General features: G+C 38.6%; 2 protein-coding genes and 1 long non-coding RNA gene across 5 annotated transcripts in view; 1 reads left to right on the forward strand and 2 right to left on the reverse strand.

The window, feature by feature from the left end:
• Positions 1–23,239, forward strand: part of LOC308700578 — a 248,656-nt gene extending 225,417 nt beyond the window's left edge. Inside the window, exon 3 of the long non-coding RNA XR_014031324.1 lies at positions 21,713–23,239. This is a non-coding gene — a long non-coding RNA (uncharacterized lncRNA). The remainder of the gene's footprint in view (positions 1–21,712) is intronic.
• Positions 1–26,913, reverse strand: part of ebf1a (EBF transcription factor 1a) — a 153,160-nt gene extending 126,247 nt beyond the window's left edge. Inside the window, exons 1-6 of one of the 3 annotated variants that reach the window (XM_081382237.1) lie at positions 26,222–26,685; positions 25,288–25,444; positions 24,465–24,528; positions 23,545–23,600; positions 13,700–13,773; positions 9,782–9,850 (exon numbers count right to left, since the gene is read on the reverse strand). In XM_081382237.1, the coding sequence (XP_081238363.1) occupies positions 9,782–9,850; positions 13,700–13,773; positions 23,545–23,600; positions 24,465–24,528; positions 25,288–25,444; positions 26,222–26,355 (554 nt within the window). In that variant the 5' untranslated portion in view covers positions 26,356–26,685. Of the gene's footprint in view, positions 1–9,781; positions 9,851–13,699; positions 13,774–23,544; positions 23,601–24,464; positions 24,529–25,287; positions 25,445–26,221 lie in introns of all 3 variants that reach the window. The other 2 variants (XM_081382239.1, XM_081382238.1) reach the window with 2 other exon arrangements.
• A 5,419-nt stretch (positions 26,914–32,332) lies between these two features.
• Positions 32,333–60,737, reverse strand: rnf145a (ring finger protein 145a). The gene is made up of 11 exons (XM_081383605.1): positions 60,535–60,737; positions 58,823–59,061; positions 52,870–52,978; positions 48,547–48,638; positions 39,117–39,352; positions 38,837–39,012; positions 38,508–38,648; positions 37,636–37,818; positions 37,397–37,544; positions 35,777–36,133; positions 32,333–33,719 (listed from the first exon to the last, which is right to left on the reverse strand). The coding sequence occupies exons 2-11, from the start codon at positions 59,004–59,006 to the stop codon at positions 33,405–33,407; spliced, it is 1,941 nt and encodes a 646-aa protein (XP_081239731.1). The 5' UTR covers positions 59,007–59,061; positions 60,535–60,737; the 3' UTR covers positions 32,333–33,404.
• Positions 60,738–63,286: the final 2,549 nt, after the last annotated feature.

Consider the following 63,286-nt stretch of genomic DNA (forward strand, 5'->3'; position numbering starts at 1 on the left):
AAAAAAAATGTAGGATGGGACTTGATTTTGTCTATCGGGATTTGATTGGATCGTTGTGGTTTGCCATTACTGGAATCTCATGTGGGTGACAGGTTGTCCCGCCATGCCACGCCACGCCTCATGCCAAAAAGCACATCACTGAATGGGAGAGGAGAGGAGAGGAGAGGAGAGGAGAGGAGAGGAGAGGAGAGGAGAGGAGAGGAGAGGAGAGGAGAGGAGAGGAGAGGAGAGGAGAGGAGAGGAGAGGAGAGGAGAGGAGCCACTGCTGCAAGTGAAGGGAAGTTATTTTGATTCGGGATTACAAGGGCACATAATGTGCACAGATAAATTATTTATAACAAACACTGCAAAATTCAGTTTAAAAAATTAGAATCGTCAGTATTAATTTTATGTGGACTTCAACTAGCTTAACCAGCATGTCTCCAGTGGACCGGCTTTAGTAACAAATTTTGTACCATGGAAGTTTATGTTGGTCTAGATTGTTTTACTTTCAGCAAGGCAGAAGAAATCTCTCAAATCACGAATTTATCTTGTGCACTCGTAGCTAAGTGGCTAAATCAGCGCAGATTGTATTACAATAGCATTGGCACCATATTTTGCGTTGATGGTGTACGTGTGTTTCAGCACATAAAGAGAGTGAAAGAGCGAGAGTGTGTGTATAAAGAGAGCTGGTGTCCGCTACAAGATGAAAGCCCATTGACGTTTTAAAGCAGCTTCGACCTCTGCCTGCATCTGGCTGTCAATCACAGTTACCCACAGTCCCCTGAGGCAGTTTTGCCCAGCCCCAGGAAGAAAAAAAAAATGAGACGGTGAAAGAGAGAGAGAAAGAAAGAAACATCAGGAACACAACAGGGAGGGAGCTCCAGGCCAGCCCAGTGAAGCCATCAACACCTTAAGGCTGCATAATCATCCACTACTCAGCAACTCTGCTGGCCTCCAACACACATTCACTGTGCACTACAGTTCCCACAATCCTCTGCCCTAAGGCCCAAATATACAAGTTGTCAATCAAATAGTTGAGAACTGATGGTGTGCTTTGAGATACGACAATCCAGTAGCTGCATTTGTCATCCTTGCATTCATGTTTGTACAGGCTGGTGATCGAAACCCTGATGTACAGCATATTGACGGAGAAAGATAATGATTAGTGTTAGTGATAGACCTCTCAGACACCTCACTGACCTATACAGCTATTGCACCTCCTGTATTTATTGCCTAAACCTTAAGTCTTTGTTAATGAATTTAAGACCTATATTTCCAAATAGTGAACAAATGGAAGCAACAGATGTTTAAAAGGATAGTCCACCCAAAAAATACAATTCTGTCATCATTTACTCACCTTTGTGTTATTTTAAATGTTTGTTTCTTTCTTCAATGGGATATAAAAAGAGATGTTTAGCAGAATGTACTTGTTGCTCTTTTCCATATAACGCAGTTTATAACATCACCAGTCTCCAAAAAAAAAAAAGACATAAAAGTACTCTATTTTATAATAGTGTGTGAAAATAGTGTGCTATTTTCCAATTATGCATTATTCAGAAGACCAGACTGAAATCTTACTTAATCCAATACATTTACGTACGTATATTTTAATATGGCGACTTAAGATGAGTCAAACTAGCTTATACAGACAACAACAGCTTTAGTTTCATGACCGATCAGTAGTGACGTCACTTGTTCAGTTGTCAATTTTAGGTTTTAAGTATGCTTGGAATGGAATGCATGAGTCATGTGGATCGTCATAATACTTTTATGATGTTTGAAATCATCACTTCCCAGAACACAGGATGCCAAACCTCTTCCACGGAAGCAAGAAATCAGCTATCATGACGGTGAGTAAATGAAGACAGAACTCTCTTTCTTGGGTGAACTGTTCCTCATGGTAACCAATGTAGATTAAATTGTCAAGGCATGGCATGGAGCTCAGACAGATATTTTTATTAGGCAGACCTGATGAGTTTAGCAATTAGAGGAGTAGACATAAGGCATAATGTAGTCAGTCTCAGACAGTACAAACAAGATTAATTTCCAGATGGGCGCAATGTGTGGCACACACAACACACATACAGCCAACACGCTCGGGTCCAACAGCGAAAAGCACGTTCAGTGGTAAAAACATATTTGAGCAGTGTCAGCCACTGAAAAGGCTCTGTATTCTGTGTGATACTAATGAAACATACAGAGTCGTCCATTGAATACATTTGCTGTGAGAGGTCTAAACATCTCACCCTCATGGTAGCAACGTGGGAGGTGTGTTTCCTTGAACACGTGATGAGGTCTTAAAAATTCATCCTATTCAAGTTCTTAATGTACTTATCTAGTCTTATTGTGACTGATTCATTTGTGCGTTATTACAAACTTGCCATCTCTGTAATCTTTAATCAAAATATCACTTGTTCGTCCTCTGAAATTACTTTCTTTTTAAGATGTTTTTATTATTTAGGCTGTGCAGGCTATTAAATTCAGCATGAAATGAAAGTCCACCCTATACACACATGTAATGTTCAATCAACAACCAATGAATTAAAAAAAAGTTCCCATCCTACATTTTTCAGATGTTATTCAGATGTATGTCACAACACATTACAAAAGATCTGTCGATATTTCCGCTTAAACACGACTTTAAATAATGTGAGAGTAATCATTTCTTTTTAGTAGCCAAATAGCTACTGTACTAAAGCATTACTATGCCAAACTCACATTCATGTAATTCTGATTTACCATCCAATTAATTCCTGATATATAAAATCAAATCTCGTCCTATTAGCATCACTTTGTGGAAGTAAAATGCATTGTGAATGTCAATTCACATTCACTTAACAGAATAAATTCTGTTCTCTTTACCTGAATTGAATGAGAATGTATAGCAAAGCATATAAATAGATAAAAATAGCGATAAAAATAGAACAAAGAGAGAAAGAGAGAGACAGATGGATGACAGGGAAAATGACAGTGTGTGTGTGTGTGTGTGTGTGTTTAAAAGAAAGGTGATCTTCATGTGGAGTGAGGGAATAGGGCGGGAGCTAAGAGAAGGGGTATAAAGAGGCACATCTGTGCTTAACTTGCTCCAGGGCAAGTCTGTTCCCTCTGACACCTTCTAAACACACACACGTTCACACTCTTCCAAAGTTTCAGTAATTGGGCCACTTTTCTTTTTTTACAATAAATTATTATTAGTAAACAATGAGTGCTTAACAGTTACAAAATCTCTTTCTTTCTGTCTTTCATGCTGACTTTTAAGACTGACAATGCACATACTCATAGTTCATGTAAAAATCGATGTATTGTGTTAAGTACAATATTTGTTTCTAAGAAAAAATAATGAAAATAGGGGAGCCCAGGCCTGCCGGTAAACTAAATTAGCATCTAATGCAAATGAGCGGGGTGCTTAATGGTGGAACAGGTGCAGGCAGGGCCCCTAAATGAGATAAATGAATAAAACATCCCTGGGCACGCCTGTGAAAGCTGACACAAAGTCAATGGCATGAATTATTCAGCAGCCAGCCGAGGCTGCGCGCTGCTGACCTCTCACCACAGGAAGTGCATCCCAAACACAACAAACCACAACAATGGACTTCAGACACGGGGGTTCCCTCTGTGCAGTACGCACGCAAATACACACACCCACTGAGCGGTACACAATGCTAAATATAGATCTATGAAATCTTGATTGGCCTGACCATATGGATGAGAGAAGCCAATAGACAATGTGTTCACTGCAAAAAAATCATATTCTTCATCTGACTTTTGTTGTCTTTTTGTAGAAAAAGATACATTTTCTTGAGAACAAAATATGTGAATATACATCTTTTTAGAGCTTTTTCTTGCTTAACGCAATACTTTTTTTGCCAAATGATAAGATAAATAAAATCAAAAATAAAATCAATAAATATTCTAAAAAACGAATTATGCAAGTCTTGCTTCAGGTTTTTTATTTTGTAATAATTTCTTAAAGGTATTTAGATATAGCTTAGATATATTTGATCACTTGTTCAAAATATATGTGTGTGTGTGTGTGTGTGTGTGTGTGTGTGTGTGTGTGTGTGTGTGTGTGTGCGTGCGTGCGTGCGTGCGTGCGTGCGTGCGTGCGTGCGTGCGTGCGTGCGTGCGTGCGTGTGTGTGTGTGTGTGTGTGTGCGTGCGTGTTGACAGAAATAACAGGATTACCCTGATGTCCCTGTGTGAGAGCATCCAGTGGAGAGAGGCAGAGAGGGGATGTTTTCCCAGCATGCCCTTTAGAGGGGAATCTGAGGTTGCTTAGAGTAGACTAAGAAAAACATCAGGTTTAACGTTAATAAAATGTATGTGTGGGCTTACGACAGAAAAAAGTTTGCAATTGGGAGAGTGCATCTGTTGCTGCAGAAGTAGACAGGAAGCCGCCCTGAAGCTGCGGTGACATCACCTTCCCCGGGAGGAGCACTTCCTGTCTGACATTCCTCAATCAACACACACACACTCGTGAGGAAATGGCATACATCAACAATACCCTCCATATGAACACACACAAACACACGGTCTCATCCGCACACATGCTTCTTAAAACAACACCAGTCTAATCTGTGTCACCACTAGTGTGTGAAAATGAGACGGTTTGGTTGTTTTTCTTGGAGTAAAATGAAGTTTTCCTCTCTGTCTTGCTCATAAACACTCTTTCTCATCAGTAAGTGTTGTCAGTAGCCTTGAGTGGGTCAGATCTGTGTCTAAAGCGTATGAAGTGGATCAGTGATCTGGCTGATCCGTGGCTCTTATCTGTGAGAGCAGAGGAGGAGACGCTGACTGCCAGGGTTTCCAGCACTAGCCTGAAGGGCCGATCAGTCTTCCCAGAGATCGCAACCTCATGCCCTGTTCGTGAACAACAGGCTGGACAAGCAGAGAGATAGAGCAGAGAGAACAGCTGTGTGTTTGTATGTGTGTGTTTATGACTTGTGTATTTGGGACAAAATTAACCAATGTATTAACCAATGTTGCCAATGTAATTTACGCAAAAATCCAGAAAATCACAAAAAAAGTTTGTGAATAAAGCAGAGTTTTTTGTCCCAAAAAAAAATACATATATATATATATATATATATATATATATATATATATATATATATATATATATATATATATATATATAAATCAGCATATTATAATGATTTCTGAAGGATCATGTGAGACTGAAGACTGGAGTTATGATGCTGAAAATTCTGATTTGCCTTCACAGGAATAAAAAACATTTCAAAACATTCAAATAGAAAAGTTATTTTAAAATGTGATCATATTTCACAATATGTCTGCTTTCACTGTGTTGATCAAATGAATGCAGCTTTGGTGGGCATAAGATACTTATTTCAAAAACATTAGAAAATTTTACCAACCTTTAACATTTTTATTAACATTTGGAAACTGGAAATTTGATTTGCACCTTTGTGTTTCATCAAGCATTTTTAATGCAGTGTTAAACAATTCGCTTAAAAGTTTGTTTATGGAGACCTGGGTATAGTTGAAAATGTACCTGTAGCTTAATACTGGGAAAAAGCTTTGCCTTAGGCTTCTTTGTGTATGTAATCTATTTTAAACATGAAATATATTCATACAGTATAAGAAATTTTTTTAGAATGGTCTTTTTTCTTATTATTTTGTTGACAGTGGTAGCTACAGTCTTACAATAGTAAATAGGCTGGAGTTATAATTAATTAGTTTAAATAATATATTATTAATCAGGTTAATTAATTAGCTTAATTAAAAAAAAGTCAATGTGACATTTATAATTGTGCGAGTGAGAAAGCAACAGAGAAGGAAAGTGGGCGCTCGGTATATAGAGAGAGTAAAGAAGACAGAATGGTAAAGTTGTCAGGGGAGAACAGCACACACAGGGCCACACACACAGGCACGGGCGAGTGGAGAGGAGTGCATGCTCTTCTTTGGGAACCATCCAGGCGGATGATGGGATTGTTGACAGTGAGTTGCATATCTTTAACCCTGTATTAACTCTGAACAGCAGAGCTTGGCCTTTTATTATTCCTGCACCGTTTGGACTTAAGTAGGCCACACATATACACCTATGCGCACAGACTCACAAATACAAGCAAGCGCACACACACACACACACATGCGCGCGCGCACACTCTCTCTCTCTCTCTCTCTCTCCAGGAAGAGACATTGTCACTGCATAAGAGCACCTCACCTTTCAGCAGCTGTGACAGCCCAGCCTGGAGTCACGCACACTTTTTAAAGCTGATGCCCACATTTTCCTTCACTAGCACTTCTTATTCTCACTCTTTTAGAGGGAAAGACTGACCAGTTCATTTTTGTAGAGAAGACAGAAACGTGTAAACTGCAAATACTATCCTTCACTGTATTACTGTCGTTTTCATGGCTCGCACACACAGACATTCACGCTGAGCTCTCCACAGTCTCTCAGTCTTAATTGCCACACAATAGGGCTACAGACCGGACAGGATTACGTTAACAATGGGAGCCCCAGCCTGTGAGGATCACTCTCTGGCCACCGATTCAGAGAACAGCTCTGTGAAATAGAGCCCGCTAATCCACTAATGCAAACATGCTGCAGGAATATAGCGCTGCTCGCTGTCACTGTCTCTTTCCCAAACATCCAATATTGAGGTGCAATTTTACTGCTCAGATGTTGCTCCTTCATAGCTCAGCAGAAGATAGATAGATAGATAGATAGATAGATAGATAGATAGATAGATAGATAGATAGATAGATAGATAGATGAAAAAAATTCAGCATCTAAGTTCATAAGCATTCTCTTAATATTACGCTATCACTTTAGAAGAACTCATGCGTTCTCATGCTGTTTTGAATAAAATAGCACATCCTGTGTGAGTGGCCCGTAGCAGAGCAGGAGCGAAAATGGTTCTGTGAAACATTACTTCCTGTTCTGCTTTAATGAGACCTGAAGGTCTTCTTCTAGAAGGTCAAATCTGGCCAGCAGTATAGTTGCGAGCCAAAGACCTCCATTAAACATTCAAAGAAAGGGCACATCAAGCCCGTTCCGTGGCGTTTTCCATCCTTCACTGTGTTATTTCTTCATGAAGTGGATATCCAGATGTTGAAGTTTACATCACGAATAAAGCCTTCCAGAGGGGTCAGGGCTCACGACCGAGCGCAAAGCCACAGAACTCCCACGGTTCGCGCGGGAACTATGAACTTTCTGCACTCCGAAATCACTATCAGTGTTTAAGAGTATCCATGGTGATGAAGGCATCAACTGCAATGTTCCCAGGGAGATAGAACGACACCTTTCCCCATTACTGTACGGCTTATTGAGCTTCAATTACTCCTAACACACACAATGATAAGAGAGAAAGAAATCGAGAAAGAGAATAAGAGAGAGAGCTTCTAAGGGATGTGAAAGAGATGAAACAGGAGGCAGTGAAAAGGGCTGCTATTAGATGTCACTGTCCTTTTGTGTCCGTGTCAATGAGAGCAGATTAAAGTATTTGAAATAATCTTACTGGGGCATTAACAGAGCTCAGAAGGTAAAAGAAGAAGAAAAGGAGAAGACGAGGAGTCAATCAAGACACACATACATTTACACATGAAATGAGATTAGATACAGCCATCCAACGTAAACTAAACACACCCCTCTGAGAAGAAAGATAGCTGGCGAACCAGTTTTAATTTCACGTGAGTAATTCAATTTACCCCAATCACATTTTCAAAAGCTTCCCGATGAGTCTGGGAACTCGAACCGTGAGCGCAGATCTGCTGCGAGTAAGATTTGTTCTTTTAACAATCTAATAAGGCATTGTTAGTTGGCTTTATTTCTCTGACATTCCTCTGGTTTCGCTGAAATGGCCTGTTGTGCCGTCTTATGAGAGGAACCTAATTAGGAAATCACTTTCATTACTCTTCCAGAGGAATTAGCGCTAGCCTTGCTAATTACTGCTGTAAAACCTAATCAGCTCTTTGAAACAAGACCACACTAATGAGCTCTTATTTATTCAGCTAAATAACTTCAAGGGAAAGAAGAAGCTCAAAATCATATTTTTGATGAATTTGGGAGCGCGTGAGCGCTCGTCTACGCTTGCCGTAATTGATTCTGTTCTATCTTTCGCCTTGTTTGTTGGGAACCCCAGTATGTGAATGTGGCCAAGAAAATATTGAAAGTTCCAGTAAACTCTTCCATATTTCCCGGTCTCATTTCAAATGACCTATTTTCCCATCTTGGTGAGACACGTGACTAAAAATAAACTGTTACTAATTCCTTTTTTATTCACGGGCAACTAGCGATGTCCTCGCACCTGAGCCTAAAGGGGTCTGTGGTGACCTCGAGCACAGCTGCCGACTTCAGCCAGACCCGAAACACAACCGTTCAGACCGCAAACAGCCACAGCGGAGCTGCAACAGGAGGATGTGAGGAAGCATTTCAGACTTCATATAGAAAAACAATCAAGAAGAGTAAGTGATGGGCAGTGTGTTTGTGTGAGCATGTGTTGGGTGGAGGTGATGCCACGTGGCGTCGAGGGGCTGCAGCTGTCTTTGAGAGCCGTGAAGCGTTCTAGCCCAGTGGAGCAGAAATGGGCCAGCCTCACAGACACAGCAGCCAGGTAGAAGCCTCTCTTACTCTCTGACAAACACACACACACACACACCCCAATGCTGGCAAAGTCGCGGTGATCCTACAGCTGTGTTCATCTGATAGCACAGGCCACTGACTTATTAACACACAGATCAAAACACACTTTTGACACTTAAACACACTTTAATCTGCAGAAATCCATGCTGAGTTTCATCGAACCACGGCACGATCGAGTCAGAAATGATATAGTAACTCAATAATAACGTGACACGGTTGTATGATCTTTTTAAACAAAAAGGGTAGGAGACGTGCTTCGCTGCACATGCTGCTCTCTCCAGAAGTCTTGCACATCTTCACTGCTGATTATTCATACATGCACACTTCAGAGCACACTACATACTCAACAACCCCGACAGGGCCTCAAAACAGCCCAGCTCGATCACTTAACAATTACTCTTTTGCAAACAAATGGCTTCTGGTTCCAGGAAGGCTTTTGTATGCTTGTTGTCAGGTTGTTTTTCCCACTGATGGTGAATTCTTTGAACTGCAGCCTTTGATTTGCAATGTTTTATTCTGAGCAGTAGAGCGTATATAGTTATATAGACTAGAGCACCCACAGACATGTGATCACAAAGCTGTTATAGAGCAACACTTGTAATTTTGACTTGTTTGAATGCGATTTGAATTAATTTACAGCATTATCTCTGTGGTGATTCAGATACTAAATTAAAATTTAAAACAGGCTGTTATTTCCTTGTACACTACCAATCAAAAGTTTGGGGTCAGTAACTGTTTTCGATTTTTAAATATATTTGAATTCAAATGACATTTATTCCTATATTTGGTGAAACATTTCTTATTGAAAATAACAGCGCAGCTTAATATTTTTCTGGACACCATGGTTCATTTTTTTTCTAGATATTTTTGATCAATTTAACACATCCTTGCTAAATTAAAGTATACTTTTTTAATGGAAAAAAAATCTAACTGACCTCAAACTTTTGAATGTTTTTTTAAGGATGCGGAGTGTAGAAAAGAAACATAAATTGAAAAAAAAAAAAATATTACTAAGGCCAAGTTTCTTTATAGCCTCATTTTCTTTCGTGTCAAATTAAATATGACAAACTATCCTTTATAACTCTGTAAATTTCAATGAAGCCACTTGCAACACTTTCACTGGACTTCCTGTCTAGTGTGATGATCAGATACATTGCAACACACATACAAACATCTAATACCCAGCTCTTACCTGTCGATGATGACTGGGTCAGAGGGTGTCTCGTTACGGTTGCCACAACTTTTTTTGTCACAGCAGCGGCTAATAGAGATGGAAGGGGAGAAAGAGAGGAAGAGAGCAGTTAATATCGGTATTACTGCACATATGTAAGCACTGAACTCAAACACAGTGGAGAAGGAAGAGGTAGCAAATATAAAGAAGTCTTTCTTTCACTCCTTTAAGGCAGGCATTCACTACTGTAAACACAGCACACAATACGCTGCTTCTAGGCCAGTGTATTAGTAATTACAGCTAACAGACTGCCCGACTCAGAGACGGTTACTGAAGGATAAGAAGTGTGGCTGATAACTGGGCAGTTAAAGAGTGATGGAGAGAGGAGACGAGGGCATGGGAAGGAGAGGAAAGGAGACAGGAGGAGAGGCGAAGGTAAAGAGGACACTTAAAGTGGGAGCATTTTAGCATACATCCTGGAAGGATTTCATAAATACAGAAGAGGCAAGTGTTGCTAATGTGTTCCAAGAATAAATGTATATTTTATGTATATTACATAGTATATTTTTTATTTTATATTTTACATAATTAGAAAAAGTATAGAACTGTGTGTGTGTGTGTGTGTGTGTGTGTGTGTGTGTGTGTGTGTGTGTGTGTGTGTGTGTGTGTGTGTGTGTGTGTGTGTGTGTGTGTGTGTGTGTGTGTGTGTGTGTGTGTGTGTGTGTGTGTGTGTGTGTGTGTGTGTGTGTGTGTGTGTGTGTGTTAAACTGTATTCCAGCAGCGGAGAACAAGATGGATACTAGAGCATGAGCAAGTGAAAGAAGACAGGAGGGATGGAAAGCGGGTGTATACATGGTGTCTTCGGCGGATGGAGGCTGTGGCGGTAAACAGCAGGTGGGGCGGTGAGTTCAGGTTTCCCTGCACAGATGGCAGAGGGGCTTGAATGAGAGAAGGTATAGGGCATGAGACATCATGTGATAGGAGCAGAACAGATCTGTGTGTGAGCTGGCTCCTTTAGACCTGATGAGCTTGATAAGATTGATTGAGCTTGACCCCTCATTCACGCACCCTGGCGGTCTAAGCGTTGTTGTTAGTTTGGACAGAGTGTGGTGCTTCCGTATCAGTTTACTCTTCCTTGCTGTTGTATTTTTACCTTCCTTCCTCTCTCTGCTCTCATTTTCTCTCACTCCTCTGAGAGCAGTCAAGTCTTTAGCAATGTTCTCTCAGAAGTGGGTCACACAGAAGCAAGGCTTTCTGGGATGTGAGGGGTGGGCACATATGGATGTGACTCTCCAATAACCCAATAGCCAGCCAGAACCCATGGGAAACCACAACAAGCCCCCCCATCAACGATATGCTAATGACTCCACGCATGCTCTGGCTTCGTTCAGGGGGATTTTTCGCCCATTCCGGCTCATTTTGCTCCGTCCCAGCGGACCTGCAGGGGAACCATAATCTTTAATCTCAAGCGTTTCCTCCTGCTGCAGCATTTGAAGAAATTAAATCCAAATTGCTGCACGTAATTACCAGGATGTGGCCCTCGCTGATGCCATTAAAGCTGAACTGCTCGTAGTCCAGCTTCTTTACAGACAGCGACTCTAAAATAGCCCCCAAAACCAAACAAAGCAGCGTTTCTCCAACTGTGACCACCCAGCCTTTAATAATCTGGCCAAGTTTGTGATGTTTCATCTGCACCACACAAACCAAACAAAATCTCATCAATCCGTGCGTATGAGGATGTGGAACTCCATCATAAAGAGCCCAGAGTTGTGTTTGAGCGATAGTCTCTAGTCTTGCCTGTGAGCGAGTTGTTTGGGAAAACACGTTTGTGTCTCATGCTTGCAGGCCCATGCGGCACCATATGGCTAATGGCAAGGCATACAGCAATTAACAGCCCTGATTAATGGAGAGCAGTCTAATTGCAGACTGGTAATTGTGCCTTTCTCTCAGCACAGGCTCTGTATGGAAACACCATATAGAGATGAAGAAGGGAAAAAAGGAGGAAGATAGAGACGAGATTCAGTTGAAATAGACGCTTTTTCCTCTTCTGCTGCTTTTAGAAAGCTCTTTGGTGTGCAACCAAGTACAGACATTTGCATTGGCGGGACCTTATGGGTTCCAGTAGCGATATGTACTTCAGATGTGATCCGTGTAATCCTACAGTAGCAGATCAAAGCTGACATAGTGAGCCTTTGTAGGCACGTATGGTATAGTGTTTGTGTTAATACACATCTTTAAATCAGCAAGTATTTTGAAAGAGTAATAACAGAAGGCTGTGTGTGTGCGTGCATGTGTGTGTGTGTGTGTGTGAGAGAGAGAGAGAGAGAGAGAGAGAGAGAGAGAGAGAGAGAAAGGTAGTGAGGGGGAGTGAAAGATTGAAAGAGAAAGAGGAGAGAGCCTTGGCTCGCCTGCACATATTTCATTGTCAAAACTCAAAGCAAGCTGCATTCATTAGCTCTGGAATAACAAGAGGATTCTTATTGAGTAATGAGTTTTTCCTTGTCCTAATTAAGCAAGCATGAGTGGTATATTTTTAGTAGAAAACTGTTCAAATGCTCTCCATTTCAACCAAAAATAGATGAGGACTCATCTCCACAACCCAGTTTTAAGTGCAAGGAATTTATCTTTTGATTTTAATTAAAGGTGCATGGCTTTCTCTCGCTCTCTCTCTTTTTTCTCCTTTCAGAGCAAGAAGTGGATGACCTGGATAGAGAATCAAGAAGGCAGAGAGACGAGGGCCGCTCTGAACTTAAGGTCTGTCTTCCTCCATTTCTCTTGCCATGAAAGTCCATTTTTTATACAGTCACAACAAACAGGGGTGTGCAAAATTCAGAATTGAAAATCCGGGTCCCTTTAAATTCATGAATATATCTATGTATTAGTGCTGTCAAATCGATGAATCGCATCTAACATAAAAGTTTGTGTATATATAATGTGTGTGTGTGTGTGTATATATATATATATATATATATATACATACACACACACACACACACACACACACACACAAACACACATATATGATGAGCTTACTCGCGATTAATCGATTTGACAGCACTACTACAGTATCTATCCATGTAAACCTTCAGACTTCAAGGCTTTTTACAAAACTTTCAAATCAAGTTCAAAATTTGTATTGACAAACTTTGCTTTATAGTTAAAATGAGTTCCTAGTTATTTAAATAGGAATTCTGTATCCTGTTTGCTGATTCAATTAAAATTCAGGTATTTCAATTCTGAATGGTGACAACTATATGACTATAAAATGTGCTGTCCAAAAGTGTATTACTCTACTTGGCTTTTGAGTGTTTATTTAAACAATCACTAAAATAAGAACCACCAACCACCGATAAATGAGCCTCCAAAAATAGAAATGTTAGCTGGCATCTATTTTGAACATACTCAAGCTTTGATTTTTAAGGCTGAGCCAGAGTCAGGGAAAAGAACAGTTCTAACTCTGATAGGAAACAGGCTGGCGTAACTTTATCAGGATCCCATTTGGGCTGGTGAAAAATGATCTGGGAGTGTCTTGTGTAATAGTGCATTGTAAGTCTAAACTTGAGCCTTGATATAAACGTACTGCATCCCTCTTAAATAGAAGTAAACTGTTTATTCTAGTTTTGACGGATGTTTTTGATAAATTAAAGAATCATGATCTGACCTTTCAGCTAATTTATAATAATGTTAATCTATCCTCCCTCTTACGTCTAATTTTACAACAAGGCTTACACACAGCTGTGTGCGTGTGTGAGCAGAAAGCTCAGCCCTGTCACACTAATGCTAGATCCAGAGGTCTGCAGCCTTGCCAAGACAAGAATGAAGCCAAAGTAAAGCTCTCACAGTCAGCGGGCAGAGCTTGGTAGGGAAGATTCAAGAGCTTGATTGTGTAATAGTGAAGGAGGGAGCATGGTGTATTGCATGTGTGTGTGTGTTTCTCACCTGCACATGATCTCGTGCGTCAGCAGCACCCGGCACATCTCTGGGTTTTTGTCTTGCCCTTCATAGATAATTGCCTGATGGACAAGAGAAGGTGGAAAAAATGTGGTTAGAGAAAATTGACAAACAACATTTTCTCCTTGTGGTGTAAACGCTCGGAGCGTGCACGAATTTCCATGACTAACTCTCAGGGTGTTTTAAATTCTACCATGAAAAGAATCGGATATCTGTTTGTATCGTTTCACTGAAACAAAAACATTATGACATCACATCATTTCTCCATACACGCACTGCAGCGCTTATATGCGGTGAATGTGACCCTTCTTCCATCTGGCAGAGGCTGTCGTTGAAAGATCTCATGCAGCATGGGAATGATCAGTTCAGTTTTAGTATCTTTGTTTCCAAATGTTTTGTTCATTTGGTCCTGTGTTTCTCACTCTACACACTGGGTGCTGAATTTCATTCATGTCATTTTGTTTCAGCAAATCAATCAATAAAAATCGCCTAGTGCACCGTGGGACGGCTTGAACAGAGCCTTCGTGTGCGGGGTGGTCTGTCTCTGGCTGAGCCAGGCTTAAAGTGGGCAATTTAATGCCCACTTACCTGCTGCAATGGAAAACAATCCTCAACCACCTCTCTAAGAGCTTACACGTTCGGTTGTGAGAATCAGCGGTGTTTGGTGTCATTAACATCAAACATGGAGACAATGTTTGAATCAATGAATAATAACTTAATTTTCTGTTAATAAAAGAAAAAAAAAACTATTGCTTAAGTCAAATGGATTACTTCTATGGTACTTTTTGGAGCTTTATGGGAAAGAGCAGCATGATCACTCTGTCATCTCTATTTGTGTTCCACAGAAGAAAGTAAGTCACACAGGTTGGAAGCAGCATAATGGTGAGTAAATGATGCTTAAATGAGTTTAACTTTTCCTTTAACATCAAATCTATAACATAACTGTCAGTGCAGTGCCAACTGATTTTATCTTCTTTTGTTTCAGATTTGACACCAATGAACAACACTATACGGTATGTTCATAGAAGAATGTCCTTTAAATTTAAAATCTTAAATCTGAATCAAATTTGAATTGAATTAGAAAAAATGAGTCATAATTGTGATTCAAATTTGAACATAAGAACATTAATTTAACTTAAAAAAGCAAAGTTTGTCAACACAAACTCTGAACTTTTGTGAAAGAACGCTTCATCTCCAGAATTTCAACTTCCTGTGGGGTGTGGCCAATTAAGTTCTGATTCACTCCAATGAATTGAAAGGAGGCCAATTCTTCAATTTTGAATTTTGCACAATCCTGCATTGTTTTCTCTTGGCAACATTCAGTTCCATCATTTGTTGCTCTTTGGTTTAATTAAAAGCAGATGTGGGGAATCAAAAGAACTATGCGTGTAGTGTTTGTTGGACTTTGCAGATTACTGTCCTCTTATGTCATTGAGGACCACCCTTGCCACAGTGCCCACCCTCCACACGCATCTGGGGCTCACAGATTGGCTAATGACACAATGCAAAACATTATTGTTCAGCAAAGCACTCTTATTATTACTACATGAGAAAAGACATTTGCGACGTGAAAAGAGATAAAGGAGGCCGATCCGATAAACCGCATAATTACAGGTCCCTCTAAATAAGTGTCGTACTCCAGCTAGTGTGAAATAGCCCTCTCGAAAAGATGCGTGCGTGTGAGCTTCCATAAGCCTGCTTCTGTGAGACTCTGTGCATGTGTATGCATTCACGCATGCATTTGTGCATTAGCATGTGTGTGTTTATGTGTGCGGCAAGCAGTTGGGCTGCCAGACTGGAGCATAGCGAGCCATCTGGCCCAGCTAACACTTCATCCAAAAACCTCAGCTTTGTTTCCATCCTTCAATTCCACACAAGATGTCCCCCACAGCCGTGAATCAGTGACTCTACTCAAAACATACACACACTGCAGACTATTAACAGGCTGCTCTCTGTCTCACACACACACACTTAAACCCGTTTGCCATGAATCACTCTCTCTTTCTCTCTGAACACACATATACATGCCACTTATGGCAACTGAAGACACAGAAAAACAGCTGATGGTTCTAATGAGGAACTGTTTCCCTCACAAGTGCACAATGCTTTTTCAATTACATAAAACACTTGTTTGAAAACAAGTTTTATAAGTAAAGCATCAGATCCAGAAAAGAAAGTTCATTCATATTAGGGAACACATTGCTATTAAAGGTTCAAATTAACAACTGATTTAAATACAATTGCATTCAACAGTTTTTAAAATAATAACATAGGAATAACTTTTTAATAAGAATAAAAATATTAATTGTAGCTGATTATCGAGTTTATTGTCTCTAGAGTTAACTATTCTAGCTGATTATTGAATTTATGGTCATTGAATGGGGTAGCTAAATATAAAGTTAAGATATATTTGTTTACAAGCTGTTTTATTGAAGTCTTTCTGCAGTTGAAACATTGATTGTATCACTTGAGACATGATAGATTTCATTAAGTTGTAGATTCTTCCTACATACCTTCTGACGTTCATTCGAGTTAATTTTGTGCTATAACTAGTAGTAAACAGCAAGAGATGGTCGGTTCACGTGCTACTTGAACTGAAGTGCTACAGCAATCTCATGACACATTAAAAAGCGCCAAAACCACGTAGTAAAATTGACAGAGTTTAAACGCTGAGACTTTGTTTCATATATAAAGTAACCTGTTCTATCTTGTCTGTTGACGCGTTGTCAGTGTCCTCTTTGCTCTGCGATGTACTTTCACTGCATAAGAAAATGAATGTGTGGCGTAAGAACAGTGTTGACGTGAGTCTCTGAATGCATGAGAGTTGGCAGCCCTGCATATGAGTTTTTTTTTTTTTTTTTTTACTTATTATTATAATTTTAGTTATGTTAAACTTTCCCAAACTCTACTGGTTCAGCTTTGTTTGCACTCTGGATTTCATCCAGGAGCTGCATTACAGTATTGCGCTACAGCGCTTCCCTGGTCAAACCGTGTTATCGCAGGCCCTTAAATTAGAGCAAAATCATATGAGATCAAAAGACTTTCCAACATCAAAAATATTTATCGACAATTTGATCGACTAATCGTTTCAGCCATATTCATATATTTTTTATTATTACTTCCTGTCATTGCTTTGGTTAGAGGACATAGGTGATCCGGGGACATTTGTTTGTAAGGTTTCACATTGCGGAAATGAGGGTCAAGGTCCTCTAAAAGCGAGCAAGCATGCATCACTGTCTGAGCCTAGAGCCTCGACCCCGCAGGCTTTCTGAGAGAAAGAGGGAGGCAGAGAGAGCAGTTCAGGCCACACAAAGACGTCCTCTACACCTCCACACATTCATTTCATATATAAGACCGGCTATTTATCACACAAAGCCCCTGCAAACAGACTCAGAATAACTCCATGCAGAGAACAGTACATAAGTGCCTGGAAAAAGTCTGAAAACAGTTTGTCAATTTCTCCTCAGAGGCAAACACAACAATGGTAGTGCATACTCCTCTGGATTCAAGATAGCCCCTGACGTCACACCTATCGTGCTTAAAAAACAGATTTTGTCTATGCTGAGTTCAGACTGAAATTTCTTGCAGTTTTTAATAATAAAAAAAATAAGTTACATCTATTGGTATGTAGAATATAAATCATTCACTATCAAATATAATTGACATAATTTAATAAAATGCTTAAAGTACATATTTTGCAGATCATTCGGTACAGTCATTTTAAATTTTTTGTATTTTTTTTTTTAATGTGCCTTTATGCATATAAATATGTTTAGAAATTATACATTGAGGGTCCATGGGAACCAAAACTTGAAAACCTCTGTCTTAGACTATAATTTTTCGGTTGTATTTACTGTGTTTTGCCTTTGTGGGGCAGACTTCCTATTTTACCCAAATCCTCACTTTTCATCACCAAGTTGCAACAAAAAAGTATTTAAGATCATGGTCTAGTAGCTTTGAATGCTACAAATTGCTACAAATTTCACACAAGCACACACACATTTTCAATGTAGATGAGCAGACTTAATCACTGGGAACTTTAGGCCCTCAAAACTCACGTGTGTAAATATTTGCAAATGAGTAGCATTAAGCCTTTATGTGGCCTGGCACAGAGCGGCCATTCACATCTGACATCATCAGAATCTCCAAACAGCTACTGATTACAGGAAATATCTAATATAGGAGATTTGTGTCACTTTGTTGCATGTCGTATACTTTGGAAAAGTGTTTCTGGCATGTAAACACACCCTATTTCGCAATTAACAGGAAAAATACGCTCACAAGCAGCACCAAAGCGAAAGAACGGCCGAGACCTTCCTCTCTCCCGTGCAAATTTATTTAGGAATCTGCCCGAAGCTTAGCTCTAAAAAACACACACACACACAGCAACAGGCTACAGCTCTGAGTTGCCCACCGGTTCCAGCCCAGCACTTTTCTGAACAAAGCTCTCCTTAAGGAGGGCCGTGAAGCGCATGAAACATGCATGGCGCGGTGCGCCAAGGTGTGTGTGAAGCTTTCATTAGGCCCTGATGCTGCTTTTAATGCATATTTTATATTGCACAAACTGCTCCTCAAATCTCGTTTGAGAGCCGGCAGTGCAGCCTTGAACTGACAGCCGCATCTGAGGCATGTAAACAATTCACTGTAAATACATGAAAACACATTTCCCTCTTTGTTACCATCACGCTAGCGTGTCAGCGCAGTGTGTGTGCGCGTTAAGCCCGCGTATGTGATTCGCTTTTGTTCTGTGCTTCAGCTGTTGAGGGAAACAGTTGGATGGAAGGATAAAGAGCGAGAGAGAGAGAGTCTTTTACTGCATTGTCTTCATCAGATCTGTCACGAGCTCATGCGTTGATCACAGATACGGCCTGTCAGCTTGACACCCGCTCCATCTCTCCTCGCCCGCTCCAACCGTTCCCACAGGCAAACCGAGAGAGCGAATGTGTGTTTATTGTGAGTGTGAGCATAAAAAGGGCACTGATTGTGTCTGTTTTCATGCTTAGCGTGTACCGTTTCTTTATTTTGAAGCAAACTTGATCCTTGCAGCTCTAGCCCGGATTGTTTGATTGTCTCTAATAGCTGTGTGTGTGTACAGAAGCTCTCACTAGCTAACTGTGTGGTCAGGCGACTGGACTTCACTGCCTTGCTAAGTGCTAAAGAGAAGTGTGTGTTGAACAGCTCTATAAACCTGCTCATCAGCCCTCCCGTCCGACACTGCCAAAGCCAGCACATGCTGAGTGGAGAGGCGCTCTGTATAGCCTCTCTGTACAGAGTTATGGGGCTTTAATGGGAAATCTTAAACACATTGCGAGCACTCCTCGGCATATGTAGGCTGACTGCTCACCGCAGAGTGGTTTTGGACCAGGTTTTTCAAAAGGCATTTAAATACCAGCTAACACTCCATCATAACTTAAGCCGCGTTTCAAGCTGACATGGATGAGAGAAAAAGAAAAAAAACGCCACAGTCAAATGACAACAAGATCCGAAATCTGAAGAGGAGCCAGTCAAAAGGCCTTGCGCAAGTTTGTCTTTGACACGAATAAATATGTGGTTACACATTTTTTCAGGAAATTTTGTGTGCAACAAAAGGTCCATTTGTACTGTAAATAATGTAGCTGTGAAACACATTCAAACCAAGCAGCTTTCTATTGGTCAACACGGCAGATCTGCGTGACCAACTCGAACCTGTTGCGAAATCTGCGTTAGTACATTTTTTGCCCCCCCACACAAAAATCCAGAACACATTGAATCCTATTGAAACGACTGGACGTCACTGTCACGATTATTCTTAGTTTCACCTGCATGGACTTTTAATTTGTATCCTTCAGTCTCCTTTGTTCTCAGTTTCCCGCCATTTGTTTGTATCCTAGAATACTCTTTGTGTTCTAGTTTGTTTCTATGGTTACTCATCAGTTCCCTCGTTTTTTCACCTGTGTTAATCCAATCGTCTTTCTTTACAATTAGTATGTGTTATAGTTTTCATTTGTAGGTTCTTGTTAATGCTTCAGTCCAGTTAGGTGTAGATATCGTGCTGTCAATAAACTTTTATCTTCGTCTTTGCGTCCTGCCTCACCACGCTCAGCCAAAGTGTGACAGTCACACACAAACATTTGCCAAACAACAGTAAACGTGACCATACTTTAAAAGAGGAATTGAATGTAAATATCGGAGCGTTTGAGAAAAGGATTCTGGGAAATGTAGTGAAAGAGTCTTTTGTTGCTGAAAGACTTGCGCTGTACCCTAACAAATCGTATTTACCACATTTTTTGGACTTGATACCATGGTAATACTGTCATTAAATAAGTGCAAAAATTGCACCTTTCACCTTAAGGGGACAACATTTATAATACAAGTAATAATACGTAACCTTTTAGGGTAAATAAAGGTACAAAGTTGTCCATGTACGTGTACTGCTGCAGAGACAAGCTAATGTAACCCTAAAGGTAAAACATTTCACACATTTTTTTTTTATGTAAATACCGTGGTACACCATCTGATAACTTTTTGTAAAGTAACAGTATATTCAGCTAGCATGTTGACTAGGCTGCCAAACTCTCTTTCACACACACTATCTCTCTTTCTCGTTCACTCAGTGGCACCACATCATTAACAGGTATGGCAGGGCTGTTTGCCACAGAAATAGCCAATAAATCAGTCGGTAATATATGTGAACGTGGGAGACAACCCTGGGGAGATAAACGGCTTTTTATTGAGACACTCAGTGAAAGGCTGAGCCGGGGCCAGTCCCATTGGCCACTGTATTTACCTCAGGGGTGTCAGAGAACAGTCTCTCTCCCTCAGCACAACGCTCCTGCCTTTCACCCACACACATAAATCTGTCCCGCTACACGCCGGCCAAACCGCTCAGCAGAGAGCGGGCAAGAACTAGCATCAGTAACAGCACCTAGCTTCCCGCACATAAACATTTATGCAAAAGGAAATTAAAAACCACAAACAAATCACACAATACAGAAATGGGAGCTGCAGAACTGTTAGCGCCAAATGTAACATCCAGGGATTTTGTAGTAGGGATTTCTGAATAGAAATTCATGCTTTTGGTCATGAAAAACAGTAGGCTATATGAGTGAAAATGTAGTTTTTTAAAAATAATAATTGTAAAATAAATATTAAGCATTACTATAAAAGAACACTTAAAGAAAATTTAAAGAGCACTAAATGTTTTACACCAAATTTTAGACTAAATGTTTTATTTTCTCTCTTTCTCCACTTCATTACAGCTTCTCAATAAGCATACATACAGCAACAGGGTGGAACAACAGGGTAATCGAGCTGGCATGTTTAAATCACATGATGTAGCCTACTAAGTGTTCGGAGCGTCTGTCACAGCGCCTGCTAATTACCTAGTATCTATACACACTTCACCCTGCCTGGGGTCACACACATACGCGCATATTACTTGTCATACAAAACGACTACGGCAAAACAGCTTATGAGAAATACAATTATTTGAGTTATTAGTCAAACTAGCTTATAAGCTTTGCATATTTATTTGATTACAAACGCATTCAATATTTTTTTCTCTCTTGTTTGAAATGATGAAACTTTGAACTAAAATTTATTGTCACACTTCTTGACTTGCAGCTGTTAGCGTTGTTGGATACACTTTCCCTAAAGTGTCTTTAACACAACATTTATAGACAGAGATCATGAGAGAGGAAGCGAGGGGACGAGCGAGAGAGAGGGGGAGAGGGTGTTTCTGTTTTAGGGTGAAAAAGAAGAGCGCCACATATGAGAATGTGAGGTCACTCTCGCTGCCCTGTGTGTTTTTCTCCAAGATTAAAGCTCACAACCTGCACAGTTAATACGACAAGCTAATCTTCATGCATGCCTGTTCATAATAAACATCTGTTCCCACAACACATTTGAATACACACAGATAAGTCTATAGGCGTTGCAAAAGAGTCACAAACACACGCTCAAAAACTGGAAGTATGCTGTTTAAACATTGAAATGCTCCACTGGATAATCCCCTGTGACCAGAGCCGGATTAACGCAAAGGCAAACTAGGCACGTGCCTAGGGCCCGATTGGTTGGATGGGGCCCAGACAGAGGGACAAAAAAAAAAAAAAAAATGTACAAATGTCCTATCTACAATTTATTTCAATATTTATTTATTAACTAAAAATAGTGACGATGTTTATCTTAACCATAGACTGTTACATTACTACAGTTAAACCAATTAATGTGTCCGTTACAAAGCGGGTGCCGGCTTCTGAAAGTATGTGTAAAGAACGCATCCATCAGGTGCTGCGAGGCAAAAGCCTAATAAGCACACAAAGAAGCACATCTCATAATGCAGGTGTGTGAGTTGTCGTCATCTATTTTGGAGTGATTGCAATGTATTCTAAATATAAACTTGTACTGTAGATCAGCGTCATTTCTGGAAAAATCATTCACCGCTTTATTACGAGTTTAAAAGAGCGCGAGCGTAACGTGCCCAAGACGCGACGCTTTGAATTTGCGCGTACAATGAATAACATCGCGTCGGGAGCTGACTAGTAAAAAAGCTACACAATTAAAAGACAAGACGTCTGTATTCTAAGTTAAAAAGCCAACACACTACAACATTTTTAAATGTTTCAAATAAAGGATCTCATATCTATGGGTCTATCTTCTAAATTCTGCTGATGATTAGATTCCTGACATTACGCCAATAATATCACTTTATATATTTTTTTCTGCTCAGTAGCGATCGTGTCTTTCTCTTCCACTTGATTTGTGTATAGCATATTTAAGGTAGCAATGCAATATAAAATCACTTATGCTCATCTACTGAAGTGGGATTCTGGAACTGTGAATAAATTGAATAAAACAGCAAAATAACAACAACAACAATAACATCTTCATTAAACAAAAAAGAGATTACCTTAGATAAAGTTTGATTAATATGTACATACAGTACCGGTAAAAGTCTGGACCCATTACTATTTTTAATGTTTTTGAAAGAAGTTTATTATTATGCTCTACAAGCCTGCATTTATTTGATCAAAAATACAGAGAAAAAAAAAACAGGAATATTCAGCAAGGATGTGTTAAATATATAAAAAGTGACAGTGAAGACTTTTTTAAAACAACTTTTTAATAATCAAAGATCCTGAAAAAAAGTATCACAGGTTATAAAATAAATATTAAGCACCATTTCTAACATAATAAATCAGAATGATCACGTGGCACTAAATTCAGCTTTGCATGCAGAAATATAAAGTATAGTAAAATAGAAAACCATTATTTTAAATTTTAACTATTTTCACTATATTATTTTTCTGTATTTTTGATCAAATAAATCCAGGCTTGATGAGCATAAGAGACTTCTTTCAAAAACATTAAAAATAGTAATGTGTCCAAACTTATGTACTGTGTAAGTAAAAATATACTGCTTTTAAAATTAAATGTTGTATAAATAAAAAGGTTAGGAATCATATTTGTTTCAAGTGTTTTTTTATTGGGGGTGGGGGGCCTCCAACATGAATTTTGCCTAGGGCCTCCTAATGTCTAGAACCGGCCCTGCCTGTGACAGACAATGAATACAACTGAAAGTCTCTTTCTTTCTTTCTCTCTCTAGCTATCAATCTCGCTGTCACACGTATGCACATAAATACATGCATACGCTCAGTCATCTTAAATGATGTCCCAGAGAGAGTATGTCATATTTAGACACTAACCGATCCTCGTGCCCCTGAGGCATGCTAGAGTGTAACCCCAAACTCACCAGGGTGCACGGCGCACACACACACACACACACACATTCACTCTCACTGCAAATCTGACAATATTCACCAGCAGACCGTAGGGATTTTGAAATAATGTCTTACCTGTTTGGTCATGGAGTCAATCAGGCGTACGTAAAAGTCCTGTTCTGTTCTGATGCCTGTAGAGGAGAGAAAATAACTCCTCTTTAACTCACAGTACAATGCAGGTCACACGTACACATGGATTAGAAATGAATCTGGCAAGTATATATATGCCATTCACAATAACACGGCTTTAATACAACATAGATGTTTCAAATGTCTAGACAACCCAACCCATCATAGTCTGCAGACAGTGTTAAAAGATTATGAAATTGGTTTTGGATCAAACAAACTGACATAGACCCACATACACAAACTAAAATACAAATAGCTTTTACAGAGAAAAATAAACAAGAAATCTGAGGTAAAATAAAACTAATAAAATAATGTCAAATAGAAATAATCAGAATAAGAAAACATGATTTTCAAGTATGTTCAAAATGTCTGGAACTAGCGCAACAAATTTGCAAACGCCTTGTTGTAATTTGCCACATTAGTAGACAGAAAAGAGTGTAGGCTACTTTCATTATGGCCAGGCCATTAGCTTCCATCAAAAATGAAGTGCACATTTCTGGAAAACGCGTAACCGGAAAAGTGCACTAATGGTGATCGTTTTGTGTTTCAATAATATTCATAGCCTAGTTAAAACGCAACGACTTGGCTGCTCATTTTAATATCTTTTGTTTGAACAATTATACGAATTATTATAACAGTATAGGCCAGTTATTATATGCCTATTATTATTATTATTATTATTTTAGGACATTACATTTCTTTTCAATCAGTTGTATCTAGTTACATAGGCTAGGGAATTATTTATTTCTTGTCACCTCTTCTCGCTGTTTTTTTTTTTTGTTTTGTTTTTTTAATACTGAAGTAAATAGCTACCTGATGTGTTTATGCAAAGTTCATTGGATCTTAAATGATGCGTTCCGTCTTACCGTTGCTGTAAAGAAGCTGCAATCTGTAATGGATCCCATTGTTTGTCTTTTCTCCGCTAGATTCCTGCGAAAATAAATGTGATGGTTAGCAAGAAAAACCCATTTGATTATTCCTGACGAGCCCTGTGAGTCAGACCGGCTATTTCCCAGCAGACCAGGAGGCCAAAAAAAAAACAAAAAAAAAAAACAAAAAAAAAAACGCTAGGGTAGACAGCCGAATCAAAATCTGACCTGTACGTCATTTTCAGTGAGTAAGAACAAGTTTAAAATCAAACAACGTTATTAAAAATAAAGTTTTGTGTATTTTTACAACGTGATATGATCAATAACAATGTACCCGGTGACTGAATGTAGGCTACAGTAAGCATTAATAGCCACATATTTTAATGAAATCATCAGTCACTCACTTTATTTCCAAATGTTTTCACTGATTTAAACAATACGGTCTTTCACAATAATAAAAAAGAATCTGTTTTATGAGTGTTTTGAAAGGGAAAATATATGATATGACCTTAGGTTATCACTGTAACTTTCTGAAAAATAAATAAGTGTTCAGATGCATAAACTGAATGAAAAAAAAAAACACTAAAACCTGAGATCCTCTTAAATTATTAGGGATGAATATGTAAAAACAAAAATAATAATTAAAGGATGTTTACGAGCTGAGATTTGATAGATCAGTAATGTAATGCAAGAATAAAGATTTCAACTTTACGCCAGCATCAAGTGACATTTTCTCTGTTAGCCTAAAAAAAATGATTAGAATTTACCAGACATTTTCATTCAAATTTGCAATATTTGCACAAGAGAACGTTACACTTGCCTTTTCTTTTTCAACAAATCCAACAAAAGAAGTTCGTTCAATTTCCACGGGTTGTCCTTGTCTGTCGTATAGCGCTAAAACGAAGTGGAAGAAGTTGGATTTGCGAAGATTTGAAGGAGGCTGCTTCTCAAAGTGAGCTCGAGCAAGACCCACTCCACTGCACAGAGAGAGACAGAGTTATATATTTATATATATATATATATATATATATATATATATATATATATATATATATATAGGCCTATATATATATAAAATAAAAACACTCTTTGTAATTATTTAATAATAGGCTACTTTTCTAAAAAGGGTTCAAATGTATTTTAGTTTCAAAATGGAGCGTAAAGTCTTGAAATGTAATTTTAACAATTTAAATAACTTAAACAAACATTTAGAAGTCTTTTAATATTTTGTATCATTAAGATTGTAGGCAGGATTTTTTTCTGAAGCAGTTAGGCTTTTTTTTTTTTTTTTTTACAACAAATAGCCTACTTAACATATTGGATGGTAAATAAAAAAAAATAAATGAATATAAATCTAGTTTGATCTAACAACTGAATTTTCTTTTCAAATTCAGTATTTGAAGCCACAGAATCAATGCATAACTTGTTGGCGAAGTCGTTTAAAAGCAAACGTTTGTGGCTATTTTAACGTTAGAAATAACAATGTTAAAAATAATAATAAAAAAACGGTTTTAATGTGACTTGCAAACCGAGCATTTCATCTGTTGGTGTCGACAGCACGCCGGAGAGGATGCTATCCGAAACTTATCGCAGCAATAAATCAATCTCTTTGTCACCTGGTTATTAATACGCAGATATCGCGTATTAGGATGATTAGGATGATATAGGCTACATGACCGTTTCGTGTCGTCCCAAGATGATAAGCGCACAATATTCCGTCTGGCGTGGTTGTTCCCGTAGCGCCGCCGGCTTACCTCTGAGCGGCTGTGTTCGCATCCAGCACTCCGGCGCCCTGCATCCATGTCCGGACAGCGTTCATCCCGGCACCGATGGGCTCCTCTTTCATACTACTCCCGCTCCTTTGAATGCTGTCTTGAATCCCGAACATGAAAACAGACTCCTGTCACCGTCTCAGTCGGTGTTGGCTTCTTTTGATCGCTCCGGTAAACAAGACAAGGAGAAGTGTATGGGTGAGCAGGTGTCACCGCGTTTGTCTCTATTAGCGCTTCCTCTCTGAAACACAAAATAGAGCGACGTGCCAAAAGAAACGCGAGATGTCAACATCCAGGTTTGGGAACACCATGCAACAATAAACAAACAAACAAACAAACAAACAAACAAAAACTGTAAGATTAGACTGGAGGTCCCTTTGGTCTAGCGTGCGCAAAAAAAGTCTAATGTCACTTTAAGAAACAATAGTATCAAGAACGGGCTTCGCTGAGGGTTAGATCAAATGTCATCATCCAGAGACTTTTTTTTCTCTCTCTCTTTATTTTCTCCTTCCTGTCTTTCTCCACAAAGAGTATTCTCTGATCAAATCACATGAATGAGCAATATGAAATCAAGCAGGAGAGGTGGACCCTTGTGAAGACAGCTCCCTCGCTGTTCCCCTTGTTCAAACGGGAGTGATTTGTGTCCTTTCCCAAAGGAATCCGATTTGACTGTCTCTGGGAACTAAACACAAGCAAACTAACCCCAAAGGGAGGAGGAGGACGAGGAGGAGGAGGAGGAGGAGGGAGTGACTGAGCACACAGGGCCGCCCCCCAAACATAAGTAAAACGAACTACCATTAGCTGTCCATCCAACCACGAAGCCCGTCGCCTAATTAGATATCACAGCTCGCCCTGCCCACTTAGCGAGCAGCGCGTTTAGAGCGAAACCCAGAAAGAAGTTATGCGCGCGCCGCGAGTTAATGTCACGAGGGTAACTGCCAACCGGAGCGCGCGATTGAAGCCTATTTGATGCAGTTCACATGAACGCTGAGTTATTTTTTTATATATAGGCCTATATATTGTTGTTTTATTATTATTTCAGAAACAGCACAGTGAGTTTGTTTAAATAGTTTAGGGATGAGCTAGTGTGTGGATAACTTTCTTTCAAGGGTTGGACTTTAAAAGGAATTTCTCCAGGAAATTTCGGGGCGCAGTCTGTTGAGGTTTGTCTCGCGCGCTGTACGAGTCTTTTGGCGCCCCTATCTATCATAAAGACTTTTTAAACAAAGCACACTTATTTATTTATTTTTTTATTTATTTATTTATTGAGAAATGTGAATGTAGGTCTAATAAAGTGATAAATAATACCATTGTTTGTTTATTTATTTTGTTTATTTACCGATAATTGTCCTGACGCAAAGTGCTCAAGCCACCTACTGTTGCTATGGTTTCCTGCTAGGAAAACGCGATTATTTTCTGTTCGTCAGCATCTTTACATCCAGGTAAATTAATAAATAATAAACTCTTAAACTCCTAACTTTTGTAATCTAACTTGTGTGGTTAGCGAAACAACCGCAAATAACCACAGTCATATTAGTGTATTGTTTTATTTAAAACACGTTTGTCAAATAAAATTAATCAATAGCCTACCATGATGAAGTAAACAGAGATCACCTGTCATCGAAATAATTAGACCAGAGTTTTTATTAAATTTATGTATGAGAGACATCCCATGTGATATGCTTGACACACAAGGTGATGGATAATTAGTGTCATAATTATTAAAGATTTGTATTTTTCATAATTTCAGCAGATCAATTGTTATCAACTAAAAATAAATAATACAATTATTACTAACATGACACAATTATTTAGGCCTACTACAAAAAACAATAAGTTTGACGCATGAAACCATATGCAAAAAACGTCATTGCAGATACAGAAGTCATGTAGCCTAGTTATTATAATCCATAAAACATCTGTTCAGACAGTAGACATATAAAAGCATCAAACAAAACTGGAAAGACGCAAACAATTTAACAGCTGCTTTCTCAGATAACCTAGGCTACTATATAAAACGACAATAATATATAAAAGTAAATGCAGGGAGCGCAGAATCCTTTAAAAGCACGTTGTGTTTTTCATTGTTCACACACCAGTGTTTATAACTGTATAGGCTACTTAGAATGCAACTATAAAGCTTTAGCCTCTTATGTTCAAAAATGAGCATGTGCGTGTTGGAAATGGAGACTGAATAGAACTTCGACTATAGGCTAAATGAAATCCTCCACAGAGGACGGAGGAAATATAACAGAGTCCGTCCAATCCAGGGCTGGTCCGGCAGAAGGGAATCTCTGTATTTATATTCCCACACTGCAGTTTAAAGTGGCAGAAACTACACAAGGTGTCCCGGTAGAAACGGTGTATTTTCATGTCCAAATAAGAAACAGACCTGTTATTTAGTCATCAAAAATCAAAAAACATTCTACATTTTGTGCATCACCTAGGCTATAGGCTATAGCGTTATGTGTGTGTGTGTGTGTGTGTGTGTGTGTGTGTGTGTGTGTGTGTGTGTGTGTGTGTGTGTGTGTGTGTGTGTGTGTGTGTGTGTGTGTGTGTGAATGCGTGGAAAAAATCAATGTAGCCTACACTCTTTTTTAACGTGTGCCCATATTTATTATAATCGTATAAAAATGCTCAAATTAACTTTTACATAGGCTAATATAGGATTAACTAATTCTATTACTGACAGCGACAACTTCGATTTGATTAAAAAAAAAACATGTCCACATAAATCACGCTGTCGTTGATAGCCTAACCATGTAGCCTAATTGAATTCAATAACCATAAAATAAATCATAATGTAAAACAAAGTTCTTGTTACGTTCTTGTTTTTTTTTTTTTTTTGAAAAAAGAAAAAGAAAAGCATGTGAACTACAGTGGGCTACAACTTAAAAAAATAGACTATATAGGCTTTTTTCGCGTCAAGGTCAGAGTGCAAGAAAGCAGCTCGATAATAATCGTGTTCATTAATGTACCATTTATATGAAATAGTTAGGATTACCTATTACCTTTGATTACCTATCGATTAGTCTACCTTGTTGTGATCCATCTCAGCTCAACATTAGGCCTATGCCATTTAGACTAATTGACAAATAAGAGTCTCAGTTGGTGGTGATTATGACAACTAAAATGTGTGCATATTTTGTATATACAATAACGACAAAAACAATTGTTGGTTTGTGGAAAAGAAAAGAAATCGATTCCAGAGTTTCGGACTTCTCAGAGGATCGGACACAGGAGGCGCGCGATTAATCGTTGACAGCCCAACATTGCCATCTTGTGGCCACACGGGGAAACACGTTTGGAAGAAAAAAAAATGAGTGAAGTAATAATAATCTAAAATTATTTACTACTCGCTCGTGTCATTCCAAACCAGTATGACTTTCTTTCTTCCTTCAGTGAAACACAAAAAGAGACGTGAGGCAGAAGGACCGAGAGTCACTAGGCTATTCATAATTTGTATTGCATTTTTTTATGGTGAATGCTGACTGAAAAAATCATAAAGTAACAGATTTGTCATTTTTGCCTAAACTGTCATTTTAACGTAACAGATATTTAATTAGACATACCTAAATTGTGATTACTTTTGAATAAATGTACATTAGCCTATAACAAAATCCTTATCAAGATACAGGTTTGAAGAGAGAGAGAGAGAGAGAGAGAGAGAGAGAGAGAGAGAGAGAGAGAGAGAGAGAGAGAGAGAGAGAGAGAGAGAGAATATACTTTGTGACACTTGACCTTAACATGGCTTTCCTGCTGAATGACAACAAAATGTCCCACAATGACAAGGATTTTGGATATTGCCATCTTTGTGGTGACATTTTGTCCCCATATCGTAGGGTTTACCAGGCCACACACACACACACAAACCAAAATGAGAGGATGAGAAACTCACACTGGTGTGGACCCGTGAAAACAGCATAATTTATATTCTTGTTCCGTGAGAAAAAGTACCTAGGGAATATCTGGCCTTTCCAAAATGACCGAGTGCTTTGTTCCTGCTTTTCACATGTATTTTTTTTTTTTTGTACTTTTTTTCTCCATTATACACAAAGGTCAGAGTTCAAGGCTAACTTTGATCAGAAATATGGAGACGGGTTAAAGGGTAGCGCTCTTTGATTTGCTAATGTTTCCTCCATTCTCTCTTCCTACTCCTCACGCAAAGGGAGTTAAGTGCTCACACAGGAAAAGCGGATAAACGCTCTCATCTGCCTGCACTATAGACACCTCACACTGCAGTTACATGTGTGTATGCCATCACTTCAAACTCGTACTGACGCATTTCCAAATGCATAATATACAGTTAAAGAGTTACAGCAAAAGAACAGCAATGACCAGAGGTGGACAAAGTACACAACTTCCTTGAGTGAAAGTACAGACTACTGGTCTACTACTGGTCAAATATTACTCCGTTACAAGTAAAAGTTGTAAAGACCGATTTTTAGTACAGAAGAACTCGTTTTTAAAAGTACTTAAGTATCAAAAGTAAAAAGTAGGCCTAAATGCCAATGCATTGTTTTATTGTTGCATTGTTGTATGTAGCTTAATACTTCAAGTATGTATCTATGCCTGCCTACCCTCATATCAATATCAAATGTATATCCAGAACACAGTTCCAGTAGTGGGATTGAATGTTAGATTGAATAAGTGCACTCAATAACGTCCACCCAAATGGCTGTTCCCTCAAATAGTGCCCTATTTAATTTTTTTTGGCTTTCTGACGTCAACCCGACTTTCATTTCCAACCAAAATGCAAACAAAATCATCCCGACTGACGATACTTTCTACTAAGGACCTTGACCAAAATGTAGCGGAGTAAAAAGTACGATATTTGTCTTTCAAATGTAGCCTAGTGAAGTTAAAGTAAAAAGTTCCCAGAAAAAAATAATACTCAAGTAAAATACAGATACTCAAAAAAATGACTTATAGGCCTACAGTACCTACTCAAGTAAATGTACTTTGTTACTGTCCACCTATATGACTATGACGACTGTACAGATTAGGGTCGTGCAGTAACTCTTCAAGGGGGGAAAAGACAACAAGTCTTCAGACCTCTGAAAGATGGTGAGTGGTCAGGAAATGAGTGCATATCCTGTCTGTGTCTCTTCATCAGATGTTTTGATGGTTTCCGCAGTCTGACATTACCTCAGTACTCAGGTGTGGGTCTGTTTGATTCATCACAGGTGGGTTTAAGAGCCCTGTAGGACTTATTACACTTCAGAAAAGCCCTGAGAAAGAAAGCCAGGACAAATGTTTCATATGTTAGGTTTGGATTTTTTCGGACGTTCCGGTTCACATTCATATTTTACTTAATTCAGCTGCAATTGAAACAAAACACAATTTCCATGCAGAATAAAAAGCAAAGGAGGATAAATTGAGAATGCTACTCATAGGCCTATCATTCTCACCAATTTTATTTAGATTTGATTTTAAATGGAAAAATATAACAGCTTTTTTTTTAAACAATCAGGTGATCAAAGCTGACATGTCCTATATTCAAAAACTGAAGTGGTCAAAATAATATACGAAGTTGTTAGTCATTTTATGGCCAATAACTGTTAAATAACCAAAATTAAAATTCTTTTTATTTTTATTCTGTCTAAACGAAACACTACAAATTCAATTTAGGCATCACAACATTTTTTTATGTAAATTCTGAAAATGGATATTCATATATTTTTTACAAGATTTGCTAACGGTAACATTAAATATCATAAGTATCAATCAATAAATTATTATCATCACCACAGGTGAGAGCCCAGTCTTTTACAGTGAACGTGATTTCACAAAGTATGTTCCAGGATCAACAATGTTTATACTGGAACAACATTCCAATCAACCAATCAGATTTGAGGGATAAGTTTACAGTATGTCAAGTTTAGGTTTGCAACAAGGGTTATGGGGCTTCTGCACAACTCTTATCCCCCTATCATTTCCCTCTGATTTTAGGGAGAAGTTATGGGAAGGGATAGCACTACTTTTTCAGACAGGAATGATGTTCAAGGATTAACAAAATATATTGATCCAGGAAAGAGGTGAATGTCTTTTTACAGCTCAGAAAGGCACAGTGAAAGAAAGCCAGAACAAATGTTTCATACATTAGGGTTGGATTTATTCTGACATTCAAGTTCACGTTCAGACTTCAGGCATATTTTACAGAATTCAGCTGCAATTCAAACAAAAGTATAGCTTTCACATAACTTCATTCCACGTTTATGCTGTATACGAATATACTTTCCATTCTCGTTCAGATTAGTTTTTTAAAAGAAAAAATATCTGTAACAGATTTAAAAACTGTGGTGTTCCACATAAACAGATTTAAAGCCAAATGTCATTCATTTAGTGAGCCATATTAAACATATTAACTTAAACGGCATTCGCAAAGTGTGCTCATACATTCTCTAATGTATTCATGTTCACAAATGCGCTAAATGCCAAATACTGTCGAGAATGAATTTGACTCTAAAACCATCACCAGTGCTGATCCACAGCCAAAGGCACTTCCCACTATCACCACTAGAGGCGTAGCGATCATATGAGCCTGAGGCCACTTCATGACACTCGGTGCTGCTTAACACTGTACTTTTTCATATCAAAACTCTACCACATATATATGTGTACATGGGTATATATTTCATATATAACTTGATCCAATGCATACACACCAAAATATTTGGTATCAGACAAGACAAACTTTGGAGGATTGCTTTATGTTACATTAGTGCAAATGCAGTGGCATATACTGTATATTTATATATTTTTTTCTCTCTCAAGAAAACAAAAAAAGAGATGGGCTACTGCTATTGGATGCTGAGAGCATGCTAGTGCCAACAGAGCATCACAGCCCTATATTCAAGGGTCACACGATCACATTCAGGTTGGTGTTTGCTGGAGATTGTAGTTTCATAATCAAGGGTGGGGAAGAGCTGGTGTTTGGGAAGATCCAGATGTGTGAGGGGTGAAATGATTCTTTTCACCTCTGGATTCTGTGACGGTTTGGATGAGAGGGGGACTGTAGAGGGGTTTTTGATTGTATGGGTGTCCAAGGAGCATTCAGTGTGCGTAACCGTCACAGAAAGCTGACGGTCTCCCGTCGGACATTCTGCTGCAACACAAGTCTTTAGGCCAGCACTGTGTGAGTTAGGTTTGGCTCGAGGCAGGTTTAGGACTGGGAGGAGGAGGAGCAGGCAGGAGAGGCAGCGTCCTCTTTTAGCCCAGCTGCAAGGTCTGACGCTGGAGTGTGAGTGGAGTCGTCTTGCTGGGGAACCTGGAGGCTTGAGTCTGACTCTAGATGCTGTGGAGGATCCAGATCCAAGGTCTCTTGTGGTGGGGCGTCCTGTGTGGAAGAGGCGGACTGTGATGAGCCTTTCAGCTGGTTGTGGCAAAGAGGGCAGGTCTCCTGCACATACAACCACTTCTTCAAGCAGCCAGCATGGAAGAGGTGACTGCAGGGGGTGATCACAGCTGACGTCATGTCCTAGATTAAAAAACAGAAAAGGTTAGATCTTAAAAAAAAATTGTGCTGCCAAATTGATTAATCGCATCTAATATAAAAGTTTGTTTGCATTATATAGGCTGCGTGTATATATTATAAAAGTGTGTGTGTGCGCATACCTGTGTACACATACATATATATATATATATATAAAAAATATACTGATAATCATTTTGTTAAATAGCAATATTATAATGTACAATATTAAAAATGTACATTCATTTTGAGATATATGTTAAAACAAATTATAATCATTATTATTTATTCTTATCATCACTATTATTTTTATAATAATGGAAAATTACATAATTAATATTATTATTAGTAGAAGTATCATCACATTATCACCTTCGCTCCACATCGTGCCTAACAACGGCCCTTAGCGGTTCTAAATTCACTGTAAACCACGGCTTCACAAGGCTTATTGCTTTAGTCAGTACAGTGTATTAAAACAACTCCCAGTAACAACGGGGTGAAAGAGGTGCCTAACGCATTATACTTAATCTTGTTCTAGTGGACTGTGTACGAAATATCCAGCCTACTGCTGAGTTTTTCGAGAATGTACAAATGCTCTACAATTTTTTTTCTGGTTCAGTGGTCCATGACATTTTCAAGAAAAAACAGAGGGAGCTTGAACCATCTGAACAGCCAGTCGAGTTGAAGAAACTTAGTGAAACACGTTGGGCATGTCAGCACTCTGCATTGTGGGCAAAAAATAATAATTCACTCCCTGCCATTCTGGCCACTTTGCAGGATGTTCGAGTGCAAAACAGATGCCAGGGCAATGCAGGGGCTTATCGACCAACAATTTGTTTTGCGCCTCATTTTATATGAGGACATTTTCCGGATCACCAAATTTGCTTCAGACCAGCTGCAGTCACCCAATCTGGACATCTCATCAGCAAGTGATCTGATCCAATCTGTCGTCACAGCACTATCTGAAAAACGCTCTGAGGAATATTGGAGCGATATATGCAAATGAACTGTGTGCCAAGGTTGGCCTAGCATCAGGGAGCATATCACCACAAAGGAGAGATGCCCGACAACAAAGCCAAGTTTTTGGTTTTTATCAAGTTGTTGACAGACTGGTCAGTGAATTGACGAGACGCTTCTCTAAAGATGCCATCGATGTGATGATGGGGGTCTCAGCTCTCAGCCCACAACACAAGTCATTCTTAGACAAGAAGTGTCTATTGCCCATGGCACAGTTTTATGGCATCACTGAAGAAAATTTAAACGCAGAGATGCACCAAGTCCAGCGTTTACTTGAAAGAAAAACAAAACAAGGACACTCGATTAAAAACACTTCTGAATTGCTGTTACTTATGGAACCATATAAAGATGCGTTTATGGACTTGCACAAACTCATCTTGATATCCCTGACACTTCCTGTGACATCTGTGTCACGTGAGAGCTCTTTTTCCCGTCTCCGACGCTTGAAAACATATCTGAGAAGCAACTGTGTGGATGCCCGAAACAGCGACTTTGCACTTTTGGCCATAAATACACGAAGAGCGAAGGCTCTGGATGTTCAGCGAATCATTGATGCATTTTCCGTCAACCACAACAACCGTCGCACTGTCCTGGTTTGAGACTGTTAATAGTAAGTGATCATTATCACCAATTTGGTGCTCTGGGTGCTTTTTGATGGCATAATATTGCCTTTGACTGAAATTCTGAAATGTTGTTCAATGAATGTCAATATGCAAAAATCTTTATATATATATATATATATATATATATACACACACACAGTATATAATTAATCGCGATTAATTGAATTGACAGCACTAAAAAATATACTGATAATCATTTTTGTTAAATAGCAATATATATAAAATTGCACAGCTCCCCATGTCAATGATCTAGCACCCCCTTAGCACCTGCGTTAAAAATGATCTGGCGCCGCCCCTGCTTAGAGGACTGTATTAACAAGAGCGATGCACCCTAAATGAACCCACCATCACTCTACCACAGAAATAGACAAGGAATGGACCTCGACATCCATCACAAACACAAATCGTCACATCCACACACACCTGGTAGCAGATGGAACAGATGTCATTGTGTAGTTGGAGTTGTTGGTGAGAAGCTGTTGGCAGGCTCTTGATCTTGTTGACAGCATCTCTGCGGAGCAGGAAACTCTGCCAGCCCAGCTGGGCCCTCAGCCACACGTTATAGTAAGAATGGATGAGCACGATGGTAGAGCCCATCACGGTCCACTCCCCAAACACAGTCTCGGACACACCATACGCGACCACGCACAGCGCAACCAGGAACTCCAGCAGCCGGTAGGTGCCGTTCACCCAGTAGATGACATCATCCATGTTCTCCACCGGAGCCTTGCGGAGCTCCTCCACCATGAAGAGGATGTAGATCAGCAGTGTTCCCAGCACCTGGCAGTGAAAGAGTTCAAAACAGAGGGACAACAGATGAATTTCACATTACACAAAAAAAAACTCCCATAATGGTCAACTGTAATAGACTTTTCAGGGTTTATGACCAGAGAGCAGGGACTTGCTCAGTGGATGGCTGACGATGGCGCTCCAATTAAACAAATACTTAATATAAACATAAAATTATTTATTTATTTATTAATATTTGTTATTAATAAATGTTATTGGAAATATTATTATCAGTAAAAATGCAAATGCCAAATTATTACTATCTTATTATTAAATGTTACTAAATAACACAAAATATAAAAAAATATATAATTATACATAATTATTATTAAATGCATGCAAAATAGCTGTTGGTTGACTAAAATTCTATAAATAAAGGAATAATGTAAATAAAATGAATATAAATCAAAATACGGATACGAATTAAAAAAATATATTATTCTGTTTATTAGCCTGGCTGTTATATCATTCAAACACAACTCATGACTTCACTTGCAGAGATTCCTTTAATATAATTTTGCATTTTACCACTGTTGGTACTGACGTCATATATATATATATTTTTTTTTTCAAAATGAAATTGTCGAACATTCTTTTAGATTCATCCCCCCACATATAGGATGCAAAGATTATCTAAAACCAGAGTCCTTTCTTTAAGAATAAACTATGTTTAATCTCTATACTATGATAAGGTTAGCGGAAAACAAGAACATCATCTAAAAGAAACTGGAAGGTTTACTTTATATAGGGAATATTAGAAAACATCATTAGAAAGCTGAAAAGAAATCATATTATACTCTTCATGGTGTAGTGTCTTCTATTAGAACTGCTAAGGTTACCAAAATCCTTTGAAATCTTCAAAATTGTTTGTCAAGATTACATTGAAATAACATGTCATAGCAGGAATAAAATTTGAAAATAATGGCATCATTTTGTCTTGCTAATGTGCATGTGACTGGAACTTTTAACCCAACAGCAGAACTTCCTACAGCAACATATTGCATGTTTCAATTACTCCCATATCATTTTCTGAGTGTTTCTGACAGGTTTTTAAGGTTAAAAAACGCAAGTAACAGGTCAGTGAAAAAAAAAAGGGTCTAGAGAGAACTCTTTTAACTTGAGCGCCATGCTTTTAGAATGCAGTGTCAGTGATGCGGCAAAATACATCAGACGCAAACGCAATGGTCAAACGTAGAAAAACAATGGAAAAGCAATGCAGTGGAAAAAGCTTTCTGATGGCGTGTTTTTGAGTACCTGTAGTGAGGTCAGAATGCTGGAGGAGATGATGATAAGCAGCCAAAAGTCCATGTGAAAGAACTGACATATCATGTAGGACATGTAGGCCGGGAACACCAGCAGGAACAAGCACAGGCTAACCGCACGGAAATGCTTCCATAAACTCCTGTTGGTAATGATGATTATGAAATAATCAGAATACTGAATTACAACGTCCACTTGCATAATACATGACTTCAACCTTCATAGTTATGTACTTGTCTCTGGAGGCTCCCAGTGCCAACACTATGGGATCAGCTATCTCCAGCATGGACTGCAGGATGGAGGCCACTACAATGAAGAGGATGATGCTGAGGAGGAAGGCTCTGTGGATGACCTTTAGCTCGATCAGTCCAGTCTGAACAGCAAGGATCAAAAGAGTGATTCCCTCCGTCATGCCCCTAATAGAGAGATGAGGAATTGATGGACTTCTGTGAGTTCAATGATCAATTAAGTGATAAAAAGGTGCCATAATGAATCAAATATAGACGCCATGCCAAACTGCTTAGCAGGGTTATCATAAAGGTGTAGTTTAATTGGGGGACAGAGTGGCAGCTTAATTAGAGGTACAAAGCGTGAAGAAAAGTAAAGCTCATTTACCGAGATTAGAGGGAAGTTCAAATCCTGAATTTTGGGATCAGTAAGATTTATTATAAAGATTTATATTTCAAATAAATGCAGTTCATTTGAACTTTCTATTTATCCATGAATATCACATCCAAAAAGTAAAACATATTAAGCAGCATAACTGTTTTCAACATTGATAACAAGAAATGTTTCTTGAGCACCAAATCAGCATATTAGAATGATTTCATAAGAGACATCCTTCAAAAACATAAATTATAATTATTAAATAATAACAATTATATTATTATTATTATTATTAATAATAATAAAACATATAATTTTATTATTAAACCAAACAAAATGGCAACTGACACTCAATGCTCATCATGCACATTCCTTACATGGAAAAGAAAACCTTTACTCTTTTTATAAAAAACTTGCTTAGTTTTCTTTTCTTTTTTCTTTTTTTTTCATGAGAAAAAAGTTCTGAGGAACAAGAGGGTATATGAAGGGTACATGATACCTGTGCATGGTGTTGTCATTCATGAAAGCCCTGTAGCCCTGCAGGTAGAACTTGCAAAGAGTGAGCACTCCCAAAGCAACAAAGGACACGGTGAAGACCAGACCCAGCAGAGAGTACGGAGTACAACAGCACTCTGCAATACTGGAGAGCATTTACAATTTAAGTTGCTGTGTACCTTCGTGAGACCAAAATTAAACATTTACATTTACTAACACTTTATCAAATCAAAACTTTATAATGGAAAAAACTCAGGGACTCTCATATATATCTTATTCATCTAATTATTATGCTCAGGATTTATGAGCAGAGCAGCCTGAACTTCCACTCACCTGGTGAGAAAAAGGAAGAGCAGCCTCTCTCTAGACGTGGGCTGGTCTCGTGTGCTAAAATATGTGTAGATTTGCAGAGCAAACAGAACCAGCCAGAAACACATGAACAACACAGGCAGAACCAACTGATTCCACAGAGACATCCCAAGAGCCAGCAACCCATAAACCTCCACCACCTAAAAGAATGAGCCAGAGAAGATCTTAATTCTTGACATTCTCAAGTCTGCCCTAAAACTCACTCTTTAAGCCTCTACTGTTCCCTAGAAAGGCACCGTCTAACCTGTGCAAGCTCCCGGTATGCTGTCTTGGCCAGGTTAAATGGCACCAGCAGGTTGGAGGCCAAGAAGTAGATGACTTCCAGGCCTGTGAAAATCATGGCAAAGCGATTGACGAAAACAATGGTCTCCAAAGGGACCAGGCACAGCCTGGCCACCAGAGGAAGCAAGTGCGCTGAGAACAGCCAAATGCGCTTGGTCTGCATCACACAGGAGCATAAGGTACACACCACCAGCTGGCCTATTCAAACATACACAGAGAAAGAAAAAACATCGTTTTCATAATAGAATTGAAGATATAGGCATTTTGGTAATAATAAGATTACTAATGATACCACACTGCAATATGGTACATTAAAGCAAAGCAAAGCACCTGAATCTGAGCTGTGTGTTCCCTACTGTACTCACTGACGTTAATGAATGCATCTGTTCTTGCTGGAGTTAATTAGGCCCTACAGAATTCAGAGGAATGGCTGAAGGATTCAGTAGCACTCAAGAACTCAATGAACACACTAGTGATAGAGCAAGCAGTAAACTCAAGGGTGAATCTCACCAACAAATGCTAGGCTTATATATCACCACACAATGAAAATGGAATTTTTTTTACATTTTTTTTTTGTTGGTTGAATAAAGAAAATTAAGCCAATTAAATACCTATTAAATCCCATTCTAATTACTGTAATGCAGTACGAAAATCACCCTGTCTGTCTGATTCTGTACATAATGTTTATTTCTAGAAAAATCAGCAAAATTTTAATTCAGTACAGCAATGGAATAATATATTCCTAGTACCTTACCCACACTAATGTAAACCTAGGATTAAAGATGATGTACTTTATAATTATCTTTATTTAACATGACAGTAGGCTACACTGAAGAAAATAAAAAGTTACTTTGGACCAACTTATAAAATGATGTTGTTCTCAAATTATATTCATGGTTTGGAATTCAAACCTTATTATATATATATTTTAGACGCAAGTAAAAATGTTACTTACAGTAAGGGGTGAAAATATATATATATATTTTTTTGCTTTTTACAACTTAATTTCACCATAAACAAAAGCTAAATTAGCTATAACATGAAAGTTTAACTGAAGATAAAACTAAAAACATTTGTTAGTCAATGTTTAATTCAGTTAAGACAGGATAAATAAAGACAGGAATATTCTCTTCAAAATACCTTAAATGTATATTTTAATGTCTTTTAAAAAATATGCTTCATCTTTTGTTATGTGCTAACAGAAAAATACCAAAATAAACAAATAAATAACTGAACAAAACAGGTTTGCACTGGTAACAATGATTTTCATTTAAGCCAATATAAAAATGCACTTTAATATACTGTGCAGAAAATTTTTAGGACATATTAAGGAAGGTATAATCTGTTTAATTGTAATGAAAATAACGCAAAAATCATAATGATCTAAAAACAGATTGACATGAACTAACAATGAAAAAGTATATTGATCTTAGTTAATGTTAATTTCAACACTTACCAATACATTATTACATTTTAGTTACAATTATTGGTACCACTTTACAATACATTTGTTAACATTAGATAACTATAAGAGTTAACATGAACTAGGGGTGTGCGATATGACGATTTTTGATCGTGGACGATTAAAATGTCTCCACGATCTGCTTTTGAAAAAATATCGTAGAATCGTGCATTAGCCTATCTGTTCTGGCGCCTCTGTCCCAACATACTGAACAACGCGACGTATATTCACATAAAATGTTAACACAGCGGAACGGGACACTGCAGTTCACAAAAGTTCATTATTTGCATGTGCTTTAATGCCTTGTCGGTTAAACATTTAATTAGCGTGCTGATGCGCTGTTCTAACGCATGCATTTCTCAGCGCGTAGCCTACATGTGAAGCTCACACACATGCACAACGCCTGTCTACCAGCGCCTGGATACTGGACTAGTTAAGTTATCTTCCGACACTTATTGTGCTTATACTGTTAAATACACACAAAGGTTTACATAAACAAAGTCGGTTATGTCTAAACTGAAAGTAAACTTGAGAAAACTGAGAGAAAATCTGCTTGTCAAATGCGTGTATATTAAACGCGTCGCGCGCAACTCTTAAAGAGACAGTAGTAATAGTAAACAGACACGCTGCCGCTTGTCTTTAAAGGGATAGTTCACCCAAAAATATCTCATCATTTACGCACTCTAATGTTGTTCCAAACCTGTATTAATTTCCTTCTAATATATTCTAATATTTTTCTAATATTCATATTTTGAAGAATGTGGCTATCCAAACAGTAGCTGGTCCCCATTGACTTCCATGGGAGAAAAATATACTATGGTAGTCACTGGGGTACATCAACTGTTTGGTTACCCACATTCTTCAAAAATAACTTTTATTTTCAACAGAAGAAAGAAACTTATTCGAGTTTAAAACAACTTGAGAGAGTAAATTATGATAATTTGAATTTTTAGGAGAACTATCCCTTTAATGTTAATAAAACAACAAAATGCAAAGAGAAAATCACTCACTGCTCTTGACTGATAACTTTAATAGTAGCTTTAATAAGTATCAATGTATAATTTATATAGTGAAGTCTGTTCTGTTTTATTTTCATATTTGTTCATTTACTTTCTGCAATGCTACTGTTAAATACACCTACTGTAGCTGAAAACATAAAGCACTGTTAGCCTATTTAATTTTTATATTAAGTTGTTTATGTGTAATGTGTATCTTTAATCTTAATATTTAATAAAGAAAATAATGACAAATATTTTTATCTTTGCCCCTGTCCACCATTTTTTTATTTATTTTTATTTTGTTACCTAAGGCATTTTTTTTTAGAATATGGACATTAGATTGGCTGTAATGCTCAATCACAAAATAGTACAACCAACATAAAAAGAATCGTGATAAAATCGTTAATCGTGATTTTCCTGAAAAAAATCGTGATATTATATTTTTGCCATATCGCCCACCCCTAACATGAACTAACAATAAACAATACTTGTACAGCATTTATTAATCTTAGTCAACAGTAATTTTAACATTTACTAATACATTTTTAACATCCAAAGTTATATTTGTTAAAATCAGTTAATGCACTGTGAACTAAACATGACCATAAAATGAACAAATATATTTTTACCATCTAATATTAACAAAGTGATCTGAGGGCGCGCTTCCTGCTGTGTGACGTGTGCGCAGACTGGTGCATAGATATATACACTAGATGTCGCCTTGGCTACGGCAGTTCTTTGGAACGAATGTCTTTAATGCGACATCTAGTGTCTATATATCTATGCACCAGTTTGCGCACACGTCACACAGCAGGAAGCGCCCGCGCCCTCAGATCACTTGGACGTGGCTGTGTTATAAGAGGTAAAAACGGATAAATACTGTTCGTTTTCTCACACAAACCGCTCGTTTCGTGTCTTAGGCCATCAATGTGTACTTACGATGGGAATTGTTTAATTTGGACGATGGGGAATTGTTTTAATTTGGACTCTGTGCATGCTCTTTGAGGGGGTGACCATAGACCTGCATGATATGACAAGAACGGTTTGACCTAAAAATATCAAAATTGAAACTACAGCGGAAAAAAAGACACCTACATCTTGGATGCCCTTGAGGTAAGCTAAAACATACCAAAATTTAATTTCAAAGTGAACTATCCCTTTAATATTAAATGGGCCAGAGCTAACATGAACTAGAACATGAACCTGAGCTAAAATTAACAACTTTCCACATGTTAAATAAATGGTGTAATTTATTATACGTTTTTATTTCATTTTAGGGTGAAATATGACCTTGACATGTTCTTGATGTTGAGATTCACCCCTTACACAGTATAAAAGTCAAGAGAAACAAAAAGAGTGAGAAAGAAGTCAGAAAAACAGTTGATGAGAAAGCATGAGTCAAAGGAAGGGATAGATTTATGAAATGCAGTGAAAGAGAAAGTGAGAGAGAGCGAGATAGAGTGTGTGTGTGTGTGTGTGAGTATGACCTTATTAACAAGGGGAAGGGCTGACAGTATTTGTGAGTGAGAAAATAAAATCAAATAAAGGAAGTGAGCAGGAGAGGTTTTGACTAAGCTGGCCAAGGATGGTACTTATAGCAAAAGTGATGACAAGGGAAAATATGAAATCTGCATCTCTGGCACTCGTGCAGCGTGTTTGAGGGCATGCGGCTTATGAGAGGGGAACAAGAGCGAGAAATGGCTTGACCTCTGACATCACATCCCAAGACATGCAAAACTACCTAACTCTCCACAGTGACAATGACACTGCATGAGCACACGTTCAAGAAAGACTGATTGAGAGCAGTAATGAGTCGGTGTGAGCATGGCCGCGGGAACTAGGGGTGCTGAGGGTGCTGCAGCACCCCCTGGCGACAGCTGTTTCACTACATTGGAATTTAAGATAACATGACTTTTAAATAACTTTTTTGTTTTTCAACCTGTTTTTTAAGAACACCTTCAACCTTTATAAAATTACTCTAAAGATTATTTCATTTTTATATGTTGTCGAATAGGGTTTTATGACTAAAAGAAATTAATATATCATAAGGCAATAAGTCGATATCGCATGGAGTGAGTGACGTGACACTGGTTGAGGACCAGGATCTCAGAACTGATTTGACACTCATTTAATGCATGTGAAAAAACTAAATATAGATGTATTGATTAAAGCATTCATCGGCATTAGGGGCTGTTCACACAGAACGTCAACCATTCCACTCTGCTACTTTCCCATTGTTTTTCAGTGTGAACGCACTACTTGTGTTTAACTGTTGTGCTCGCGTCTCGCGCATGACAGCATTCTCAAAACGCAGCACTCAAGTTCAAATAAGTTCAACTAAAATGCGCCCCGAGAGCTTGCGGTTTCCCCCCGTTCCACTGCCCGCGTTTGGCGTCTTGCGTTTTCGCTTTGAAAGATTATGCTTTCTGTGTGAACCGGTGTTGTGCCGAATTTCGACCCCCTGACAAATTATTACCCCCCTCACTGAAGTCAGTACCTGATTGCCTAATCCTAACCCCACCCCTAATCCTAACCCCTCCCCACATCTAATCCTAAACCTACCAATACTAGGGGGGTAATAATTTGGCGGGGGTCGAAATTCGGCACAACACCGGCACTCCTGAGTGAGTATCATAAGGCAATATGCAGCTTTGTGTGCTGTGCTTTTTAAAATGTATCATGAGTTCTGAGCGTTCTCACATAACTCTGTAATCATTCATTTGTATGTTCATCTTTTTGTTTGGGGTGTTTAATATTAGGATTTTGTTTAAAATGCTCTACCATAGCACCGCCCAGCAATATCAAGCCCCGCCCATTAATAATAACTTGCTCTTCCTCTAAAACATCTTTTTAAGTGATATCAATCTGACACATGAACATTTCAATCAGTCCTCTTCTACTAGCAATGTAGCAAAGACAGAGACAGTAGCAAGAATGTACATTTTAAGCTCTTTAAGTTTCCCATCTGCAGACTTTGAAGGAGGAAGAATATTAGAGAGGTTGCAAGTGTATTACAAGCATTTCAGTTGCTGCATTTTTTATGTATTACATTTTTTAAGTAAAAAATATGTATAAAATATTGCTGTTTATTAAAGGAGTCATGACCTAGTATTACCTTGGATACCTACTGCTGTATTATAGTCTTTCAGGCCCTTCTAAAAAAGAAAAGTGGAAAAAAAATAAACACAGAGCTCCTCAGACCCTTATTTCTGAAGGCATTATTGTCTCGCGAGATCTGATGCGATATTTTGGCTGTCGCGGACAGTCATTTTAATAATGCAAATGAGGGGAGCGTTGATTGGTGGCAGGAAGGAGGGGGTTGACACCGCAGGTGACGCTTTAGCATATCATTACAAAATGACATCATGGCGCAAATTATGAATGAACCCGACCCGACCCGAAGTATGAGGCGCCTTTTAGGGCTTAAATCAAACTTCATTCACGCACACATATATGAAACACGCTAGCATACATACTAAGTAGTCACACATACATGTATATGAACTCTCCACGCACATACTCATTTGAGACGCGAGCACACACACACAAACTCGCGCACATACTCATATGAGACGCGAGCACACACACACACAAACTAGACGGCGCCTCATATATAAGCGTTAGGCAATCAATATACAATAGCCGAATTCATGATGATCTCAGTCATTTGTTGTTTGCAAAGTAACGTTAGCAGCCATTCCCCATGTTTACCTCGAAGCTAATACTCCCGCTAGCATACAATAGCCGCATTAGCAGTTAGCTGCTGTTTGTTACACAGAGTAGAGCAATAAAAACACATTCTTACTGTTTCAATTGCAGGCAAGTGTCTGATTGTTAAAAATGGCCCCTTTTTCCCGAGCTTCGATGCCAACTTCGCCTGATATTGCCTCAAATTTGTGAAGGATTCCGGCGTAAAATGTTTAGTTAGCACAGACACATAACGTTAAGCCAGTGGGAAGGGTTGTAGGAACCGCGTCATTAAAAATGATTTTAATCCACTGGTCCCTGACAGCTTGGTCCGTTCTTGGGAGAGAAAACACATTTACATGTTGATTCTGGCAGTCAACAACAGAGCAACTCAGTGTGCACTACGTTTCTGCTTCTTTCTCGACTAGGGATGGGCGTATCGATACAAAGTATCGATACATCGATACTGACGTCGAGTATCGAAAGTATCGATACTCAAATAAAAATATCGATACTGCAGTTTTTTTTTTTTTTTTTTTTTTTTACCAGTGATTTTGGTTATTTGACAAGAAGTTTAATGCGTACAATATGCATTGAATTGGATGAATAACCTATGTTTAGCAAACAATTGTGTAGTATAACCATTTTCCTGCTTATCTGAACACACGCAAATGCTGCAAGTCAAAAGCAATCAATCACAGAGAGTGTTCACACACTGCAGACAATGCATTCAAACAGGGATGCGTTTCCTAAAAGTATCACAAGAAACCATTGATGCTTTTGGGAAACGAAGCCCAGAACAATGCTAAAGACAGAAAAACATCATATGTTTGAGCTATTTCACAATAAACTAATTTAAATTGTAGCCTACATAGTTTGTGCAAATTAATTTTGAATGATAAAAGTTCATAGTTCTATTCTGTAACAAATTTTAATATAAATCATAAAAAGGTTGCATTTTATGGGTGCAACAGTCGGTCACTGGCAGTCCCTTATGGAAATTAACATTACAGTGATCATAGTTCAACTAGGCCTATAATATTTTTTAGATTTCCATGGTTACCACTACAAGTAAACATTGTAATCATGTGTAAATAAAAATATAATCTAATAAGTTCCAATTACGGCATATATTGAATGTTAAAATGTCTTTAATATATAATGTTAAATGGGTATCATTACCCATTTTAATCTTAGTAATTCAATAATTTAAGAAATTTTCAAATTTAAAAGTTAAGTTTAGAGGGATCGGTATCGATATCGGCGATACTGGCCTTGAAAGTATCGGTATCGTATCGAAAACAAAATAAGTGGTATCGCCCATCCCTATTCTCGACTGAATATGAGGGGAGGAGGGGCGCCAGGGCGCACTTCCTGTGGCAGGTCTGCGGTGTCCATATATGGTATATCCTGCCCCGTCATGACGTCAAGTCGGGGCTGAAATCAAAATCTCGTATTTAAGTGCGCGTGCACGCGCGCTGGTTTATGAACCCTGGGGTAAACGAACGCTTCACTTTTAAATATCGGCTTCCCGGCCAGTGTATAATCGTTAGGCAATCATAACATACATTGATTCTCGTGGAAAAGTGAAAATTGCAGGTCATGACTCCTTTAAAATGTATTGTTATACTGGTTCAAATAAATAAAAATGCTATAGTATATATATTGTATATTATCTAATATATTATTATCATATAGTGTGACATTTATATTTATTTTATGAATTTAATTATATTGATATTAAAATAGTTCATATTTATTCATATTCATTAATTAATTACTTGTGCTAATTAGCCTAAATATTAAAAACTGATATATTATTTTGGTCATCACTCTTACTATTAACTTGAATGTTTGCCTCAATATACTTCTAGTTCTAACTGCTTAATAATAGCTAGTAAGGTAGTTGTTAAGTTTAGGTATTGGATAGAATATGGTCATGCAGAATAAAGCATTAATATGTGCTTTATACGTACTAAAAAACAGCCAATATCCAAGTAATATGGATGCTAATAAGCAACTACACTCTCAGAAAAAAAGGTACAAAAGCTGTCACTGGGGCAGTACCTTTACAAAAGGTAAACTTGTGTTCCTTTTAGGTACCAATATGTACATTTTAGGTACTGTTAAAGGGTTAGTTCACCCAAAAATGAAAATTATGTCATTAATGACTCACCCTCATGTCGTCCCAAGCCCGTAAGACCTCCGTTCATCTTCGGAACACAGTTTAAGATATTTTAGATTTAGTCCGAGAGCTTTCTGTTCCTCCATTGAAAGTGAATGGACGGCATACTGTCCATGTCCAGAAAGGCAATAAAGACATCATCAAAGTAGTCCATGTGACTGCGTAGCGCGTCTGTGTTGTATGTCACACGCATCACACATGACCAGCGTCGGACAATAGTGAGCCTACGTGTGACGTGAAACACAGACGCGCTGCGCAAAAACACTACGTGAAATAGCTCGAGGCCCAGAGAGAAGGAAATGAATAGTGGAATAAAGTCGTTATTTTTGTTTACTTTTTGCACACAAAAAGTATTCTCGTCGCTTGATAAACTTAAGATTGAGCCACTGATGTCACATGGACTACTTTGATGATGTCTTTATTGCCTTTCTGGACATGGACAGTATACCGTCCATTGACTTTCAATGGAGGGACAGAAAGCTCTCGGACTAAATCTAAAATATCTTAAACTGTGTTCCGAAGATGAACGGAGGTCTTACGGGCTTGGAACAACATGAGGGTGAGTTATTAATGACATCATTTTCATTTTTGGGTGAACTAACCCTTTAAGGTACCAATATGCACCCTTTAGGTACAAAAGTGTACATTTTGAAAAGATACCACCCCAGTGACAGCTTTTGAACCTTTTTTTTTCTGAGAGTGTAGTTAATAGTGAGAATTGGACCCTTAACTAAAGTGTTATCATCATTTTTGGTATTATTTTGCCCAGCCCTAATAGCCCTATTTCAACAGAGCACATTTTTTGAAAAAAATATATTATGTTTTTAAATAATTTCTTTGTAATCTTTTATCAAAACATAAAAACTTACTCTGAAACTAATTTTTTCAACTGGTATATGCAACAACCGCTTTTCACAATCCAGTCAATTGATTTTTCTCACTGAATATCTTCCCCCAGACATCCTTCACATTATACAGAAGTAAAAATGGGATACGAACAGCATTTCACATTGACTTTAAAAGTGTGATATAGTCTTTGGGGACTTTGTCAGGCACTTACAGATGAGCGCAGTCGTGAAGCGGTTGATGGACAGAGGCTCCAGGTACAGCGGGCCCTCGTAGCCAGACTCCAGCTCACTGCGCACATAGTCCCTGAAACACAGAACAGAGACCTTATTCTAACCTCTCACAGCGTGACATTCCCAGAGTCATCACAGCCTGTGGAGGATCTATACTTACAGCCCGAGTCAGGCAGAGCAGAGCAGCGGAACCATTAGTCCGTCTGTTTTTATCAGACTAGAATTCCTGAGAGAACATTCACTTATATAACCCTCAGCTGAGTCCCAATGAGCACAAGAACAACCACCACTGACATTCAGAAGTCGAAAATAATCCTTTACCTTTAGATAAAGAATTTTAATAGGGGGTCCGCAATAAGGATGGGCATTTCAAGCAAAAATAATATTCAAAGATCGTTAGGTTTTATTCGATTATTATTTGAAAATCGCACCCCTCCCCCACATGAACGCACACATGCATGTATAGGCTACACATCAAAGCATGTGAGCGAAGCGGAGCGGTGTGACGCTTAAATATAAGTTTAAAAATATAAGTGTGATGAGGTTCGTCACAAATATGCACGGAAGGAAGAAGACAGGGGTCGGCGTAACTGAAACACTCACTTTATTAGTGCACAGACAGGACAAAACAAAAGGTGCGCACGTAGCGCCTTCACCGTGGCAAACACGGCAGTGACAAAAATAAACAATAAAGACAACGTCCATTCAGCAACAACACAGGTGAGGTTCCAGTCCAAACTCTCTCTCCCATCTCCTCCCAAATGCCGGCTTATATCCGGTCTCTCCACGCCAATCACTGCAATCAGACACAGGTGATCATCATTTTGCACTTGACCTACTTACTCACCGATCGGCCCCCTCCTTTCTCTCCTGCTACAGACTTCGCAAAACCACGCCCCCCTCGCCACAATAAGTAAAAACTTAAGTTTCATATTTATATTTAAATAATATAATGTTTTTTTTTGTTTCATCTACATTGATTATATGAAAAGGGAACCGCATGAGATGAGTAAGTTGCGTTGCTCGTGAACTGGAGCTCGTCTCATAAATGAACTGAAACTCAGCGTATAGGCTACTTGCCTCACAGACCTGAGAAATATATCTATAGAAAGCTTGAAATATCTACTTTAACCAAAACAATTCAAAACGAAAAGAAACGGGCTGCTCTCTGCTTATGTAGTCTAATTCGTATGGAATGTGCATTTCTCTCTAAAGGCGCGTTCACTACTGCGAAGATTGCGAGTCAGCATCGTCAACTTTATCTTTGCAGCTGACACTGACACAGAAAACACTAGTTTATTAATAAACAATTAAAATGTCTCATGATAATCATTACTTTTGCCAGTTCTTTGTGGCAACCTTTATGCATGTGCTTGAGATGCGGAATAGGCAATATATTACCGTACGCTCATTATGGTTTATTCTCTCCCATATATATTTAAGTAATTAAATTAATATAAATATGCGATGAGACTAATGGCTTAAATGAACAACTACTAGTCGACTAGAAAAAAAACTTTAGTGGTGCATGGGCAGCCCTACTTATTTTTTTTTACATATTTCAAACCAGCATGTCATAAAGGGCATTATTCTGGGTTGAGCGAGCAACGCTCGAGAGAGACGCTCTCCGCTCTGGAGAGACAGTCTCCGCTCTGGAGGAAATATTACCACTCTGCTCACATGCTCTGGTGTGAGACAATGTTTCTTCTTCTGTTGTCTGAGACTTGATTGACAGCTTTTAGATGCGTTATTGGCATCTTTGCTCTGGTTACATGAACGTGTCACCACTGCATCAGAACCGAAAACATGGGGATTTTTTTAGAGACAATAATCGCACAACCTATTCGATATTCTATAATAAAATCAACTAATCGAATATTCGAAAATCGTGACTCATCCCTAGTCCACAAACCCTAGGGGCTCTACAGCACTACTGCAGGGGCTTCTACATTTTTTAAAATCTTAAATTAATTTATTAATTAATTAATTAATTTAGTCTAACTGCGACAGTTTAGTGCATGAAGTGTCCAACATTCAACACTTTGTTTTTCAGTTAATTAAGTGCATCATCTGGGTATTTAAAGTGTACTCTTTTTTTTATGAACTCATCAGTGTGGACACACTACTGGCACTATTTATACTACAAAATGCAGTAGAGTAGTGCACAAGTACACGAATTGGGACGCACGTCAAGTCTTTAGAAGACAATAGCTTTCGGTGAGAATTTTTTTATTATCAAAATGGCTTTCCATATAACATAATTTCTTTCTGAGGGTGAAATAGGACCCAGACATGTTATTTGGGAGATGTGGACAGAATGGATATCAAACATGACACACACATACCTGAATAAACATTTACAAAGCTTGTTTCAATCCTTTACTGAGCTCGGCTTTGCTCAGAATGAGGCAGAGAGAGAATGAGTGAGGCAGGTAAGTTATGAGCTGGCAGTAATGGCTTTGCCACACTTGGGTGATCTTAATTTGAGCAGCCACTGCTTTTTCTATAGACACACATTATGCTGAGAAATGTGCTAAAAGCTCTCTCTTAATCTGACACTAAACAGCCACCTGTCAAGAGCAAAGCACCACACTATAATCGCAGACACATGAGCATTGGAGAGGAGCCTCCATTAAAGAAATGTGTCTGTCTGCTCACATCTTAACTGTCTTTCCACCTTCAACGCATTAAATACAAATCTCTTTGTGCAACATTATTTAAATATCCAAATACAAACTCGAAGTACAATTAAAATAAAATTTAAATATCCTGTGTTTGTACATTAATTAATCCAAGTATTGTTAAAATAGTTGTAAAGGAACACTGAGAAAAAAGGTGTAAAAATGGTACCTTTCAGAGTACAACAGATTGTCACTGGGGCAGTACCCTTAAAGGAGAACTCGGCAACTCTAGCGAACTCTAGTCACTTCTTCGCTGATTTTCCCTTTTGTTGTCGCATGTTTTCCACACGAGCTCCCCCTACAGCTGTGGGGGGGCGTATATGTCACAACACGGTCGTAAAAAACTCACTTGCGGCGGCCTCCTCCCCCTCTCTACCGCTGCTCGTGTGCGTTTGTTTTGATCGGAGCAAGCCAACTGTATCGCGTGGAGCTATGTCTACCGAGGTGGGTAATCTGGTAATACATCATACATGCGTGTGTGTTTATGTTGAATTGCCGTAAAGCGATTCGTGTTTCGCGCTCGTTCTCGTTCTCGTTCTCGCTTCTCACGAGACTTCCAATTTCTATTTTGCCGGGACGCTAGTCCCCAAGTTGCAAGGTTGGTTTTCCGCCTGGGAACGCTGGGGGGAGCGGGGAAAGTCACCAGTATCACCAGAACAGGTTGTTTAACCATCCAAATGATTTCTAGACAGTTTTATTAAGTTAAAAAAGTTACCAAGTTCTCCTTTAAAAGGATATCTTTGAACCTTTTTTACCACAAAAAGGTTCTTAGTACTACCTTAAGGTACGTATTTGAACTCTAAGGTACTATTATGCAACTTTTAGGAGTAAAAAAGGTACAAATATGTCCTTTAAGGGTACTGCCCCAGAGACAAGCTGTTATACCCCGTAAGGTACAATTTTTACACCTTTTTCTACCTTCCTACTAATCTACTTTTGTGTTCCATGGGGAAACTGGGGTTAGAATGACACAGAGGGAAGTAAATAAGTGTAATACTGTTCAAAAGTTTGGGGTCAGTAAGATTTTATAATACTTATTTAGCAGGGACACATTAAACGCATATAATTGATCAGAAGTGACAGATAAAAAACATTTATAATGTTACAAAAGATTTCAAATAAACACTGTTCTTTTGAACTTTTCATCAAAGACTCCTGAAAAAAAAAAAATATCACAGTTTTCACAAAAATATTAAGCAGCACAAGCGTTTTCAACATTGATAATATTAAGAAAACAGTTGCTACAGTCACAATATTACTGTTTTCACTGTATTTGATCAAATAAATACAGTAATGGTCAGCATAAGAGACATTAAAAAATATTACCAACTCCAAAACCTTAGTAGGCAATATAATAGAATATTAAATAATATTATAAAATGTTTTATTTATTATATTGTTAATTTGGTATGGTCTTGGGGGGTAGACTTGAATAGGCTTGGACTTGGTCCTGGTCCCCAATGCAACTGGCAATGGTAACATTAAAATATTCATTTTCATTTTCAATGATCCCAGTATGACCCTTACTGACCATACAAAACAGAATCTTTCTGAAAAGTGGGGTTGTTTTGGTAGAAGGCAGCTTTTTGTCTATCTGTCTACATTGGTGTCCTAAACTCTCACCTTGAGATCTGATGACCTGCGAACAGCAGCAGAGCAGTGAGCACATACAGGTAGAGCTGCACCAGGTGCTGTCGGGGCAGCGTGAGCAGAACCAGACTCAGAATGTAACCTGAAAGAGAGAGGGATAAAGAATGAGACTGCTGTTAGAACGCTATGTGAGGATGCTGTCAAGCACACAGAAGGGCCTCTGAGGGCACATCTCTCTCAATATCCCTCAGACCGGCAGAGAGAGTCCATTCATTCAGACTGTCAAAGGAACTCGCACAGCCAGAGCACACTGACCGAATCTGGATATCCAGTTCATTGATAGTCACACCTGCATAAAGAGTCTCTGGCTATGTTCAGAATACTAGCATACTGGTTTGTGAGCAGAATACACTACTGTATATACTACCTGCTATTTAAATAGCATGTGAAATAGCATGCAATATTAATATATATATATATATATATATATATATATATATATATATATATATATATATATATATATATATATATATATTTATATATTTTTTTTTTTTTTTTTTTTTTTTTTTTAAGCAAATGGCGTTCAGTTTCCAGTTTCGAAAATAAACATGGTTATTCTGAATTTTAATAATTCAAGTCGGATCTTTTGGCAGTCTGATGGATTCTAGCATGTAGCCCATATTATTAATATATAGACAATCATTAATGCTGGCATTCTGACCAACACCATTTTGAGTGTGATTTAGCTTTTATACAATAGTTCAATAAATAAAAAGTTACTTAGTAACTTACATTGTAATCACAATATTGACAACTCCTTTGTCTATTTTTGGACCACCAACAAAAATAGCTCTGTGTTTCCCAAGCAACACTATTGCCGTTCATGTATGAATCAGTGTGTTTGAACAAATCATTTGAGTGAATGATTAGAGGATACACTAACACAGAAAGTTACATGTTTAATTCCTAAATTAATTCATTGTTTTGTTTTCGAATGAATCGGTTGAGTGACATTCATTCACTACGGATGTGAACTGAAATTATACTTATGAGTTATGAGTGTTAAACAAATGCAATGGTAATGTTATTCAAACTTTAATTAGGTAGTTTATCACAAACAGCAGCCAACCAGCAAACTAGAATAATAATAATAAAAAAAAAATCTGAAGGCTTTATCTTAAAAATCTAGTTTGTTTAGCTATAACAGTTTATATATTATTAAAGTCCGACAGCTGTGCTAGGAAGCTGAAAGAAACATTAAGAGTCGTGGCTATTGAAATAATACAGTCTTGTCTAATCACATTGTTGTAACCTGTAAGGTTTTACAGCCTTCAAGTGTCATGTCAAAAGCTCATAGAACCCATAATAATCAGCGATACAGTGTTGTGCTGCTTCAGACAACAGGACAAATGGATTTGGATTTGAAATGTCTAGTTAGTTGGACTTAGAATGTTGCAAACCATATTCTTTTGCAAGTAGTTTCAGGGCAATTCCGCGCAAAACTGCCACATCCATAACGCCAACTAAATACCATGGCATTGTGCTGGCGTCATGGATGTGACAGTTTTGCGTGGAATTGCCCTTCAGCTCGTTTCATCTAGAATCCTTGGTGATTCACTCACCTTAAATGCTATTTTGAGCCTACAGTATGTTATGGCCATCAGTGAGAAAAATCAATTGGAGGATCTAGAATGGGAAAAAAAATTGGCTAATACAAATTCAACATAAAACTTAGGTTATTGGAATGTTTCAATTAGACATTTATCTTATAAAATGACTCTGACGATGCAATATTTACTAAAAAAAGGTGCTTTAAATGTTATTGCATTTAGTATCATGTCATAATGAACACGAGTACTGTAGTACATCATTCAACCTCCAATCTGACATTAAGTGGCTCACGTTGACGTCAGTGTGCGTGTTCCAACGAGTGTGTATGTTCAAATGAGTGTGTAGACAGGATGAGGCAGGAGATTAAGGCTTTTGCCATGCAGAGATTAGGCCTTCATTACTCCACTGCCAAACCCTCTTGATCCCTCTTGTTGCGTAACTGTTTGTCTGACATTCAGCACTCATCCTCTCACCCGCTCCTCCAGTTCACTTCTGCCATTCACAAATATTAAAACATGTGCCATACCCCACTGTCAAGAACACAGGTGGAAATACAAAACAGTAGAAACGTTCTAGTGGCAGGAAGGCACAAAGTTTATCTCAGTATTGATTAATGTGGAGTATGCTGGCACGCTAGCTTGGACCAATGCAATTACCTGGGAATAAAGTTAACGCTGAAATATGAGGAAGCTCTTGCCAAGTCAGAGAGCAGAGGAATTGGCCAGCTTTGTGGCTGGATAAAATGTTGAAAGACAGCTCATATTATCCATAGGTAGTAAAGATGGAAAGTGCCTGTGATCTTGCTGACAGTAGATGTTCTCCATGTCCATGACCTCTTTGCTATAGTGCCTTCAGCCAGACCAAACTCGTGTGTGTGTCAGGGAGGCCACAAATACATTATATTTCCTCAATATAATGATAGAATATATGGATCTTAACTGTTTGAAGAAAGAATAGAGCTGTTCTGCAGAAATGTCAGCTCCTGGTGTTAGGCAAGGCCATCTCTGTTAGTTTTAATGTGCTTGCAGTGTCATATTTTAAAATTTAAGTGTTCCAACAGACAGGAGGACAGGACTATTTTTTCTGCTTCATCAGTGTAAAATTCACAGGAGCTTCTCGGGGCCAGGTGGTTTTTCTCAACACTAATACAAACCCAGCAAGACTGAGATTAAAGAAGTCCAAAGTTTCTCCTGACAGCAGTACTTTTCACCTGTGGGAGCTTCTGTACTTGGACTCTGTCCGACATTCAGCAGGGGGTCCTGAGGGTAACATAGCACCATCGACATTGGACAAGTTGCACCTGCAGAACAAAGCTGCAGCCAAGAACAAAAGCTGCTGAATCTCTATTAAACAGAACACCAGTAAGGGCTCTGCTAGTGGTAGCTTTGAAATTCCTGCTGAAAAATCCAGCATTGCTAGTCACCAGCATACGTTATGTTTCGCATGCAGGGACTAGCGTTGGATGCTGGTTGCTGGTTTGCCCGTCCCCAGCATGGGAAGCAGGAGTACTGGTGGACAGGCACCAGCTCAATTTTGATTGAAAACAGCATGACTGGTCCACCAGTACAGCTGGAATTCATGCTGGTTTATGGTGGATTTTTCAGCCAGGATGTCATCATTGCTTCTAAAACAATGGCTAATGTCAGAGCATCAATACGCTAATATAGCGCACTGCAGAAATGTGCAAAATTAAGTCATTTGTTTTTTGCCACTTTGTGAGCATCATAAATGAGAAAAACAAATGTCTGTTTGACAAATGACATTTATAAGAGGAAAAAGGGAAAACTTTTTTGCAAATCAAAAATCAAAACATTAAATTAAAAATGTTTAAAAACACGTGGTAACACTTTACAATAAGGTTTCATTTGTTAACATGAACTAACAATGAACAATAATTATACAGAATTTAATAATCTTAGTTAATTTCTAATTACTAATACATTTTTAAAATCTATTAACGTTAGTTAATGCACTGTTATCTAACAAGAACCCAAACATGTTTATTAACTAACAATAACCAAAGTTAATAAATGCTGTAAGAATATATTGCTCATTGTTTGTTAATGCCTTAACTAATGTTAACAAATGAGACATTATTGTAAAGGGCTACCAAAAATGGTATACTGTTTTAAAGAAAGGTTTAAATTATTTTCTTTTAACAAATTAAATGTTTTTTGTTTTTTTACAGATATCATGAATAATTCATACATATAGTGTTTTTGCAGAGTCATACCACATGACATTCTTTCTATAATATAATATTCTGTTTTTCTGCGTGTCTTTTAATGTTGTTTTGGGCCAAATGACTGATATGAAGGACAAAAGATTTCTAACATAAATAAGCAAAATGCAGTTTTGATAAAATGTCATATGTAAAACAAATATTATGTAGAATTATATGCTTAAAAAAACCCGGTGCATTCATTTAAACAATTACTTTTCATTCTGTAAACTGATTTACAGTATGGCACATTGTTTTGTGCTTTGCAATTTGCTGGGTGGTGGTCTGTGTTCTAAAGCTATTACCAGAAGCTGCCATTCTTATTGTACAAACATATCCGCATGTAACCTCAAAAGCCTCCTCTCCAGGGTAAATAACAACCACATGGGCAAAGCGCATGACCACACATACAAGACAAATCAGGGTCATTAGGGTTTGTTCCTTTAGGTACTATACAAACACCAGCTTTCCTGGAGTCTGCAGCTTTAATTAAAGTTTATAAACCATTTAAACACGGGGTTACTTTGGTGAAGTTGTACTAAACCTAAAAAAATAAAAAATAAAGCATGCTCCAGAAGTCAGAAACCCATTCAGATAGAAAAACAAACACAGACAATTGAGAAGGAGGGGGAAATGAAGTCATTCACAACAAAAACGGTTTCAAATCACATACATCAACAGCACGAGCCCTGTGAATAACTCATGATCTGTGTCTGTTGGGATGTGCAGCAGATGATGCCACGCTCCACTGAGTCTTTTCAAAGCTTAGTACAGGGGGCTGTCTGAGAGACCTGTGGTGACCTGACTCCACCATTGTCAGCACTAGGACCACAGGGTAAATAACATTGAGAAATAGGTTTGAATAGATTTTATTTATTTATTTTCTGGTGATTTTTCTTTTGCATGCAAGGCTTTTGGACAGTACATTTCAGTCTTTCCCACTCTCCACTCAATCATCTTGCTGCTTGTGCCACCATTATTCAAATGAGTGGAAATCTGAAGCAAAAACTCTCAATGCGATGAACAGACCGTCTGTCTGACCTCTAGAACAATTTGTTTCTCTCCTCTTCCAATTGCAAAGAATCTTCATAGACTGCTTGACTGTCCTCAACTATAACAAACCACACTTTATCTTCTATAACAACATTGTTATGCTTTAGCAAACCCAAACTCAAGAGAAAACAACTATTTTACAAGGTGGTCATTTTATATGAATTCGTAGGGAAATGTACGAATTTTGGAAGAAAATGTCCCTAACCCTGGTAGGCCGTAAGCAGATCGTACAAAAACATCTAAGGTCAGTCCAAATTCAATTTTTATGCAAATCTGATTGGAATCCGATCAGATTTAGATAGTGTGAACGGTTAAAAATCACATCCGATCTTTACAAATCCGTTTCAAGCTACATTCATATGTGGTTCATATGTAAGATAATTAGGTACTTTAGTTATTATTAACACAATAACGTAACAAGTGCAGGCTACGTTTCTCAACACTGAGAATGAATAAATAAACGCCTGTTTCTCCAGACTCGCACTTATCAGTAATCCACAAATCACAGCACTTTCATAATCACTAAGCATTTTATAATTTGCATGGCTGAATGATGTCTTCCTCTTATCTGAGTGACCATGAATAACAGAGTATTTTAAGATAATCCATGCGATCACTCCCATGTGATCATCGAATCCAGAGGATTAAGTTAACTCAATACAATATTTCAACTTTCCACATCCACCCCAGGCAGTTTACCTTCAGGAGTTAGAAGTACCGTGACTACTGTACTGTCCTCGCTTATGAAATCAGTGAGTGGAAGGGGGATCGAGCGGGATTCTTGATTGGTGTCGATTTTCAGTCTCATTTTAATGATAGGCCTTACGCATCTGTCAATCATTCCCGCTTGCTATTTGGGGAATGAACCCAGCGCTATGATTGGTCGAACTCTTCTTCTTTTGCTGTTGCTTGATTTGAGGAATGCGAGTGCACAGAGGAGTCACCAGGTTTTTGCGTAGTTTAAAAGTGACAAATCGTACCAGTGTACTTTGAGGTCAAAATGCGTGTCCACTATGCAAAATGCGTATTTGTACAGGTTGGCAGGTCTGCCATGGTATACCCCAAATATTATCGCATAAAAATAGGCTTGTTACTCACCCACATAGTGAAGGTAGAGGGCCAGGTATTTGTACTGGAAGAGGGGGTTGTTGTTGAGGCTGCTTCTCTGGATCTTCTGGAAGAAGGAGCTGACATCCCAGCGGTACAGCACCTCTAGCAACATGATACTGGGGACCCGCAGGCCCACATTCAGCACCGCCTCCACCCGCTCCTTCACAGCCATCACTCCTGACTACCGCCAACCACACGCAATTCACTGGCACTATCACACACCAGCACTGCATTGATAAAAGAGAGGTAGACAGAAACAGACACAGAGAAAGAAACATTCATGACTGTAAGTCATTAACAAAAGGTGTTTTCTGTCTCAAGACAAGCTCTAAGCACAAGAGAATCTCTGAAAACAAGACCAAAATTATTTATTCCGTGTATCAACCAAATACAGCAAAAAATACAAAAAGATTGTATGCAGGCTACAATTAGACAGATAAAATATAAAATGGACAGAGTCGAACACAGGTTATTACATAACCAGTTTGTTTCCTTTGGGCTGACTGCTATTACAATTCACACAAACACATTACAAGCCGGAGCCTTAAACAATCTAATATACTGCAATGTATACCGTCCATAACCTAGTAAATAATGTGTTTGCAAATAACTTAATTGTCAAACTTCCCCATAACACTGTAAGCAGTAACCTTGTCCCTATAGGGAAATAGTTATAATGGCAAATACAAAGCATCTGTTTTGCACTCAGTGTGCGCTGGTATACAGTACTTAGCACACCAAGTGCAACATTTGGGAGAGGAGTACATTTTTGTAACTTCTTTTGTAAAGTAACTCCGAAATCTGTTGTGTTTTTGCTCTAAAAATGGTCACAAATAAAACGTATCTCATATGTGTATCTTTTTGAGATACATGCAATAGCCTACGCCTATATATAATAAAGTAATAAATAGAGTAGCCTATATGTTTGTTTTGTGTGGACGGATAATTAATGAAACACTGGCAGCCTACTGTTATTATGGTTACCTCATAGGCGAATGCATTTCTGTTAACAAGTGTTACATAGAGTAGTCTAACTTTTGTCATATCTATGACCTTTATGGTTACTGAGACATTTCAAATGTATAGGTCTATTTGTCTGTAAAAAATAATATACTTTTAAGAACTTGTTGTTTGGTCTTCCTTTGGGTGGGGTCAATCCTTATCAAAAGTAACTTTTTATAAGACTCCAATTTTATAAGACCCCAAACCCTGCTAATGTATGGGCTATTCTAAGTGCTAGAACCAGTATTAACTCGAAATGAACTATAGTAACCCCGAGCTCATTGAAAATTCATTGTATGAAACTGGCTGATCGCACAACGAGCCTGTTGCATGATTAAATAAGCTCCTCTGCAAAAATTCTTATTTTTTCGTCCTATCGACGTAAATAAAAACAACAAGCGAGAGGATCTTATGTGTTGATGTTATTTGTACAAAGGCTCGATGCTGCTGCTGCTTTAGCACGTTAATAACCGGTGTTAAACGTTTTTAATAAAAGGATAGACTTGTAAACAAATACCTCTATCGTTGCCTTTAATCACATGTATACTATTTGAATGCAGCTATATGCAGCACGAGGCTATTTATGTGCCTTCTCTCTAGAGATGCTGCTGAACCGTTGTGACCTCAGATAACAAACACTGACAAACCCCAGCTCAATGAACCACAATTTACAGAGCCAAAAATATCATTCAACTTACACGAATATGACTCTCGCAAGTGCTCGCGCCTACGATGTCCGACCTTTATTCTTCTGTCGGATGTCAACCATGTTGACGGAGGAATGAATGGAGTGGTTGGCGGTCTCAGGGAATAGCATTCCTACCGAAGAGACGCGGCGCGGCACCGGGACTCGTATCACATCATCCCGCAGCCATTACAGATTGCCACAGTGATCGGTACTGAGCATGTGCGCCGTGGAGAGCGGATTAGCGAGCGCCGTGGCATCATGAGGGCACACGTTGAAGACTGAAAGAAAAAGAAAGAAGAGAGGGGGTGGATAGGTGAAATGATAAGGAGTCAGACCAGACGACTCATTCACAATGACAACTGTGCTATAAAGATTAAGAGCGCTATAACCAGATCACGGGCTGTGAATAATAATAAAAAAATAAAAATTGGACTTTATCTGTAATGCTGCCTCTTCACATTGATATCGCTCACTTGATTAGATTAATAATAATAATTTCCATGTAGTTAAAAATAATATTTTTATTTATTAAATATACTTTTAGATATTAATATTTATTTATAATAAAATAAATTAAAACAATTACAGGAGTTTAATTACAGGAGTCTGTTGTTTAATTTCAAATGGAGTCTTTGTGGTGGGTTGTGAAGTACGGAAATAAAGTGTCCCCAGTTCATGCAAGATTTAAAAAAAAAAAGTGAATTAGTCCTACTGTCTCTGTCACGATTCCCTGTATCTCTGTTTCAATGACTTTTATCTTTTTGTCTTCTTGGGCCAATTTGTTAAGTTCCTGTTTATTTAGTATTTATTTAGTCACGGCCACCATGTCAGAGTCTCATCACGTCATGGCCGCAGTCTCGTCACGACCAGGCCAGAGTCTCGTCAAGTCATGGCTGCCACGCCAGAGTCTCGTCACGTCATGGCCGTCACGCCAGAGTCTCCACATGTCATGACCCACGAACCTCAAGTTTCCCCAACGGCCGTGGAGACCAATGTCATGGATCTCCTTGATCACTGGATCAGTCCAGGGATGAAGGAAACTGACCGGTAGTGTGATGGATTCACAACTGAGGTTAGTGCAGCAAGCCGAGTGGTCTCAGCACCCTCAAGTCCTGTGGTTTCAGGGCTCTAAAGTCTGTTGGTTTCAGGGCCCTCAAGTCCTGGTCTCAGCGGTCTCAGCACCCTCAAGTCCAGTGGTCTCAGCTCCCTCAAATCTGGTGGTCTCAGCGTATGATGGTTGCAGACTTACTGCCACTGTTGTCTGTGCTGTCTGTGATGATGGCTACCGCTATCTTGTGTGTTTGGCTCGCATACACTCCCACAGGTCCTCCCGAGGCAGCGCCTACCACTACAGCTCCAACTGAGGCAGAGGTGGCCAAATATTAACTCTCTGTCTGCCTTGTTACATCCAAGGAGGGTGAATATGAACTCTCTGTCTGCCCTGTCACAGCCAAGGAGGCCGAATATGAACCCTTTGTCTGCCCAGTCACGATCACGGAGGCTGGTTATGAACTCCCATTGTTCCCTGTTGCCTCCGTTACAGCCACTGAGGCCGATGACCTCTTTGAGTCATGGTCACAGAAGCCAATTTTGACCTCCCTGTTACAGCCATTGAGGCAGTGAATCCCTCTGTGCTCTATGTTTCAGTGTTGCTGTGATATCCAGCACCGACAGCACAGTGATGTTCCAGGCTCCCGCCATGGGGGTTTTCTGCTCTGCAGTGGTCCTCTACTCCGCCTGCTCCACTGTGGGGGTCTTCTGTTTAGTCTTCTCTATTATGGTGGTCTTAATCTGCTCTGCCCTGGTGGACTCCTGTACCTTCAGCCCCCCTTTGGTTGTCTTCAGCTCTGCCTGCTCCGTCTTGGGGGTCTCCTACTCTGCCGGTTCCAACCTGGTCACTTGCACGCTCCACCTTGGCTCCCTGAACTCTCAGCGCCACCTTGGTCTTTAGGCCCACTTCCGCCACACAGGCCTGGCCCTCCATCCTTTCCCCTGTTCCACCTTCGCTCCACCACCCTCCTGGATTTTTTACGTCAGTTTCAGTCTTAATGACTTTTTTATATATTTGTTCTTTGTTTGCCTTGGTTCAGTTCCTGTTACACTGTCTCCATTGTAATCTTGTTAGTTTCCATAGAAACCCTTGTTTGTTACCAAGTCAACTAATCACATACACCTTTCCTTCACTTAGTCTCTTGTTACCCTTTATGTATTTAAACCCTCTGTCATCGTCTGATCATTGTCTCGTGTCTCATTCTGGTGTTTACCTGTATTTTCCGTGTGTAATAAATGTGTTTTCATCGTTCCTCTGCATCAAGCATTTTTTGTGGATTATCACGTCTATCCAGTGTGTGACAGCCTCTGCTTTCACACTCAGACACAACAAAGCATGTGGTTAAAAACTGATGACCTTAATCACGCTTTATGGGGAATTATCATCTCCAAACCCCTAGTAATTTCTCCTCTTGTGGTGAAACCACATCTGGCTCATTTATTTTCTCATGTTGACATGTACTTCCCTTCTGTATAAACATATGATTAAGCATCATCTACAGAGTATGATGTAGCACACATGGAATATACAGTAAATGTCCATTCAATTATAAAATACAATCACATGTTTACCCACAACAGCAGTCCATAAACCAGCCATGTGTTAAGATCACCAAAAACAATAGTTTCAACTGACAAGTCTCAAAAACTGTCCAGGTCCTGGACCACATCAAAAACACAGTCCCATAATTACTTCCATTTGTATGTTTAGT

This window comes from Scardinius erythrophthalmus, assembly GCF_964197995.2.
Source record: "Scardinius erythrophthalmus genome assembly, chromosome: 13".
NCBI lineage: Eukaryota > Metazoa > Chordata > Actinopteri > Cypriniformes > Leuciscidae > Scardinius > Scardinius erythrophthalmus.

What these genes read in the sequence shown, in the direction of transcription:
- rnf145a (XM_081383605.1), bottom strand. Translation starts at nt 59,006, where the DNA reads ATGGCTGTGAAGGAGCGGGTGGAGGCGGTGCTGAATGTGGGCCTGCGG. An exon ending in CATACCGGGAGCTTGCACAG is followed by an intron (nt 39,013 to 39,116) that starts GTTAGACGGTGC and finishes TCATTCTTTTAG; the next exon opens with GTGGTGGAGGTTTATGGGTT. An exon ending in CTGGGAGCCTCCAGAGACAA is followed by an intron (nt 37,545 to 37,635) that starts GTACATAACTAT and finishes CATTACCAACAG; the next exon opens with GAGTTTATGGAAGCATTTCC.